Genomic DNA, 72,089 nt, shown 5'->3' on the forward strand with positions numbered 1-72,089 from the left:
CATCTCTTATGACAAATTCCTTTCTTAATCAGAGACATTCCCAACTCCAAATTACCAAAACGATGGTGATGGAGGGTTCTTCATACAAAACCGATAAATTGATAGATAAACTGCCGGATACTAACATGGACTCATGGAGGATGCAGTGGCAACGATTGGTACAAGTACTAGTGCCCGTGGTGATATGTCTGAATTAGAAGGGAATAAGGTCACTCCGAATCGTTAGCTTATGTCTATGGTAAAACCCTTTTTCTTCTCTTTTTTAATGATGAATCTGTTATGTTGGAACTGTCGTGGGGTGGGTGGTAACTCCTTCCCTTCCCTAATAAGAGATTCGAAGAGGCAATATGAAGCTAGTTTCTTGATTCTTGTGGAAACCCATATTAGTGGGGACAGGAAAAAAATCGTGAGAAATTAGGCTTTGATGGCCACTTTGTGGAGGAAGCCAGAGGCTTTTCTGGTGGCATCTGGATGCTCTAAGATTTGAGTTTCTGAAAAGTTGATATTCTCAAGTCTCATATGCAATTTATCCATATGAAGGTGAAGGAGAAAATTCTATTCCTTGGAACATCACTACTATTTATGGAAGTCCTCATAGAATTTTAAGAAGAGAATTATGGCAGAATATCCATGACATTTGCCTGAGCTATGAAGATCCTTGGTGCCTTTTGGGTGATTTTAACGCCATTTTGCATTCTTGTGAACCTAGGAGGGGCTTTGAGTGAGGGTCAGGGGGTTTGTACTGAGTTCCAATCCTGCATTATAAACACTAATCTATTTGATTTGGGATTTTTTGGTTGGCCATACACATAGAAAAGGATAACCTTGTGGAAAGGCTAGATAAGGGATTGTGTAATGTGGATTGGCAAATTAATTTTTCAGAAGCTAGAATCAAGCATTTGCCCATGCTCCCCTATGCCTCCAACTCCTTGCTGCAGATCAAACTAATAGGAGAATGAGACTTTTCAGGTTTTTGACAGCTTAGTTAACGCATCTGAAATTTGAGAATATGGTCTCTAACAGCTAGAGAGTGCAAAATTCTTGGACTAATTGCATTGTTGGTAATATTCAAAGATCCCCGAAAAAAATGGAACCATTTGGTGTTTGGTAATATTCTTAGAAAAAAAGATAGAATTATAAAAAGACTATAAGGAATTGTCAATAGTCTTGGTCACAGCAGCAATTATTTTCTAGAAAATCTCCAAGTCAACCTCTGAAAGAAATATGAAAATATTCTTGCTCAAGAAAAGATTATGTGGTACCAAAAATCAAGATGCAAATGAATTGAATGCAGGGATCGTAACACAAAATATTTTCATAGAACTATTTTAGCTAGAATAAGAAGGAATAAAGTGATTTCTATACAAGATGATAATGGAAATTGGATAACTGACGGCAATGTACTGGAGAACATGACCACTTTCTTCTACGCATCTCTTTATTTTGATGATATTCCTGATTGTCCCTTTATTGTTAGTAAATATTTTTCTACTCTAAATAATTTTGATCTTGTTTCTATTGGCAGGGACGTCACTTCCTAAGAAATTAAAGAGTTTGTTTTTAGTATGAGAGGTCTAAAAATAGTATCTATACTATTTTTTACTAGAATAATTGGGATTATGTTGGACCAAACATATGAAAACTAGTGGAAATATTTTTTAAATCCCAATAGTGTTTCAGAGATTAACGAGACACTTATTACTCTTATTCCTAAGGTGGAATCAGTTACTAGCCTTAAGCAAATGAGGCCTATAAACCTATGCAATGTGTCATACAAGATTGTGACTAAGATCTTGTTTAGAAGATTGTGTATGGTTATGGAGAAATTAGTTAATCCTACTTAATGTAGTTTTGTACCTGACAAACATAGTTTAGATAACATTTTTATTGTTCAAGAGGTGATTCATTCCATGAGAAATAAGAACGGACCCAAAGGGTGGATGGTTATTAAAATTGATTTATGGTCAATTTGGATGGGTTCATAAGTAACTCTTTTTAACTTTTTACTTATGAAAACTTATAATATTAATATTTGGTATAATTTTTAAAATTAAATTGTAACTTTCTAAAAAACTATTTAAGTGCTTATAGAGAAGTTAAAAAAAGACTTATAATAAAAAGTCTTTTTTTATCATTTTTCTTTTAAAATAAACATTTTTAGGACTAAAAAATCAAATACAAAATAACTTATTTATAAATTACTTTTAATATAAGTATTTATTGTTTAAACTCTTTTTTTAAAAGGAGCTTAATTATGTTATTTACCCAAACTGTGTGATAGAAAAAATTTATGATAAACTCAAGTGGAGCTTCATAAAAAATAATCTTATTGACATTGGACATTTGGGCCACTTTATTGACTTGGTTTGCAAGTGCATCTCAACAGCTAGAATGAGAATTCTTTAAAATGGAGAAGCCTTAGACGAATTTATCCGTTTTAGAGAAATTTGGTAAGGCAATCCCCTTTCTTCCTACACCTTCGTTCTTAGTATGGAACGATTGTCCCAACTTATTTCAGCTGTAATAGTTCATAGGGTCTGAAAACCAATTCATCTGAATAAACAAGGTCCAGAACTTTCGCACGTATACTTTGTGACAATCTAATTTTATTTGAAGAAGCCAAACTGGAACAAGCAGAGATTATTCATAGAATATTAGTGCTTGTATCAATAAATGCAACACTACTAATCATAATTATATTATTGGTATTCTAATCATATTAACAACTCCATACAAATTAAAATTGTTGTAGTCTTGGTTTTCGAGAAATACAAAGATTTGAGTCCCGTAATCTAAAAAAAAATGTTTGGAAGTATAAGAGCAAAGTGGAAGCAGAACATCAAGATATTTGAAAATGATAAATATTTTCTAGATATTTTTATTTTTTTTTTTAAATCAAATTATATATTGAGTTATTTTTTATTAATTTATACAATAATTTATTCTTTTATCACATGTTACAAACCTATAATTACTAATTTTCTTTAATTTTAAGTTATATGAAAAATAAAATAATATAAGTTATTAATTACTTATATATTATCATAATTAATTATTATTGCGATATTATTTTTTTTTTCTTTGTTGATACCTCTACTAGTACTATTTATTATGTTACTCATAATATGTAATTTCTAACCTAACCGAATAATTAATATTGCTTGGTGCGTATTTGCAAATGTGAACAAAAAAAATATTTTGAAAAGAATAATTAAATTTTTTAATAAGACTAAAGTAAATCTTCAAAATCTAAATGAGATGATAATATTTAGAGAGGAAGGGAAGGTTGAGCAAAATATTTTTACAACGAGTCATAAAATTACTCATTTCAAAAATTTAAGTAATTTTTGACTTTTTGGATCTAAAATTCTAATACCATGTCATGATACCACTCATCCCAAATGCTTATGCTGAATTGCTGATGAGAAAAGGTAACACTAATGCTTATATCTTTAATACTCCCTAAACCTCCATTATCTGCATTGTACAAATATTTCATTGACTCTCATACTTTTTCTTTCACAACATATTAAATTAAACACAATGAACAACGAACATAATCAAAAGAATATTAATTCATTAGTAGGATTTTTGTCAGAATTTATTAACATACTAAATTTTTTATAGTTAAATATTGAAAAATTTAGTCAAACTTTGAAAAATCTTGAATGAAATGGAGATTATCTCGTTCTTGTGACCAGCCAATGTATGAGCCAAAACATTTATTTCAACAATTTTTTGCGTAGCAAAAGCTAGCCATGACTTGATCTTATCAACCAACTTGATCTCATTAACATGATCAACAGCAGTGTGAAAAAGTGAGCAGGAAGTGGGTACAATTTGGAAATAGACATATTAAGTGGCTATATTAGAAGCAAAAGCTTCCCAAATTAGTAAGTGGCTCTATTAGCTCCATAATAAGATCCTCAATCTCCCAAACCAGCTCCTCATAATCTAGTGGTTGTTTGAATACATCAGAGTACAATTTTCAAGCTTGTAAGTTCTTGATTTAAAATCTCAATCTAAGTTCACTAATACTATTGTCGAATATAATAGATATATCTTACCGTCTGTGATAAATAACCCTAACTATACCTAATTATACCCTAAAGTCTAAGTATTAAACCAATAATCTTAAATCATATCCTTTAAATTAGGGTTTACGGTTTATAATTTAGTGTTTGAAAATTATGGTTTATTCGTTTGGGATTTACGATTTTATGATTAACAGTTCAATATTAAGGGTATAATGTTTAGAGTTTTTGGTCTAGAGTTTAGGATTTTTTTATTAGGATTAAGCTTATCTTATGATGTGTAACAAGCTCTCCATTTTTTTTAAATCTTTATCTCTACCACTTTATCTATAAATTTTTAACTTTTAAATTCAATGAAGTTAAATTTATCTATTTATATTTCAATTTATTTTATTATTTACATACTATCAAATCATTAAACTTACTCCTTCTCTTTAATGGTTATTATTGAATCTCTTTAATGGTCTTTAAGAATAATTTTTCGGATATTTTTTAAAAATTATAAATTATTTATGCTTTAACAATAATATCTAGAGTATCAATGAAGCAAACATCTCAATAAATATTTATCTACATAATTAATATTGGTAAATTTTTTTATATAATTTTTCAGGAAAACAGAAAACTTTTCTTTTTTTTTTTTTTTGGTGAACAACAGAAAACTTTTCTAACATCTAATAGGTAAGGAGTGGTCCTTTATTTTTTTCTGTCCAATTCAATTAAAGTTGTCTACTCCAGAAAGTATTTCAATAAAACTGATGGTTTTCTGGCTAAGCCCAAAAAAATTAGTCCTCCAACTACATGTTACCCATTTTTGAACCAACCCAACAACAGTCTTACAATAAAAAGTAACGGTTCTTACAAAAACGCTCTTTATTTTGTCATCATGGTATTAATTTTTCTTGTGGTCAGTTAACAAATTAACCCCATCAACCAGATTGGGGGCCCATACTACTATAGTATTGATAATGATTTAATTAAACTAAACACTTTGCCTTAATCACAACACTTTCCAAAAGAATAAAGCTGAGGAGTAGCATGGATAAATCAGCAGTCACAGATCTTGTTTCTTCATGGAACACTTGTCATATAAGTATAACACATACTTCTAGAATAAATCTATATATGTATATTTGTCCCCACTATCTACACCCAAAAATTTGCCAAAAAATAATAGTTTCTTAAATTTTTGTATTAGATTGAAAATTTTTTTTGTATTAGATTAAAAAATTATAAAACAGTAATAGTTTTTAAATTTCAATCATTATATAATTTTTTACTAATATAACAATACAGTATAAATTATTGTATAATTTAAAATATTTCATTTTTTATTCTCTTAATAAAATGAGATTATTAAATACCTATTTTTTGAATTAGAAAATAAAACAACAAATATTTTTAAAATATTGTCTATATATGATTTTTTTAAAATTATTTTATATTTTTATAGTTATGTGAAATTTAATTATTTTAATTTATTATTAGGTATATTTTAGTAAAAATTAAAGACAACGACTATAAATACAATAATGATTTTCTCTCATGAATTTAATGATTATATTAAATACATTACTTATATACCATTTATTAGCTATATCTAATCTCAACTATTTAAATCAATCATTTGCTATAAATATATTCATATTCTCATATAAAAATGTCATTCTCATAAAAGATATACATATATATAATTTTGATGCATTATCAATGTAAAACCATTTTACACGTATATCTAATCACATAACGCCATATTAGCAAAAATAACTACCTTTTACATTGACCGCGTGAATAATCATCCAAGAGAACGAATATAATTGTAATTGTACAATTGTGTAAAACATTTTATGCTATCAATGCATATATATATATATATATATATATATATATATATATATATATATATATATATTTTGTCTTAATATAAATATCATCATGTAATTTTTATTATAAAAGTTTTTGGCCCACAAAAAAATTGTCTTCACGCTCCACAAACTGGTTGGATCCAAATCGGAATTCTGCAATCTGCTGTTGAATCAGGTGCATATCAGACCTAATTTGTTCGGGCTGTGTCTAAACAACTATTATTGTTCATATAAATCATTAGCCATTTGTTAGTTATTTCTTATTGTTAACGTACTTTTATTCAATTGGCTGACATTTTTAAATTTAACCACTGCACCAAATTCAAATAACTACACAGTATAAAAAGTTCCACATTGCACAATTCCATAAATCAAGGTTTTGTGACATCCTGTATGTAAGAATATGATATCTCAATCAATCACTTTCTGCCTTATCATCACATTGAAATAGTTGGCACATCACTGACCTTGCCATTCAGCTAAGGAATCATCAGATTTAAGTGCAAGAGTTGTAGTCTGATTTTCTTACATGGATAAATGGATTTCATACCAATCATCAGCTTGTAACACCATTTTTTTAACAACACACACACACATACATGGTAGAGAATGGCTTCAGGAATTATGCAATCATCAAGTAACATTGCCAAATCGAGTTTATTCGGTTGCAACAAAGAACGGTAATCCCCTAACATCACAAATGAAAACCAAATTCAGTACTTATTCCAACGTTTTCAGAAGCAAAAGATAGAAAAATTCAAAATAGCTTATTACCAGCCTCCATGTCTTGAGAAAAAGTCATTATCTAGTGATATGGCAAGAGCTACTGCTACAGCTCTCTCCGCCAGGGTCAGTGGGCGAATAACTTCTAGTTCCTCCATCTGCGAAGGAAGATCATATTTATTAGTAATTAGAAAAGCACAGAAAAGTATTTTTCGAAGACAACGGACCCTACCTTGGAAGCACGGCCAATCTTCAAGTCTGGATCTGAGATCCCAAACCGAATAACATATTGACCAGCATCAGTCAAAAGCTTCACAATAAAGCAAATATATAAATGATATGTCACCTCTCAGTTAAAATGCATTATACAAGATAGAAAGTCTGAAAATTTAAACATGAAATTCTCAGTCCAATTCAGTTAGGTGACTTTAAAATACAAGACAAGCTGATAGATGATGGGAGAACCAAATTTAAATACGTAGCACTTAAGAAATAGGAAGAAAAACAAAGGCCAAAGGAGATCTAGTCATGAAAGGCTTCAGTTTTAAGAAAAATCTGAACTAATTAATTACGGTTATTAATCCATTTATAATATAGTATAGAAACCCCCTATCGAATCAAATCCTAGCCCTTGGATAGTAAACTTAAGCACAACCATCTAAGGTGGCTTCAATGGGGAAAAAATGGAAATATAAAACAAAAGTAAAATACGGCTGCTAAAATACTTAAACTACTGCATGAACTGTGATCCCTTTATTAGCGCCTTTTTTTTCTTATTCCCTTCTTTTATCCTATAGTGCTAGTTAATTCAGCGAGTTAAATATTTTTCTCATTCTGATTTCTACTGATATAGATCCATTTTTGTCATACTGGCTCTTTCCACAAGTCACTAGCAGTTATGGTTCTCATATATGAAAGCCCTAAATTTTCTTTTCTTGGCAAGAAAAAGTTATGGGGAGAAGAGTTTTCTCCATTACAATATCAGGGTTCAAACTCAAGATGATGGACCAAAAATTATCATTAATTTTTTCCAAAATAAAACTTATCCAAAAATTTGCAATCTCTTTTTTAATAATGTTTAAAAATAACTGATAATCAACAAGCATGTTTGACAAAACGTTCCAAAAGCCATTACACAAGAGTGAAAATAAAAATCATAAATGTCATAAACCTACCTCAAAGCCAAAACCTCTCCAATCACGATCTATCTGAGCTAGAACCTCACCGTTAATATCTTTCAAGGTGAAAGTCCAATTCCAAAGGCCAGGATTCTCAACCACAGCAAATTGTTTATTCCTGAAAGCATTATTGTACCAAAGTTGCATTTTGCAGAACAGATTTGTCAAATAGTCAAACTTAAGGTGAGTTAGAAAGCAATGAATTCAATATATAATGCAAGTTGCTAAGGATACAAAACATGAAACTGCATAAATTTAAATAATGAAGCAAGCATTACTTCCATAGTTCCATAGACAGCTAAATTAACATAACACTTTTTTTGGTTAAGACAAACTTATAGAAAAGTGAACAACAATTTACATATAGGCTTAACCCAGCTTAAATTTTCTCAAACAGAACATTTGGATCTAAAAGACAACTAAATAGAGCAAAGCATGTTATGATTTTGGCAGTTACAAATACTATAAATCAACACATTGCATCTTGATATTACCCTAGGTACAAATCATAGATTCTCCTCCAAAGATGCCATCTCTGGTGAACTACTCCAACTTCCTGAATAGATATCAACACAATTAACAACCGAGTTGCTGAGGAATTTAACAGTGTAACAAGGTAGAACTTCAGCGTAAATGCCATACCTTACCATCAATTTCTGCATAAATTGAGCTTGTTATCCACCAAAATGGTCTTCGAACCTAACCGTAGAAGAACATAAACTCAACTCAGGGTAAACGATAAACTAATTGAGACAGGTGTTCTACTAATATACTAGTGTGTATTAAAATTAACTTCTTATGTGCATTGTGAACAACCAAACTGGAAAGTGATATGTTTTCCTCACCCTGAAAAGCTCGTTCCCCAAACCATCAGTTATGTATGCAATGAAAGGCCGCCGTAGACGAAGAAACTACAGTAAGAAAAGATCAAACGGAATCAAATAAACAAGTATGTAAACAAAATTCATATTGAAAACATGAAGAGCGCAAAAGGCAACCAAATCAAATGTGGTTTCCAAATTAAGAAATTATACCATAAATTAGATTTAATGATTCATTGTTCATAGAAGACTAACTTTTCTACCCACATAACCCAACCAATATTAGCATCCTAATTCCTAAATCATCATAACATTGCAATTCTGCTGATTCACGATTTTTAACATGATGCCAGCAATTCGTGCTAAGATTCCATCCATTTGTGTGATTGTCTCTCCAATATTTAGAATTAGCATTGTAAAATAACATTGAATCAGTAGATGCAAATCTTTAAATTGCACTATTTCTACAACTATGCATTATGTTTTAATAGAAGTTAAGTTAGCTCTATCCTTCCTTATGAACATGCAATGGTGGCTAATACTGAGGCTTGTTACCTGTTGATTTAGATTGGGAGATAAACACCGAATGAGAGATCTAGAGTGAGTGCGTAAATTTGATAAATGCCATTTATGCAAATTCACGAATACCCATTACCTTGGGAACCTATCAGACAACTTTAGTTGTGTTTTCTGAATCATTAGATTAGTCATCAATCTTTTATAGGCCTAATACCATGTTTCTTTTAAGTAATAATTTACTTCCTTTTCTTAGAAAATTAGAAGTGTAGATGTCTAGACTGATACAGAAATGAATAATACAGCCAAAGCATTCATCTAAATAGAATACGCAGCCATTTTGAAGTTATTAATATTACAGTATATACAAGGCAAAACAGACCATTTACTCATTAATTTCTTACCATATGGATTATACATGAAAAATAGCATTGTCTAAAATAAACAAGTACAAGAATTGAGATTTAAATTAATTAATTGGATACCTGCCTGGCAAGCACATTGCTCTGTTCACGAATGAAACCTACAGGCTATATCATAGCAACCATAGAAAACAAGTTCAAACGTAATTGTTAGTAGGAATGTAAAGAAAATACGAGCATAAACTATAACTGTCATGATGAAAAAGGTGATGACAATTATAACTAACCGATTTAGGGTAGCACGGATCTACAATGGCGTAACGATTTTCCTTCAACAACAAAAAAAAAGAACTCAACAGTCAAAGATAAAATAGTCGGAAACAAATAAATAAATAGACAAATAATTTGTTGGGAAATGTAAGAATTATGCCCCAGAAACTCAAAATGCAAAGTATGTACTGCCCCTAATGAGATGGACAAAACAAAACAGATCATTAAAATATCTCTATCAAGACAAAAACAACCATTGAAGAATAAGAGGATCACCTGCTCAAAGCCAAATACAAGATTTGCCCACTCAATATCCCTGGTAATTAGCAAGTTGGACCTCGCAACCAAAGGTGCTAACTTGGCCTAATATTAGAGAACAAATAGAGAACGTTTCATTATTTTAGTCTTAAATTTGACACAGAACCACTGATAATCTACATGACTTGACACATCATCAAGGTATAGGTTTAAAACTAGTTACACCCTAAAGTACCCATATGCTTGTTTTACATGAAGATAAGCTACTACACCAAACATACCTTCGGTATTTTTTTCATACCCCAAATAGCGATTAGCAAAGTTAAGTTAAATTTCAATTATATGGCAGCCAAAACACAAACGAACTAATGGAAAATTAACTTGTCTGATTAGAAGACTCACCTCTTCGGGAGATTCTGCTTTCAAAACCTCAGAAACAGATTGACTAATTGGAGGTTGCTTCAAGAGCTTTTTACCTCTCCTTTTGACTCCGCTGTCTTCAGCAACAGAGGAATTGAAAAACCCTCTGCGATCACCATCAAGCAGTCTCATCCTTTGTTTCTCTATGGGGTGCTTCCCCATTTTCCTATCAGCAGCCCAAAGCTTCACAAGGAATTCCCTACTCAACTGATGATCAGCTTCATTTCCACGGCCAACGCCGCTTCCAAATAGCCGACACACAATGCTGGGAATGTTATTGTTATAGTTCCTAGCAACATTTTGTTGAAGACCCAAAAGCCCATAGACATGGGGATTGCTTATCTTAGAGAAGCAGATCCTACCGTACTTTGTCCAAGTCATCTTCAATCCAAAAGATTACAACTGTGATGAAGAAACATAGATTTACATTGAAGCTATGTTATATGGATATGGGATATGAAAATTGAGGGGAAAACAAAAGGGCCATGAGTAGGGCACATTTGATTCGAATAAATAATCCTTCTGATCCTTTTAACAGTTCACACACAATAAAATTCCCAGGAAAACAGATTCACACAAAAAGAAAAGAACCTTTATCTGATCCTTTTAAATGTTCGCCATTTATCTGAAATGTCAAAGTCTGCCATTTAGTTTTCGCATGTATCATCAATTTTTATTCTTAGATGTGTTCCTATCCCTATTATTCGTTATCCCTTTATTGGACAAAGCTTTTCATTTCATAGGGCATCTTTCATATTACTTGCATAATTAATTTGCTTTCTCCAATTTCTTATTTCCTGCTCATTTGATCTAATTTTCGATAGTTTTTATTTTGATCGAATAAAATTGTTACCATCAATAAGAAGACAACAATATATATCTACCTTGAACACTTATATTTGAACACCAAACCTAGGTATAACATTAGATATCTACCTTTTATTTTATTTTATTTTTTTCTTTTCTTTTCCCTCTTGAAGAATTAAAGTTGGGGCTAAAAAGTTTCTAACTAAAATAAAAAAACAGGTACCTTACTAGGTGTCAAACTTGAGTATTCATATAGCAATGTTCAATAAGAAAAAATCATAATACAATGTAATTCAATTTATTGCGTCATGCTTTAATAAGAAAACAATATCAAGCTTTTTCTCAATATTTTTATTGTGATAAATTAAAAATAATACCTTTTATCCAATAATGTGTAAAGAAAACGAAAACAGCAACTTATACAACCATATAAATACATACTACTTTGAATTTATTTGTCCACTTTCAATCTCTTTTACCTTTTCTATTCCAATAATTCTAACCAGAAGTAATAAATAGTATAATTAGATAGTTTGATTTCATGGAAAAAGTACTTTATTTGTTATTAGCTGTTGTTGAGAATTTATAATATTTTTTTTAGTTTTATGTTGAACTATATACAATTTATAATAGTATTTAACAATAAACTTTATTATTATTTTCAATCATTTACTAATTTTTGTCAATTATATAATCATATCATAGAACTGTTACTTACTTGTATTGATCAGTTTTCGTTTGACAGTTGACCTTTTTTCATCTAATAGTTATTGTTCCGAGGGTTACCTGAAACGTGTAGCTCGGTCTTCTGGCAAGGCCCGAGGTGGGGGGTCTGTGACCCGAGCTGGTTGTGCTGAACGGCGGGGGGTTGTACCTGCAATGACACTCCGATGCTTAAGTTAGCATGGGTCCAAGCAGATATCAAGTAGAATTAGAGTATGAGTTATACCTGGGTGCTCCAGTGTATTTATAGTAGTTGGCTGCGATCATCCCTGGATAAGATATTCTTATCTTATCTTATCTTTTGGGAGATTCATCTCTATCTTTGCGGAACCGCCTTTCCCAGGCCCTTTCGGCCTTTAGGTTTTGGGCTTAGTTCCTTCTGATGGGCCTTTCTTTGGCCTGTTTGTCCGAGGTCCGACCTCGAACGTGGGCCTTGGGTCGAGGTCGGGCCTTCTGTCAGCATTACCGAGTTTGGAGAGCTCGGTCAGGGTATGAACAGTGCCCCTGCCCGAGTTCGTCTTTTTTCGGAAGGTCGAGCTCGGGCATAGTAGTTTTTCAAAATTTGAAAACGGTCGTTTCAGCATTTATTGCTTGTTACCGTTTTCTTCCTCGATTTCCGTGCGGCGCTCTGTGGAGGCTTTATTCATTTGCCCCTTTCTTCATTTTTCTTTGTTTATTCATCACTTCTTTTCGAGCATCTTCTCTTCTTTCTCTCTGTTCTTCGTCTTCCATTTTTTGTGCGTTTTTCAGAGTTCTTTTCTGCGCCGCCGTTTTTCCTTTCGTCGGAGCTCGTCGCTTTCTTCTTTTCCAGGTTTGCTTTTTCGCTTTTATTCTTCGTACGCTTCTTTTTTCTGATATCTTCTATGCCCGGGTTGCCCGAAAAGAGGCGCCGCTATTGCTTTGTATGTGTGTGTGGGGGGACTCTTTTCTCCGATCCATTTTTGTTATTCGAGTTGCTGCCTTCTTGTTTGTAAAAGAACTTTGCTTTCCTTTGTTTTGTTGAATTTGGTTTTTCTGCCTTTGTGTGATTTTTGTCTTGCTGTTGTATTCTTTCTTTGTAGGCAAGATTTTTTTATGTCTCGAAAGGTGTTTCAAGCAATGTCGACCAAGATTCCGAGTGGTCTAGGTTGGGTAGATCCTGCTCCTTTAAGGGTCCCGTCTGTTGTAGATTCTGAGTATCTGATTAGGTTCCGTAGGGAGTGTAGTATTTGTGAGAACAGGGAGTCTGAGCGGATTACGAGTTAGCAGCCCCGGAGTCCGAGGAGAGGGTATGTTTTCCGCCGTTAGAGAGTTCCGAGAAACTTTTCTTCTATGCTTATGATTGTTTCTTCTCCAAGCTAGGTGTCCGTCTTCCTTTCACCGACCTGGAATCCGAGGTCCTTTGGTCTTGTAACCTTGCCCTACACAACTCCATCCGAACTCTTGGGCGTTTTTAAAGCTTTTCCAACTTTTGTGTCAGATTTTAGGCGTCTCCCCTTCTGTTTCTCTTTTTCTTATCTGTTTGTACTGACGAAGCCGGGGTCGGGTGCTGGGAAGGTGTCCTGGGTTTCGTTTAGGGCTAACCAGGGTAGGAAATTTTGCACTTTGTATGATGAGTCGTTTCACGATTTCAAAAACTATTACTTCAAAGTCCGGGCTGTTGGAGATGTCCGACCTTTTTTCTTAGATGAGAGTGGGGAGCCTTCGTTTCCTCTTTGTTGGCAAGAGAGTGTGGTGTCGGTTAAGTACACTTTCGAGAGTCTAGATGAGGTGGAACAGGCTTTCGTTGGTGTGTTGAGCAGTCTATGGGGTCGGGCACCTCTGGACGACGAAGAAAATGTTGGGAGATCCAAGCCTTCTCCGTTCCGAGTTAGGTAGTTCCCGACCTCTTTTTGAGATTTCATTTTCATATTTTGACTTTGTTTTGATCTTTCTGTTTGATAACCTCTTTGTTTCGTTTCTGCAGAGATGTCTTCTCAGGCTGATTCTATGAAGTTTCTCCGTCGAGCGAAGAAATCTGCGGCATCTCGGAATATCGAGGCTGAAGCTTCTCCCCGACCTTCTCCGCAGAAGACTACAATTGGTGTTCAGACTCGGTCGAAGACCATTCCGGTCCCTCAGTTCCGAGCTATAACTCAGGATCCTCCGACCTCCGGACCCGGTCAGCTTTCCCCGACCTCGACCTCGGGTCCTCCCCCAAGAAACAGAAGACTTCCCGAGAGCCTGCTGGTTTCAATGACAAGGATTTCGATGCTCTCGGTTGGGTTGAGCAGCACATTCTTCCAGACTTTTATTTCTACTGATGATGCGTCCATGGAGCATCACTTTCAGTATATGGCGCGGAGTTGTGTTCGGATGGCTAGCCTTCATGCCGCCATTGCTCGGGAGTTTAAGAAAGCTCCCCTTGGGGCGACCAGCTCCCGACTTGAGAAGGCCCGGTCCGAGCTTGATAAGGTTAGTCAGCTGAAGGATGCTAGGATTGCCGAGCTGGAGGAGTCTTTGGAGGAAGAGAAGACTAGGGCTACCGCGGCTATGGCGGTGGCGAAGACGTCTGAGGAGATGGCGAGGGTGGCGACGGAGAACTATACCAAGCTGTATGCTGAGCTTGTGGAGACGAAGGAGAAGCTGCAATCTGCTCGGGATGACTTTTATGAGCTGGGAGATAATGTGGCCAAGGGTATGGATGCTATGTTTGTGAATTTGAGGGATCAGGTCCGGGTTCTTGCTCCCGAATTGGATCTCAGTTTGTTCAGTACGGATAACATGGTTGTGGAGGGGAAGATTGTTCCTGCCCCTGTTGAGGATGAGGTTCCGATGTCCGACCCCAAGGCTCCGGTGTCCGACCCCGAGGCTCCGGTCGTGAACCCGACTTCACCTTTGGCCGAGGATAGAGTTGGTATGGAGGTTCCAAGCGATGGTGCTGTTCCTGCAGTCCCGATATCCATGTTTCAGCCAGGTGTTGATGCGGAGTCTGGAAAGGGCCTTGATCCTTTGTAATTTTTTGTACTTTTTGTGCTTTTGCCCGACCTGTGGGCTTTTTGTTTTTTGGATGTTTTCTGCAAACATTTTGGAACCTGTTCTGCTATTTTAGCTACTCTTGTAGCTTTATTATGCCATGCTTTGTGTTTCGATTTGTCTTGTTCCGCTTTTATGCTTTTTAGTTGTTCTCGGATAACAACTTTTTAGCTAGCGTTTTGACTTCCGCTTTTGCTTTTTTAGTTGTTTTTGGGTAACAACTTTTTAGCTAGTGCTTTGACTTCTCGCTTTTGCTTTAGTTGTTTTTGGGTAACAACCTTTTAGCTAGTGCCTTGACTTTCTCGCTTTTTGCTTTTTAGTTGTTTTTGGGTAACAACTTTTAGCTAGCGCCTGACTTTCTCGCTTTTTGCTTTTTAGTTGTTTTTGGGTAACAACTTTTTAGCTAGCGCCTTGACTTTCTCGCTTTTTGCTTTTTAGTTGTTTTGGGTAACAACTGTTTAGCTAGCGCCTTGACTTTCTCGCTTTTTGCTTTTTAGTTTTTTGGGTAACAACTTTTTAGCTAGCGCCTTGACTTTCTCGCTTTTGCTTTTAGTTGTTTTTGGGTAACAACTTTTTAGCTAGCGCCTTGACTTTCTCGCTTTTTGCTTTTTAGTTGTTTTTGGGTAACAACTTTTTAGCTAGCGCCTTGACTTTCTCGCTTTTTGCTTTTAGTTGTTTTTGGGTAACAACTTTTAGCTAGCGCCTTGACTTTCTCGCTTTTTGCTTTTTAGTTGTTTTGGGTAACAACTTTTTAGCTAGCGCCTTGACTTTCTCGCTTTTGCTTTTTAGTTGTTTTTGGGTAACAACTTTTTAGCTAGCGCCTTGACTTTCTCGCTTTTTGCTTTTTAGTTGTTTTTGGGTAACAACTTTTTAGCTAGCGCCTTGACTTTCTCGCTTTTTACTTTTAGTTGTTTTTGGGTAACAACTTTTTAGCTAGCGCCTGACTTTCTCGCTTTTTGCTTTTTAGTTGTTTTTGGGTAACAACTTTTTAGCTAGCGTTTCTCGAAGTCCTGGTTCTTTTGCCAGCTTCTTTCTTGGGTCCGAGTTTACTCTCGGACATCGGGATCCTTGAGTACCCCTTTGGTCAGGTCCGACTTCGTTGTTTGGTCGGCCTTTTTTAAGTTATTTTGTAACTTCTTTCTATTTGGCTTTTTGAGCCATTTCAGAGTTACTTTTATAACTTCTCACATTAATTTGAACCTCGTCGCTTCATCTTTGCCGACCTCGTATGGCCTTTGGCAAATGATTTTTTGCGTTTTGCCGAGCATAAATTAATGCGCCTTGGTGGGGTACTTTTTAGGATATGCTTTATAACGAGAAAGAAAAATAAAAAAATTTGATTAGTATTGAAAAGAAGAATATGTACAAAGTGTTTACCCTTTTGACTAGGTCGGGTGTCCTACTTAACCGGGGTCTCATTAAAAAACCCTCGTGGGGAAAAAGAGTACACCTCGGGTTAAGTTATTCTAGCTGTAGTATCGTCTTAGGTTACAGGCGTGCCAGGTTCTGGGCAGCTCATTGCCTTCTAGGTCGGATATCTTGTAGCCTGTCCCTAAGATTTCTGTTACTTTGTAGGGCCCCTTCCAATTTGCGGCTAGCTTTCCTTCTCCCGATTTTGTGTTCCGATGTCGTTTCGGATTAAAATCAGGTCGTGAGTGGAGAAGCTTCGTTTTATCACCTTTCGGTTATATCTGAGGGCCGTTCGTCGTTTTAAGACTTCTTCTCTGATTCGGGCTCTTTCTCGGACCTCGGGTAGGAGGTCGAGTTCTTCCCTTTGTGCCTGAGGTTGCCTCCTTCGTTGTAGAAGATGGTTCTGGGTGATCCTTCGTCTATTTCGACGGGAATCATTGCCTCCATTCCGTAGGCTAGTCGGAATGGGGATTCTCCTGTTGTAGAGTGCGGGGTTGTCGATATGCCCATAATACCTGGGGGAGTTCATCGGCCCATGCCCCTTGGCCTCTTGGAGTCTTTGTTTTAACCCGGCCAAGATGACTTTATTTGCGGCCTCTGCTTGTCCATTGGCTTGCGGGTGTTCGACCGATGTGAACTGCTGTTTGATTTTTAGCTCGGCCACCAAGTTCTGAAAACTTGTGTCTGTGAACTGTGTTCCATTGTCTGTGTGATGGAGTAGGGGACTCGAACCTCGTGACAATGTTTTTGTATAGGAATTTACGGCTTTTCTGAGCCGTAATAGTGGCTAAGGGTTCAGCCTCGATCCACTTTGTGAAGTAGTCGACCCCTACTATGAGGTACTTGACTTGCCCGGTCCTTGTGGGAATGGGCCGAGTAGGTCGAGTCCCCACTTTGCGAAGGGCCATGGTGCGGTGATGCTTATGAGGTCTTCGGGCGGTGCTTTGTGAAAATTGACGTTTTTTTTGGCAGGGGGGGCATATTTTCACAAACTCTGCCGCGTCTCTTGCAAGGTCGGCCAGTAGAACCCGGCTCTGACTATTTTCTTGGACAGGGCCGGGCTCGAGATGGTTCCACACATGCCTTTGTGGACTTCTTCGAGGACGCTCTTTGTTTCTGTGGTCGGGACGCACCTCAGGAGGGGGTTTGAGAATCCTCTTCTGTATAATACGTCGTGGATTAACGTGTAGTTCTGGGCGTCTTTTGTAAGCCTTTAGCTTCTTTTCTTTCGGCGGGGAGAGTTCCCGATTTTAGATAGTTGAGTATGGGGGTTATCCATCCTTGTTGTTGCCCGGATATATTTAGTATTTCTTCCTCCTTAACACGGAGGGGGATTGTAGAGTTTTCTTGGAGGAGACTTCTGTTATTCCCTCCGGGCTTGGTGCTAGCAAGTTTTGAGAGGGCGTCTGCCCGGGCATTTTGCTCCGGGGTATGTGCTGGATTTGTATTTCCGGGAAGTGTCGTAATTGCGCCTGTGTTTGGTCCAGGTATTTTTTCATAGTAGGGTCTTGGCCTGGTAGCTTCCATTTACTTGTGATGTGACGACCTGGGAGTCGCTGAAGATCGTGATCCTCTTTGCTCTGACCTCTTCGGCTAGTTTTAGTCCCTAGTAGGGCTTCGTATTCGGCTTGGTTATTGAGGCCTGGAACTCGAATTTTAGGGATAGCTCAATCCGTGTTCCTTGATCGCTTTCGAGTATAACACCGGCCCCGCTTCCTGTTTTTTTGAGGATCCGTCGACATACAGATTCCATGAGAGTGGGGTTCCCGGGGTCTCAGTGTATTCTGCGACGAAGTCGGCTAGGTATTGAGATTTTATGGCAGTCCGGGCTTCATAGTGGAGGTCGAACTCGGACAATTCCACCGCCCATTGTAGGATTCGTCCTGCCATGTCTGTCTTTTGTAGGATGTGTCTCATGGGTTGGTTTGTCCGGACTTTGATGGTGTGGGCTTGAAAGTAGGGGCGGAGTCTCCGAGCTGTGAACACTAGTGCATAGGCGAATTTCTCTATTTTCTGATAGTTTAATTCGGCCCTTGTAGTGCTTTGCTTACGAAGTATGGGGTGTTGCCCCTCCTCGTTTTCTCGTATTAGTGCCGAGGCGACTGCCCGATGTCCGACGACAGGTATAGTACGAGCTCTTCCCCTTTTAGAGGTCGGGTTAAGATTGGTGGCTGCCCGAAATTTCTTGAATTCTTGAAGGCCTTTCGCATTCCGGGGTCCAAGAGAAGGGTTTCCCTTTCTTTAGGAGTGAGTAGAGAGGGAGTGATCTTATCGCTGATCCTGCCAAGAATCTTGATAGGGCGGCTAGTCTCCCATTTAGTTGTTGTACTTCTTTGACACGTCGGGCTTTTCATATTGAGTATTGCTTGGCATTTGTCCGGGTTTGCTTCGATGCCTCTCTGAGTCAGCATGAAGCCTAAGAACTTCCCGGCTTCTGCGGCGAAGGTGCACTTTGTCGGGTTAAGTCTCATGTTGTGTTTCCGGAGGGTGTCGAAGATACTGCTGAGGTCGGCCACCAAGTTTCTGTCTTCTTGTGTCTTTACTAGCATGTCGTCGACGTACACCTTAGCTGTAGCCCGATGTGTTCTGAGAACACTTTGTTCATTAGCCCTGGTAGGTTGCCCCTGCGTTCTTCAGCCGAAGGGCATTACTACGTAGCAGTAGTTTGCCCTTGGGGTTATGAACGAGGTCTTTTCTTGGTCGGGTCCATACATCGGGATTTGATTGTATCCGAGTATGCATCCATGAAGGAGAGGTATCTGTAGCCCGAAGCGGCATCTAAGGCGTCGATGTTCGGTAGTGGATATGGATCTTTGGGGCAGGCTTTGTTGAGATCCGTGTAGTCGACGCACATCCTCCATTTTCCATTGGGCTTCTTCACTAGGACCACGTTTGCGAGCATAGGGGGTACTTACTTCCCTAATGAACCCTGCATCTAGTAGTGCTGCACTTGTTCTTCTATTGCTTGCATGCGTTCGGGCCCGAGCTTCCTGCGTCTTTGTTGGACAGGTCGGGATCCGGGTATACTGATAGCTTATGGCACATCAGGTCGGGGCTTATGCCTGGTATATCGGAGGCTTTCCAGGCGAAGAGGTCGGAATTCTCCCTTAAGAGGGTTGTGAGTTCCTCTTTAGGCCTGCCTCGAGGTTTGCCCTATGTTTGTTACTTTCTCGGGTGTGTTCCCGATCTGGATCTTTTCGGTCTCTCCTTCTGGTTGTGGCCGAAGATCTTCTCGGGCTTGGACTCGCCCGAGTTCTATTGTGTTGACCTCTTTCCCTTTAGGCTCAGGCTTTCGTTGTAGCATCGTCGTGCTAGTTTTGGTCGCCTTTTAGGGTAGCGATTCCCTTTGCGGTAGGGAACTTCATACAGAGGTGTGGGGTCGAGACTATAGCCGCTAGTCTGTTTAGGGTTGGTCGTCCGATGAGGGCATTGTATGCTGAAGTGACGTCGACACAATGTAGTCGATGCTTAGTTTTGGTTTGCTCGCCTTTTCCAAAGGTAGTGTGTAATGAGATGTATCCCAAGGGGCGGATCGGGGTATCTCCTAGTCCAAACAGGTCAGTGGGATAGGCTTTTAGCTCTTTTTCTTCGAGTCCGAGCTTGTCGAAGGCTGCTTTGAACAGGATATCTGCTGAGCTTCCTTGGTCGATCAGGGTTCGATGAAGTTGGCGTTGGCTAGGATGATGGTGATCACCATAGGGTCGTCGTGTCCGGGTATTCCAAGAGCATCTTCTCGGGTAAATGAGATAGTAGGTAACTCGGGTAAGGGGCTGTCTTCTCGGACATGGTAGACTTCTTTGAGGTGTCTCTTCCGTGGATTTGGATGTCCCTCCCCTGCGAAACCTCCGTTTATCAGTGTATGCCTTTAGGAGTTCGCGGGGTTCGTGTTTGCTCGGCCCGATCTTCGCTATCTCCCCGTCTTCTCTTTCTGGTTTCTTCTCCTTCTCAGCTATGTATCTGTCGAGTTTTCCCTCTGGCTAGCTTTTCTATAACATTTTTAAGTCGTGGCAGTCGTTAGTAGAGTGGCCGTAGAGTCTGTGATATTCGCAGTACTCGGACGATCTCTCCTGCTCTCTTGTGCTTCAGAGGTTTGGGTGGTGGGATCTTCTCGGTGTGGCATACTTCTCTGTAGACGTCTACCAGGGAGACTCGGAGGGGAATGTAGCTGTGGTATTTCGTGGCTTGTCCGAGTTGGATTCTCTTTCTTTTTCTGTTCCCGATCTCGATCTCGGGGCGGGTAGGTGACTCTTCCTGGAAGAGTCTCTCAGCTGGGAGGTTTCTTCCATGTTGATATACTTTCCTGCCGTTCTTGTACTTCGTATAAGGAAGTCGGGTATCTTTTGGATAGGGATTGGCTAACGGTCCTTCTTTTAGGCCGTTTGCTAGTCCCATGATGGCTGCTTCCGTGGACAAGTGTTGTATGTCCAGGCAGGCCTTGTTGAATCGCTCCATGTACTCTCTGAGAGTTTCTCGGTTGCCTGTTTGATCCCGAGTAGGCTGGGGGCATGTTTTGCCTTGTCCTTTTGAATAGAGAACCTTGTTAAGAATTTTTTGGTCAGGTCTTCAAAGCTGGAGATTGATCCTGGTGGCAGGTTGTCGAACCACTTCATGGCTGACTTAGTGAGAGTGGTGGGGAAGGCTTTGCATCGAATCGCGTCGGAGGCGTCGACTAAGTACATTCTGCTTCTGAAATTGCTGAGGTGATGACTTGGATCGGTGGTGCCGTCGTAGAGGTCCATATCTGGTGGTTTGAAGTTTCGCGGTACCTTCTTTTCATGATCTCTTGTGTGAAGGGATCATGGTTGCTTTCGGGAGTGGTGCCGTGTTCCGTCCTATCTTTTAGGTTGGCCTCTATCTTCCGCAGTTTTTCTTCCAATTCTCTGCGTTTGCGAGCTTCCCTTCTCAGATCCTGTCCAGTTTCCTTCTGCTTCTTTGCGTCCTCTTCGAGTTGTCTCAGCCGGCTTTGTTGTGCCCGAACTGTTTCCAGAATCTCCGAACTTTTTCTCTTTCGGGATTTTGTGGATCTTTGTCTGGGGGTGATGTCTTTGGGCGATTCTGTTTGTTTCCTCCTGGAGTGCGTGGTGATAGAGGGCTGTCCGGCCGTTCTCCGGTGTCAACTTCCTCTTCTTGTTCTGATGTAGCGTGGTTATTGTTGGGAGGGTCGTCCGCCATGGTAAAGGGATGACTTCCAGGGTCCCCGGCAACGGCGCCAATGTTCCGAGGGTTACCTGAAACGTGTAGCTCGGTCTTCTGGCAAGGCCCGAGGTGGGGGGTCTGTGACCCGAGCTGGTTGTGCTGAACGGCGGGGGGTTGTACCTGCAATGACACTCCGATGCTTAAGTTAGCATGGGTCCAAGCAGATATCAAGTAGAATTAGAGTATGAGTTATACCTGGGTGCTCCAGTGTATTTATAGTAGTTGGCTGCGATCATCCCTGGATAAGATATTCTTATCTTATCTTATCTTTTGGGAGATTCATCTCTATCTTTGCGGAACCGCCTTTCCCAGGCCCTTTCGGCCTTTAGGTTTTGGGCTTAGTTCCTTCTGATGGGCCTTTCTTTGGCCTGTTTGTCCGAGGTCCGACCTCGAACGTGGGCCTTGGGTCGAGGTCGGGCCTTCTGTCAGCATTACCGAGTTTGGAGAGCTCGGTCAGGGTATGAACAGTTATCATACTCAACTTTGTGAACTTCCACTATATATGGTCAATGCTTTACTCTTAATATTTTCCTAGTGAAGGGTCATAACAGCTAGGCTTAAAATGTTGTTCATTTACAAGAGTGGGGGATTAAACCCACACCACTTAGTTATAAGACCTAGTGAAATAACTATTTGATGTAAAATAGAATGGTTAGGTAGGTATAAGTAAGTATAACAAGGAAAGTAAAAAGTTGCAGTAAAAATTGAATTAATAAAGTAGTAATAGTAGGACAGAACCAGAAGTAGTAATAGTAAGTGTCACCAACAAATTCCAACAGATTCATTAAAATTGAATTGAATAAAGTAGTAACAATAGTAATAAGCAAGCTAGTATAGAATCAAATATTATTACTTTTATATGTGGAAAAAATTCATAACAGAACCATAAGAGAGAGACCTCCAAATCATCACATAGCTAAAAATGCTATATAAGCGTTGAGACAAATGATCAAACACCTACATTGCAATAATAAAAAAAATGAGAAAAAAGATAAAACAAAGAGAGAAACCTGGCTCAAAGCTGTGGCCTTGAAATAAAAAGATCTCAAAAGAAGTGAAGGACTCTTCTCCTTTTTCTTCTCCCTCTCCTTCCTCTTCTCTTTCTTCTCTTTCTCTATGTAGCAGTCTTGCTCCTTGTTGTGTTTTGTTTTGATGTCATGAACTGTGATGATGCCCAATACAAACAAAATCCAAACTTTATGGGATGTTGTCAAATAAAGGCTAAAATCTTGTTAACCATATAACGTAATTCAAACAAGAACAAGAGAACCAGAGAAGGGAAAGGGACTACGAACTAGATTGAAATCAAAGCAAGCCTTTTTGTTGTAGCTAGATGCTTATATATATAAAACAGTTAACTACAAAAAAAGTGATATCTCTATCTAGCTAGCTTTAATCTCATCCATGAATAAAAATGAAAGATCCTACTGAATATGTTTTCCCTATCATAATCATTATCATTCAGATCTATACACAGATCAGAAAGAATGAAGCATAAACTAGTATAAAGAACGTAACAAATGATATGAAAATTGAAACTGATGATGCATATATATTATACCGACTAGACCAACCAACAAAATTATCAAGCAGAGGCAACAAGAAGTAAGAGATATGCGATTTTGGGCTTAAATACCTAGCTTGATGGCTACCAAAAATTTTCATCCATTAACAAGAAGTTAGAAATCTGCAACAAATCAGAACTGAATTAGATTCCATTGGAGAAGGTTAAATAAGAGAAAAGAAAGGATGTGGGTTACCGTCAATTGAAGGGGAAGACTAGCGCAGCAGCAACAACGGCGGCTATGAAAGAGCGACGGCGGCGCGGCGGCAATGGAGAGGGGGAGCTGGTACTGAAATGGCGGAGGTGAAATGGGGGAGTCCTTGCATTTTACTTTCTGAAATGGGGTAAATTGGGGTGAAACCAGGGGGAGAAGTTGGTTTTGAAATTCTTTTGTAATAAAATTTGCTAGTAATTTATTTATGCTATGTTTGTTTGAGAGGAAAATGGAAGGAAAGAAAATGAAAAAAAATTATTATTTTCTATTATTTGGTTGAGAAGAAAAATTAGAGCGGAAAGAAAATAGATGGGAAAAAATTGGTGGAGCCTACCAATTTTTTTTTCTCTCTAACGTTAGAAAAAAAATGGAGAGAAAACTAATATTTCTCTTTACTTTTAATTCTACCCCTTCACTTTTTCAATATATATTATAATATAGGAGTAAAATTATCTTTCTGTAACATTTCTTTCTTTTTTATTTTCTTTTTATCCAAACACATCTAAAGAAAATAAAATTCTACTCAATTTCTTTTTTTCCTTTCTTTCCTTTCTATTTTCTTTCTCTTTATTTCTTTCTTTTCAACCAAACATAACCTTAAAAAAAACCTCTAGTCCACCACAAAATTTCTTATTTTTGTCAAAATTTTTAATAATTAATTTAATTATTTTAATTTAATAATATAATTATAGTGTGTAATTTTAAATATTGATAATTAATTGATAGTCAAAAATAATAAATTCTGCTAGGCTTATAATATTCCTCGTTTAATAGATATTTTTAAAAAATAGATCATTATTACAATCATATTAAGTAGTTAAAAAATTACCTGGTCCTCTCTTTTTCAGAATTGCTACATATTTAAGTATTTTTTATCCAAATTTATTCAAGTGGGTCTAATACCAACAAATAACACACTTTTTCTTCTTGTTGTTTCAAATTCACCCATATGTTCTTCTTCTTTGCACACACAAATCCTCCTCTTCCTCCTCTTCTTCTCTTATTTAATTATCGTCATCACAAACAATACCAAAATAATTTTATCTGGTGTCATTATTAAATAATTTCAGTTTATTTTGGTTTATTTGTGAATTAATTTCGATTTATTTGTGTGTTAAATTCAGTTCACTTGTGAATAAAAAATTTGGCTAATACTTATCAGCAACATCAAATGAATCGATAATTAACACTCAAATGAACCAAAATAAATTAAAAAAATGAAGCGAAATAATTAAGAAATGATGGCAGCAGAAAAAATCAGAATTAATAAAAATGTTTGTAAAAGGTTGGTGATGACGAAGAAGAAGGAGGAGGATAAGAAGAAGGAAAGAAGAAAAACTTGCATGTACAAATTTGGAAGTAGAAGAAGAAAAAGGAGGAGAAGAAGAAAGAGGAAAAGAAGAATGGAAGAAGAAGAACCCATACAAATTTGGAAGAAGTAGAAGAAAGAAATACGAAGAGGAGAAGAAGGAGAAGGAGAAAAACAGAAAAGGAGAAGGAAAAGAAGAATGAGCACCTCATTTGAAAAGTTATTATAACAATTTGACAGACTTGGATAAGTATTTTATTTGAATATAAAGTTTTATTCTCTATTTTATTTAATGAATCTAAACTATATATTACATTTTGAAGATAAATCTCTATATCTATTTTTATAGACCCAAATAATGTTAATATTATTAAAATTAAAATAGATAACTAGTTCGTTTATTTTTAGAAAATATTGTTTTTATTATAGTAAATTCCACGGGTTTTTTTAATTCTTAATTCTTATTTAATTAAAACATCAAAATAGAAAACTTATTGAAAAAACTTTGAAGAAATGGTTCTTAAAGTCGTGAAAGAACTCATCGAAAATAGAAAAAAATTTCCTACCCTAAATAGCGCGAAAAGAAAATCAAGAAGACTTCTCTTTCGACTACCCGGGTTTCATCAACACGAAAAGATGAAAGAAGACCTTAACAGAAGGACTGACATCAAGCTCCCGACATAAAAGTTGAAATTTTTTTAAGAAAGCCCAGTAATTTGGATGAAACTGAGAAGGAACAACATTACAAGCTCAAAGGATATTTGTCTCAAAATCGGAAAAAGGAAGTCAAATGCCTAATTTGGTGAAGAAGTAGTCGTATGCATGGGCGTTCTTACTTATCTAAAGGAGGGAAGCATACTCTCTCCTCGGTATCGGGCACTATCATCTCGTAATTCCCCTCATCCTCTCTATTCTCACATAATCTATGATGTCTACAAAATACCTTGCAGTAGTCTTTATCAACTACGAGGACACAAGAAAGGACGGGGCATCTACCCAATTTAAGAGATTAGGGAGAATTTTTGTCGATATATTGAGAACGACAGAGCGCGACATAAAAGCTACACCTACAAAATAAAGGAATCGTTACAGAAAGAACTCGGACGTCGTCTAAAAGAAGTCGGGCAAAAGCAAGTGAAACCAAAGCGCAATTTCAAAGATCCTCTACATACAGAAAGCATGGAAAATGGTGTCCCTCCTATGCTATCCGTGACAAAATCATCGTATAGTAGCAACACCATTGGGGGCAACACAAATACATTCAGCATTTATAAATGACTACTGTACTGACCCTCAAAATTCTTGAAAGATAGCTAAACACTCGACAGTAATGTCAAACAGTGAAAATAGTTCAAAAAGATTTCTTAGCAATAAATAAAACAACAAATAGTTAGGTAAAGCCATCAAAGAAATCCCAAGAATCGACGACAAAAAAGCAACAAAATACCAGCGTCAATACCATTATTCAGGACCATTTAGAATAGTCTCATGAAAACAACTTTACTAGATTACCAGAAAATAAACAAAAGCACAAACCTTGATGAAAATTCAAAAAGAGGAGGGGCACATCAAATAGCAAACCACGAACGTTTCTCTCCATACTAGCAAGGCAGAACCTTAAAAAAATTCAAGATGGACAAATCTTGGAACCAAGAGTAATAAAAAAGCAAGAAAAGAAAGAGAAGAATTTTTCGCAAAGAAAGGGAGCAACGAAAGCTTTTTCAGAAATGGAAAAACAAGAAGAAGAAGAAGAAGAAGAGCTAAAATGTTTTTATAAGAGAGAAGGGGCAAAATGATCCTCAACCACCCCCTCTTTAAAGATGTGTACAGATCCCAAAGAAACTGCCACGCAACGTTTTTCCCTCATTTAAGGAGGCAACATTCAAATTTTCAAAAACATATCTAGTACCCGACTTCTCAAAGGTGGAGTACCCGACGTTGAAACAAAAGCCACGAATTTCTTGAACACGGCCTCTTAAAAGCTCAAGACTCAAGCAGGGAAACTATTCATACACTGACCCAACAAATAAAGCCAGGCCCAATAAGGTAAAAGACTCAATCCAAAAAGGAGGTCTCCAACTCCCACCCGACCTCCTTAAAGAGGTCAGACACCGCGAAGGAGCCCAACTCTACTTGCCCAAGCTAGTAAATGCCTCCACAAATCTCTCCCACTATCTCTATCCTCCCTAAAAGATAGATTCCAACAAACTCCTAAGATAAAGAAAACAGTTATCTATAAATAAAGATAGAACTACTTCAACAAAGGTGGTTATCGACTCAACTATAAATACATTACACCTCTCATGTATAATTTACATTCTAATCAGGGGCGGAGCTAGGCTAACTATTTAGGGGGGGCGGTGTTTAATAATTTACTACAAATATTTTATATTACTATTTCTATTGATAAAATTATATATATATATATATATATATATATATATATATATATATATATATATATATATAATCTCAATCAAAGTAAGACAATAATATATAAAAATTACCACTTACAGTTTTGTATCATGAAAAGGCTATTCGACGTTTTTTTCTATTTTCAAAATCATCTATAATTGAATTTGTGTCGAAAATAGCTGCTAATTCTTTTTCTATATAGATAACCAAATTGTCTGCAAGAAATTCATTAGCCATCTTACTTCGGAGTCTTGTCTTAACAATTTTTATTGCTGAAAAAGCTCTTTCTGTTGTTGCTGTAGACACTGGTAGAGTCAAAACAAGACGTATTAATATATCAACTATGTGATAAGTTCTTGATTTTCCCATTTCTTGCAACTTGTTGCACAATTCAGAAAGTGTACCAATGCCTTTCAAATGATTTGGTATATCATGCTGATAATGTTGCAACTGAGATTTCAAAATATTTAGCTCATTAGAAGAAAAGTCAAGAGGATAAAACTTCTCTGCTAACTTGCTAATTTCTTCAATATTAAATGATTTGAAATTGTCCTTAGGATCCAAAGCACAACTCAAAGTCAAAAGCTCTATTGTTTGCTCATTAAATCTACTATTCAACTCTTGTATTTGAGAGTCAATTGTTGCCAAGAATATATCTATTCGATAATGATGCTCAACTGTCACACTTGGTTGACAAGATCGACCTCTTCCAAAAACATATTGTGCACTCATATTAGGGACTTCAATTTCATAATTTTCACAAAAATCTTTAACATTTGCAAGAAAATTGCACCATCCACCATCTCTTAATTGTTGAAGAAGTAACTTTGATGTAAAATCAATATGCATTGCATTAAGAATATCTTGAGATTGTTGTTGCATTGCTTGGGAAAGAACATTAGTGATTCCCATAATCTCTTTCATCAAGTACAAAGTGAAAACAAATTCAAATGACAATAATATTTTACCAACACCATAAGCCTCACCTTTTTGTGCATAAGTTGTCCCGTCTTCAATGATATTATTGAGAACAATGTTGGTAGCAGTAAATATTTTTACCAAACTGCAAATAGAATTAAAGTGAGAGCTCCATCGAGTATCCCCAACTCTTTGTAAAGTGCTTATTTGATTCGCACCTTTACCTGTTTCTAATTCATTTTGAGCAACAAAGTTTGCATTTTCAATTGCTTGAGTTTCTTGTAATTGATCATATCTTTTTGAAGAAGCACTAACAATAGTGACAATAGAGTTTAATTGAGTAAAAAATTCATGAATTTGAAGTACCTCTCTTGAAGCTGCCACCAATGCTAATTGTAACCTATGAACAAAATAATGTATATAGTATGCTTGTGGAGAATCTTTAAGAAACAAAGCTTGCAAACCATTCCACTCACCCCGCATGTTGCTAGCACCATCATACCCTTGACCCCTAATATTTTCAACTTGGAGATTTTAATGAGAAAGGAAGAAATCAATTCTTTCTTTAAAGTTATTGCACAAGTATCAGTGACATGCACAAGATAAAAGAATCTCTCTTTAACAAAACCATCTAGTGTAACAACCTCCCTTCGCCCCTTCTAGAAACAAAATCAAATTCGAATTGTGAAAGTCAGTTAGGAGATGGGTTTAGAATTTTGAATTATGGATAGGAATCTAATAACCGCCATTCTTTTGAATTTAAAATTATCCCAACCACCTTACCACTGAAAGTATATAAATAGGGGTACATCCATAGGTAGAAGATCACTCCTCTCAAACACTAATCCTTCCCCTTCTCTCTCTACGCAAATATTTTGTGTGCAAACACAAGAGGCAAGCTCATAGACAATAAAAGAGGCGTTAGAAAAAGAGTAGGAAACTATGCTTTTCTTACTTTTATGTTGGCATGTAGTATGTTCTATTTTATTTTCTTCCATCCATGCATGGTTACCATCTTTCTTGTGTCTTATGGCATTAATTCTCTTTTACTCACCCCTTATCCACATTGATCATGTTTATCTATTATGTCATTTATGTCCTCTTGATTCATTAGTAGATACCTTCTTATGTTTTATTTAATTATTTAATGTACCTTAATTTTACCATGTGCATTTATATGACCTTTTATACCATTATATCATTAATATTTTTTTAGGGTCAAGAGTACATGTCTTCTTATAATTGTTTTATTCAAATATGTAATATATACTATTTTATTATGTGCAATTATATGATCTTTTATACCATTGTATTATTAACATTTCTTTAGAACCGAAAGTACACGTCTTCTTATAATTGTTTTATTCAACTATTTAATAAATCCTATTTTATTATGTGAAATTATATGAACTTTTATACTATTGTATTATTAATATTTTTTTAGAGTCGAGAGTGCATACCTTCTTATAATATTTTATTCAACTATTTAAAATACCCTATTTTTATGATGTACATTTATATGATCTTTTATACATTCCATTATTAATATCCTTTTAGAGTCGAGAGTACCTACTTTCTTATACCATCTTATTCAATTATTTAACATGCTCATTTTATCATTTTAGATGTCCCTCCTCTTGCATGATTTACTTTTGCATGATCTATTCTCGCATGAATCTCTTCTTGTGTATGCCTAAACAACCCTAATTGTAAATTAAACTGAGGGAATGATCCTTCGGTAAGGGAATGTGACCCCAAAGACAAGATAATCGAGATGATCATTCGGTAAGGAAAGGTGATCGGCAAATTTTTGGGAACCTTCGGTAAGGGAAGGGGACTCACATCAATTTTATATAATAAGATATCTTTGTTGATATAATTATTTTCTTGTGTATGTCTAAATAACCTTGATTGTAAATTAAACTGAGGGAATGATCCTTCGGTAAGGAAAGGTGACCCCCAAAGACAAGATATTGAGATGATTCCTCGGTAAGGGAGGGTGATCGATCGAGATGATCCTTCGGTAAGGGAAGGTGATCGCCAAGACATTCGAGATAAGAACCTTCGGTAAGGGAAGGGGACTCTCATTTATACCAGTTTGAGCTCAATACCTTTCATAAAAGTTATAAATTAAGGAAAAGAGAAAGTATAAGGCAAAGTTTGATCATGATGATGTTTTTCTAAAGATTTATTTATGAACATATCGACGTTTCATATGTTACTATTCTTCTATTTTTCGTATGTGCTTTTCTTTTTACTTATGTGCTTTACAAGAAAGAATTATATTACATGCCATATCGTACGACTTCTTTTAAAATCTTGCACGTGGGCTAGAGATAGGCATGGAGGTGTTGCATAGCACTCCTACTGAGACCTTAGGTTCTCATCCCTTTTCTTTTCCCATACTGTCTCCAGAGGAACATGGCACGGTGGATAGAGACGACGCAGTGCCCCCCGAAGGTAACTTCTCAGTACGACCCCTCGAAGCACGCGTGGGTAGTTACGACCACAACTACCGTACTCCAAACTGTCTACTTAGGTCGAGAGTTCGGGAGAAAGAATCCCAGCTGCCCGTCGTAACCTTCTTAGATAAGAACGCTTCAGCATTCAAGAAACGGTCATCCAAAGTGGTGCATCTCGAATCAGATTCCGAGACAGAGGAAGAAGAATCTGACAACCCTGACCAGGAGAAAGATACCATGGAGGAGGATCAAGAGGAGGAGTCGAATCCTTGCGAAAGTCCAAAGGTGGAATACGTACCCTATTCACCCACCTCGGCACCCTGTCGAGTCTTAGTTCATCCCACATAATAGAACCGGATCTTCACTGCATAGAAAGGTATTGGAGGAAGACCACTGGTACCCCAATTCGTGAATAACTGAAGGGTCCCGATCAAGGATAGAATGGGATACAAGTATGGGAGCTTCTTCGACGAAATTAGTTAGGACGTATTAGTTTCTTTGTTATAATTACCTCTAAGCATTTTATTTTGAACCATACTCTTGGATAAGTTATTATTTCATATTTATTATATTCACTTCCATCGTTTTAGTGCTACTCGTTTTTCCCTTCACGCGCACTTCCTCCTCCCTTGCATAACGATTAAGTTCATTTTCTATCTCTATCAAGTGTGGCACCTTATTTAAAGACCTTCATAGATAGGATTTAACTTAGGGTGTTACATTAATGGTATCAGAGCAAAGTCGATCCTAGGGATCCTATCTTAGGAGGTACAACTAATAAAACTTCTCCCTATGGTTATCCTTGAACAGGAAACCTATGGCAAGCTGTGGACGCCCACGTGGCTCGAGCTCGAGCTCCGCAAATCTAGCAAAGCACATGAAGGAGATGGCCAAGGCAATAAAGGAGCAGGCCCAAGCCACCAATCTGATGGCTCAACAACTATCCACTGGGGACAGGGATTCCAATATTCGCAGGCTAGAGGCAGGACAGACTCATACAACTTTTGCTGACTTCAAGAAGATTGGTCTACCTGAGTTTCGTGGAGCCCTCGACCCTGATATAGCAGAAGAATGGCTGGCAGAAATGGAGAATGTATTCACAATTTTTCTATGCACTAAGGAGCAGCAAGTGAGCTACGCTACCTTCATGCTGAAAGCTGATGTCGAGTTCTGGTGGGATGGAGTAAGACGGTTGTTGGAGGATGCTGGAATAAATATCAGTTGGGCCACCTTCAAGGAAGCTTTCTACAAGAAGTACTTTCCCCTTTCTGTTCGAGAGTCTAGGGATATGGAGTTTCTTCAGCTGAGGCAAGATAGGATGAGTATTGCAGAGTACGCAGAGAAGTTCGAGAGACTCTGCAAATTTTCCAAAATGTATAAGGCTAATCCAGATGAAAAGTGGAAGTGTATGAAGTATCAAGGAGGGCTCAGGGCAGAAGTTCTAACCGCAATAGCCCCATTAGAAATCTGGGAGTTCTCCTCCCTCGTTAGCAAGTGCCAGGTGATCGAAGAATGCACCAAAAAACTAGCGTCGGAAAAAGCGAGTCTTTCAAGAAAAGGCAACTGAATCAAGAATCATCTCAGCAGCCACCACAGAATAAGTCCTTTCTTGAAAAACCTACAGGAAGGCAACCTCAACAGGGCACAGATTGCCAGGAACCTCCCACTAATGCCTCACCAAAGACTACCGAACTCAAGGAGTGTACTTCATGTGGGAAACAACATAGGGGTAGGTGCCTTGCCGGGAAAAATGTTTGCTTCCGGTGTTTTCAGCCGGGACATATCGCCAGGGAATGCCCAGCAGTTCTCCCACCCCCTGCCAATCCACCACAGCGTCAGGGGCGAGTCTTTGCCCTCAGCAGTGAGGAAGCCCACGAGTTAGAAGATCGAATCGAGGGTAAATGCACAATTAATGGAATCATTTAACTACTCTAGATGATACTGGTGTTTCTCCTTCGTTCATATCTCTCTCTGCTACTAGTAAGATTAGCTTGCTCATGTCCAAATCACTATGCATCTTACTAACGACCTTTATTAACCAAATTAGAAAGTAGAATTTGGGGACAAATTCTTTTTTTATGGGGGTGGTAATGTAACAACCTCCTTTCGCCCCTTCTAGAAACAAAATCAAATTTGAATTTTGAAAGTCAGTTAGGAGATGGGTTTAGAATTTTGAATTATGGATAGGAATCTAATAACCGCCCTTCTTTTGAATTTAAAATTATCCTAACCACCTTACCATTGAAAGTATATAAATAGGGGTACATCCATAGGTAGAAGATCACTCATCTCAAACACTAATCATTTCTTTTCTCCCTCTACGCAAATATTCTGTGTGCAAATACAAGAGGCAAGCTCATAGGCAATAAAAGAGGCGTTAGAAAAAGAGTAGGAAATTATGCTTTTCTTACTTTTATGTTGGCATGTAGTATGTTCTATTTTATTTTCTTCCATCCATGCATGGTTACCATCTTTCATGTGTCTTATGGCATTAATTCTCTTTTACTCATCCCTTATCCACATTGATCATGTTTATCTATTATTTCATTTATGTCCTCTTGATTCATTAGTAGATACCTTCTTATATTATATTTAATTATTTAATGTACCCTAATTTTACCATGTACATTTATATGACCTTTTATACTATTATATCATTAATATTTTCTTAGGGTCAAGAGTACATGTCTTCTTATAATTGTTTTATTCAACTATGTAATATATCCTATTTTATTATGTGCAATTATATGATCTTTTATACCATTGTATTATTAACATTTCTTTAGAACCGAAAGTACACGTCTTCTTGTAATTGTTTTATTCAACTATTTAATAAACCCTATTTTATTATGTGAAATTATATGAACTTTTATACCATTGTATTATTAATTTCTTTAGAGTTGAGAGTGCATACCTTCTTATAATGTTTTATTCAACTATTTAAAATACCTTATTTTTATGATGTACATTTATATGATCTTTTATACCATTGTATTATTAACATTTCTTTAGAACCGAAAGTACACGTCTTCTTGTAATTGTTTTATTCAACTATTTAATAAACCATATTTTATTATGTAAAATTATATGAACTTTTATACCATTGTATTATTAATATTTCTTTAGAGTTGAGAGTGCATACCTTCTTATAATGTTTTATTCAACTATTTAAAATACCTTATTTTTATGATGTACATTTATATGATCTTTTATACATTCCATTATTAATATCCTTTTAGAGTTGAAAGTACCTACTTTCTTATACCATCTTATTCAATTATTTAACATGCTCATTTTATCATCTTAGATGTCCCTCCTCTTGCATGATCTACTTTTGCATGATCTATTCTCGCATGAATCTCTTCTTGTGTATGCCTAAACAACCCTAATTGTAAATTAAACTGAGGAAATGATCCTTCGGTAAGGGAAGGTGACCCCCAAAGACAAGATAATCGAGATGATCCTTTGGTAAAGGGAAAGTGATCGAATCGAGGTGATCCTTCGATAAGGGAAGGTGATCGGCAAATTTTTGGGAACCTTCGGTAAGGGAAGGGGACTCCCATCAATTTTATATAATAAGATATCTTTGTTGATATAATTATTTTCTTGTGTATGTCTAAATAACCTTGATTGTAAATTAAATTGAGGGAATGATCCTTTGGTAAGGGAAAGTGACCCCCAAAGACAAGATATCGAGATGATCCATCGGTAAGGGAGGGTGATCGATCGAGATGATCCTTCGGTAAGGGAAGGTGATCGCCAAGACATTCAAGATAAGAACCTTCGGTAAGGGAAGGGGACTCTCATTTATACCAGTTTGAGCTCAATACCTTTCATAAAAGTTATAAGTTAAGGAAAAGAGAAAGTATAATGCAAAGTTTGATCATGATGATGTTTTTCTAAAGATTTATTTATGAACATGTCGACGTTTCATATGTTACTATTCTTCTATTTTTTCTATGTGCTTTCCTTTTTACCTATGTGCTTTACAAGAAAGAATCATATTACATGCCATATCGTACGACTTCTTTTAAAAACCCACACGTTGGCTGGAGATAGGCATGGAGGTGTTGCATAGCACTCCTACTGAGACCTTAGGTTTTCATCCCTTTTCTTTTCACATACTGTCTCCAGAAGAACATGGCAGGGTGGATAGAGACGATGCAGTGCCCTCCGAAGGTAACTTTTGAGTATGACCCCTCAAAGCACGCGTGGGTATTACGACCACAACTACCATGCTCCAAACTGTCTACTTAGGTCGAGAGTTCGGGAGAAAGAATCCCAGCTGCCTGTCGTAACCTTCTTAGATAAGAACGCTTCAGCATTCAAGAAACGGTCATCCGAAGTGGTGCATCTCGAATCAGATTCTGAGACAAAGGAAGAAGAATCCAATAACCCTGACCAGGAGAAAGACACCATGGAGGAGGATCCAGAGGAGGAGTCGAATCCTTGCGAAAGTCCAAAGGTGGAATACGTACCCTATTCACCCACCTCGGCACCCCGTCGAGTCTTAGTTCATCCCACATAACGGAACCGGATCTTCACTGCACGGAAAGGTGTTGGAGGAAGACCACTGGTACCCCGATTCGTGAATAACTGAAAGGTCCCGATCAAGGATAGGATGTGATACAAGTATGGGAGCCTCTTCGACGAAATTAGTTATGACGTATTAGTTTCTTTGTTATAATTACCTCTAAGCATTTTATTTTGAACCATACTCATGGATAAGTTATTATTTCATATTTATTATATTCACTTCCATCGTTTTAGTGCTACTCGTTTTTCCCTTCACACGCACTTCCTCCTCCCTTGCATAACGATTAAGTTCATTTTCTATCTCTATCAAGTGTGGCATCTTATTTAAAGACATTCATAGATAGGATTTAACTTAAGGTGTTACATCTAGAGTAACAAATCTCAAAATAATGGTAATTTGCTCCTTTTTAGATTCATCTCTAGCTTCATCAACAATAATACAAAATTTGGCATCTCCAATCTCTTCTCTAATTGAATTTCTCACCTTAGTAGCAAGAATATGTAGAATTTTTTTTTGGACATCATTTGAAGTATACTTAGCATGTTTAAGAGCATTTTTCAAAACATTCTTTTTCACTCTTTCATTGTAAGATTCCAAAAATTTCAACATTTCCCAAAAGTTACCTTTGTTGCTTGAACTTTGGCTTTCATCATGTCCTCTGTATGCACAACCTTGAAATGTCAACCATCTAATGCAATCTATAGATGCTCCTAATCGAATTCGATTCTTTTCAATCTCTTCTAATGTTTGCTTATGAAGAAGTCTGTCGATATGTTGTGATTGTTTCATCAAATCATTACATGATTTCAGCGTCTTATGATGGAATGAGTTGGAATTTTTGCCAATGTGATTCAAAAGAGCACATTCTTTTTCACTATTTACTTTCTTCCAATTTCTGAAACCATTCTCAATAAAAGCATTTGAACCCGTATTAATTGAATGTTTCTTAGCAAAAAAAAAGTACGGAAAATAATATATAGCATAATCTTCTATAGAATATTCTAACCAAGATGGGAACAATTTAAACCATGAAGCTTGAAAGCGACGATGACTTTTATCACCAGAAAATAGATAATTATCAAGAATTGGTTGATTTGGTCCAACTTTAATATAAGCCCGACGGATTTCATCTCTTTTATTTGGAGAAAACTTCCAAATCATTGGTCACATTCCAGGATCTCTTTCCAAACGAAAAACATCCAATTAATTTGGAAGAAGTCGTGGATACTTTGAGCTATTCAATGGAGAACTTGAAGTAATGAAATTTGATGACCCCTCAAGTATTGGAGTAGTAATAGTAGAAGCATCTTCATTCTCTTGATCTTTTTTTTTTTTAAATGTATCAATGATTTTGAACTTACTCATAATTCAAATGGCCAAATAAGTTCTTATAATTAAAAATATATTTAGCAAAAAGTGTAAATTACAGTCTAAATCTTTATAAAATATAAAAATTATATTTCAATTTAAAATAAAATATTAAAATTCAGAACAATAATACTAACATCCTAGTATAAATAATATAAAATTGTAATTAAATAGTTAACTAATAAAAAAAATTAAATATACAAACTAATATATAATAACATAAATTTAATTAACAAATAATAATAAATTAACTAATTAAGTAAGTAACTAAATATATAAAAAAGAATAAAAATAGAATCTTTTTTGTGAAAGAGGAGTGAAGAGTCACTTGTTGAACTACTATCTTTTTTTTTTAATCTGCAAAAAAAAAAGAGTCAAAGAGGTAAAAGATAAGAAGATTAAAGAGATAAAAAAGAAGAAGAATAGAAAAAGTTGTTACCTGAAATTTTAGAAAGTAAAGGCAGGAAGGGAGAGAGGGGGAGACTGGTTGTATGCTGGAAAATAAAAAAAGGGGATAGAGAGACTGGTTGTACGCTAGAAAATAAAAAAAGGGATGGAGAATAGGCTATTGGACTGGGTTTTTTGTAGGAATTAAAAAGGGGCTGAAAAAGTTATGGAACAAAAAGGGAGGTGCTGAGAAATAAAGAAAGGGGGGACTAGACTATTTTTTTTAAAATAAAAACTAAAATTTGGGAGGGGGCATTGCCCCCCTTTACTTATATGTACCTGCATCCCTGATTTTAATCTACTAAAAATCTGCTTAAAACCCTTGCTAACTTAAGCACCAGAGTGTCTTGCAAGAACCACCCCCACCTCCTCACGAGGAACTCGGACGGCGGCACCTCGACGTAAAAACAAGTCGGACGCTGCCTCATAAAGAGTCTTGACCTCATGTTCAGGTCCTAAATCAATGTTTTAGATAACTCTTGGAATACCTATCACCCTCCTGAGTCCTCACTTTCAATCTCTTTTCCCTCTCTCAAAGAAAAAAGTGATAAATTCTAAAGTCTTTTCACCTACGTTTTTCTTACCGCCGCCGTCCCACCATTGTCCGGTCGTCCCTCTAGTTTCATTCCTTTCAGTTTCAATTTTTAATACTTTAAAATAAACAAAAACCTAAGTTAGAGTGTGTTGTCTTCCGTCCTTTTTTTTTTGTTCATCCTTGAGAGAGAAAGAGAAAGAGATTTTGTTGAGTGTTGTTGACAGTATGCTACTTAAAGAAGTAGAAGTGATTTTGGCATTTCTGGTGAAGAATAAGTATTGAAGATGAAGAAGAAAAAACTTTCCACTAAATTGGAAAAAGATGGAGGTTGTAATGTTTTTTTTAGTGTACCTGGTAGCTATGATGAAATAGCACCATATTGAAGAATAAAGAATGTTTTAAAAAATGTAAATACTCACATTCAGTTATTTTTATATAAAGTTGATAGTGTATAATTGTTAAAAATGTGAATACGCACATTCACATTTTAGTAATTGGACTTTTAGCCCATCAGACCTTGTTTTCATTTTTTTTTTGCATAGAGCTTGTCTTATGTTTTTTTTTTTTTTGTTTATGATAATATACAATTACAATCCATAATAATAATAATAATAATAAATGCAATTGGTTATCCTAAAAGAAAAATACAATTATTTTGCTGATGAAATAAAAAATACGTATTAAAAATTAAAAGATATAAATATAATTGTTTTGCAAATGAAATAAAAAAACAAATTAAGATACAATTACATTAATAAATTTTTTTTGTGTAGTTATTTTTTATTATTCTATAACATAAAATATATAATATTATGAATTTTATACGTATATAAATCTTGATATTTGACTATTTTTTATTTGAAGCTTAAATATTATTTGGGGTATATTTTAGACTATTTTTTAAATCTATTATTTTTAAGAATTGAGTTCAAGAGTATCTCAAGTATAAAAGAACTAGTTTGAATGTTTGATGATCATGCATCATTTCGGATTCTAAGACGTTACCACAATAATAATTTAATCAATCCACTTAATTCCTCATCACTTAACTTTATGAAGTTTGATTATTATAAGCGGGACTACGTATTCCTCATCCAGCGCCTTATGAGTTCGTTCACGCTTTACTAGGGTTTCACTGTGCCGTCTCCATGGTTACACCTTTCTTTGTCTTTTTTTCGTCAAAGTCTTTTCTATCTTCCTCTACTTTCTTCTCTTAATTTTTTTTTCCACTTAGTTCCCTAATTTTCGTTTTCTCTCCCAATTCATTCTTCTTTTAATTCATTTCGTTTTCTAATTCACCCATTCCATATATCTTATTTCTCTCTGAAATCATTAAATACCAATTATGTTTTTCTCTACACCATGAGCAACAAATCAGAGACACAGAACCCTCATATAATTGATAGTGATCAAGAGGATGACTTGATCGTTTTAGCTTATGAAGATGTTTCCGAAGGAATTCAAGCCTGTACACGAAGCGGAGCCTGTCTGGAAGAATTTTCTCAGATCGGATCTTTTCCGTAGGTACCATGGAAGGAGCTCTGTATGCAATATGGAATAAACCAGAAGGATTCAGAGTAGTAAAAAAATCCAGGAACCAGTTTCAATTTTTCTTTGAGAATGACTCTGATGTGACTCGAATTGAGAGAGGTTCACCTTGGTTATTCAAAGAGTTTTGTTATTCATGTTCGCAGATGGAAGCAATCAATAAACATGGAGGATAATCACATCTCTTCTTTTCCTGTATGGGCACAATTTTGGGGATTGCCTGAACAATACAAAACACTTGAGGTTGGACGAAAATTGGGTGGGAGACTTGGTCAAATTGAAGATGTTGCTCTATTTGAAGTTAGAGGCAACGATACACGCATAGTGAAGGCTAAAGTGGAACTGAACGGTGATAAAAGAATGAGGGATACACTGAAACTGCTTGATCCTAATCAGAAAATGCTGGAAATTGGAGTACGCTATGAACGTATAGGTGTGTTCTGTACTTATTGTGCAAAATTAGGGCATGAATCTAAGAACTGCCAATGTTTTATTGATGATTCTGCCCAAAACAATATCAAGGAAGATAAAGTTGGTGAATGGCTTAAGGCAGATCAAGTCGGTAGGCGTTTAACTGAAAAGAGAGCTTCCTTCAATCCTAACCAACCTCGGGATGGTTCTATTCCAGCTCAACCGAAGAAAAAATCTCCACCTGCTTGGCTTTTTGATAGTTTCTCAAAAATGAGTGTGCAAGATGATCAGAAAAAACAGAATAATGAAAAAATTGCTGCTAATTCGGGTTCTAGAGAAGAAAATGAGGGTGAATCAGAAAATACAGGTACGGCTACTGATACTAATTCTTCTTCTAATGCTCTATTGGAGATATCATATACCATGAATAATGTCCAACACAATAACAACGTCATATCCAAGCTTAAAAAGGAGAACAAAAAGCCAAACCTGAAACAACTTGCCAGAATGTCTGTTATAGGTTTCAAACGGAGGAGTGGAGGTAATGGTACTGAAGAAATTTCAAAAAAAATTTGTCTCAATGATATTGTCTCTGATGCTATGACGGTGGAGGGTGCCAGCCTTCAAGTGGCACCCAAAGAAATATGAAACTGCTCTCGTAAAATTGTCGGGGTTTGGGGAGACCCCTGACAATCCACAATCTTAAAGGGATTTGCAAATCCTACTCCCCCGAGGTTGGTTTTATCTGTGAAACAAAAAATCAATCTCGACAAGTTGAAGGAAAATTAAGATCTTGTGGTTTTAAGGAATGGTTTATTGTGGATCCGGATGGATTATCAGGGGGTTTGGCAATGGCATAGAGGGATGGTTGCACTGTTCAGATTTTGCAGCATGGTAGATTCTTCATTGCGGCATCAGTTCTGACAGCTGGATCTAATGACCCCTATGGTGTTCTAGGTGTTTATCTCAGTTCAAATGATCAACATAGAATGGCTCAGTTTGCTGAATTAACTTCAGTCACGCAGCAGTTTGATGGTAAGGTTGTGTTAATGGGTAATTTTAATGCCATTTCTAGTCAATTGGAGAAAGCAGGTGGGGGTGCTAAATCTCCTTCTTCTATCGAAACCTTTAACAGTTTTATTGATGATAATTCTATGATTGATATTGGTATGGTCGGAAAACCATTCACTTGGTCGAATAGACGGAGGGGTGATGAGTTGATACAGGAAAGACTGGACCGATTCCTGGTAGGAGTTGATTGGCAGCAACTCTATCCCAATGCAACGGTTCTTAGACTGTCAGAATCAAGCTCGGATCACTCCCCTCTTCTCTTAGACTCTAACCCGAGAACTGAGAGATCTAAATGCCGATTCAAATTCCAAGAAAGATGGTGTTCCAATGATGAAATAAGGCAGATTGTTAGAAAGGTTTGGCACGAACAGATTGATGGTTCAGCCATGTATATCCTAGCTCAAAAACTAAAGCGTTGTCGACATAAGATTGTCAGATGGCAGCAAGAATACAGATCTAATTCGAAGGTGGAGATTGATTTACTACAGTCTGAATTAGAGGAACTTCGTTTAGCAGGAATTCATGGAGGCGACATCATTTCAGAAATAGAGGACAAACTTGAAAAAGCATTGCAAAATGAGGAATCTTATTGGAAAGATAAGTCTAGAGTCAAATGGCTCAAATCTGGCGATCAGAATACAACTTTCTTCCATCAGAAATTTAGAAATCGAACCCGAAGGAATAGAATTTGGCAACTAACTGGCAGTGACGGTGAAGTGGCTACTTCAAATGCTGGTATTGCTTCTATGGCTGAATCTTATTTCAAGGACATCTTTTCCTCCAGTTGTCATGAGAATCCTGAACCTCTGTTTACTGATTTTGAACCTAAGGTTACAGCTCACATGAACCGTAGGCTTCAAAGACCAGTGACTATGGAGGAAGTGAAACGTGCGACATTTAGCATTCATTCTCAAAGTGCTCCAGGAGATGATGGTATGACAACAAAATTTTTTCAAAGCTTCTGGAACATACTTAGTGGTGATGTGTTTCGAGCAGTTAAGAGCTTCTTTTCAGGGGACAGAATTTTGAAGGGTTTTAATCACACTCAGATCTGTCTTATTCCCAAGATTTCTGATGCTAAAGATATGACTCAGGTAAGACCAATAAGCCTATCTTCAGTCTTTTACAAGATTATCTCCAAAGTATTTGTACATAGACTTCAGGGTATGATGAATAGACTAATTAGCCCTACGCAGAGTGCTTTTATTAAAGGCAGATTAATCTCTGATAATATCCTCATTGCTCACGAGTGTATGCATTACTTGAAGAACAAAAAAAGGGGACTCGAAAATGAAATGGCGCTAAAATTAGATATGAGTAAGGTATATGATAGGGTGGAATGACACTTTCTTTGGTTTATATTGGAGAAGTTTGGTTTTGACTCCCGGTGGATCATGTGGATTCGAGAATTAGTGACAACTGTTTCTTATTCTGTTATTGTGGAAGGACAACCTTATGGTTTCTTCAAACCAAATAGAGGTATTCGACAAGGAGATCCTCTATCTCCCTATCTTTTTCTTTTCTGTGCAGAAGGTCTCTCCTTCTTGCTACACAAGGCAGAACAAAACAGACTAATTCAGGGTCTTCAGATACATAGACGATGTCCCAAGGTCAACCACCTCCTCTTTGCTGATGATTCCATCTTATTCTGTAAGGCTAATCCTGAAGCATGTTCAAATATCCTGCATTTATTGAATTCTTATGAAAGCATCTGTGGCCAGAGGGTAAATCTTAATAAATCTGCTGTATTCTTTAGCCATAACACTCCATCCACTACTCGTACACTACTGGCTAACTCTATGAATATTAATCATATTGGGGCTCAGGATAAATACCTTGGTTTGCCTTCTACAGTCTCTAAATCGAAAAAGGCTTCTTTTAGTATAATCAAAGAAAAGGTTCGGAAAAAAATCCAAGGGTGGAAGCGCAATCTTCTATCGTCAGGTGGTAGACACGTATTGCTTAAGGCAGTGGGAGAAGCTATTCCTATTTATACATTGTCTTGCTTCAAGTTGCCTGATGGTTTAATCTCAGAAATTCACTCTCTACTTTCTCAGTTCTGGTGGGGACAAAAAGGTTATGAAAGGCGGATGGCTTGGATTAGCTGGGACACTATGACTCGCCCACGAAAAGAAGGAGGCCTTGGATTTAAAGATCTCAGAATCCAAAATCTGGCGCTTTTAGGCAAACAGTTTTGGCGACTTGTAACACAGCCTACTTCCTTATTATCCAAAATCCTAAGAGGTAAATACTTTAGCAATGGTAATGCTATAACGGCAGAAATTGGAGTCTTACCTTCTTAGGGATGGAGGAGTATACTGGAAGGCCGGAAGATTGTTGAAAAAGGTCTTAATTGAGCTGTGGGTACTGGAGAGAATATCCGAACCTTTGAGGATCCTTAGCTGCCTCCTCCGTATCCTTTAATGATTTCTGACATGCCAAATAGACAAGCTATTGCTGAGTTGGTTCCAAGAGTTAAAGATCTAATTACTGAAGATAGGAATTGGAAACAGAATCTTATTCAAGAATTATTTCCCCAAGACATTGCAAACAGGATTTTGTCAGTTAAAATTCAGCAGAGTAGAGACAAATTGCAATGGGATTTAAACAAATCCAAACAATATGATACAGCTTCAGGTTACAGAATTGGCTATTTATTCTACCATTCGCCTCTGGAGCTTTGCCCTAATTATATGCAACAGAAAAAGCCGTGGATTGATCTATGGAAGTTGTACTTGCCTCACAAAATTAAGCTATTTATCTGTAAAGCTCTCCATGGCCGGCTCCCGGTGCTTGCTCAGATTCATCACCGCATCCCATCTATATCACCAATATGCCCCTGCTGTCATGAAGCCACCGAAACAGTCACTCATTGTTTGATCGATTGCTCTAGAATTAAAGATGTATGGTCTCAGAGTTATCTTCGTGACTGTCTTCCCCCTCAGAGTCCTAACGACTTTTGGACATGGTGGATTGCATCAACAGAGATGCTTAACCTGTTGAAAAATGATGACCGTAATCCTCAATTGCTTGCCATCATTTGCTGGAACTGCTGGAAAGCTCGCAACCAGTTGATTTTTGAAGGTTCTACTTCAATGCCGTCTGCCATTCTAGCAAGCTCTGTCAAGTTGCTCCGTGAAATCCAAAGAACTCCCAGTTTAGGTCGTCATCTCCATGAGGCAAGCTCTTAGTTGCATTCAATTTGATTTATCATTTTTTCTTCTTTAAGATTTTTTTCGTTTTTCGACCTTGCACCGTTGGATGAATACCTTCAGTGTAGTGTTTTTGGGAAATTCCCATCTTTCATTATGCTGTCCTGCTTTTGGACATCTTTGTATTTTATTTTTCAATAATTAATGAAATATAACCTACTATCTTTAGAAAAAAAAAAAACTTTATAAATTTAGTGGTAATACTGTAACTATTATTTTCACTTTAAAAAAAAAGTTATAATATTGATGATAAATAGAGTTAATTAAAGAGAACAAAAAAAGAGCATGATATAAAAAAAGAGAGCATCTCATAAAAAGATAATCATAAAAAAATAACTCAAATAAAAACTAACTAGTAAAAAAGACAATTTTTACTATCTTAAAATCAATTAAACTTAGATATATATACTATTTTAAATAAATGTACTCATGTATAATTTCTATCTTAATTCTTGACCCATATTAATTTGAATGTTAAAATTTTTACAGATATAATTACCATATCATCGTTGAGAATAAAAAATTCGAAATATAAAAAATTTCGAATAGATAGATGGTGACAATATCATATTTCTAATCTATTTTTTACAATTTTATTCAAATAATTCTTAAACTCAAAAGAATAAAACAAGTCTGAACAAAAATACCTTCATTATTTATTTTTTTTTTTAAAATTCACATTCGATCTGGTTTACCTTCACTATATTTTTCCAAATTTTTATTGTGAGAAAACCGAATTCGTGGCTCTTAAGTTCCGTAAAGTGGTATGTTTTTATGTGGGTCCAACTTACCAATTTGGATCAAAATTAAGAAGTTAATCACGGGTAGATGCAAAATAATCACGGGATAGAGAAAAATGAAAATAAAATAGTTTCAATTAGTCACGGGTTGTTGTCAGGTTGTCAACTAAAATAACAACATACTTCTTCTCATCGAGATTTATATCAGAAAGTTCAGAAAGATTCGCAAACTTAGCAATGCATTAAAGTTTTTTAAGGTGAACAAATTAATAAATTAAAATAATAAATATTTAATTATTTTTAAATAAAATAATAAAATTTATAAATAATAAAAATTATAAATTTAATAATGATTAACCTATTCACTTTATTTCAATATTTTTCGTTTTAGAGAATTCCCATTTCCTTAACAACTATATAATACAGTACATTATCCATTACACACTTCCAAAATAAAGATGTCTCATAAATAAATAAATAGATAATGACAGTTTTATCCTAGGGTTATGTTATTTTATTTTTTATACCATCCCTAACGAATATATGCAAACACTGTAACTAGCTAGTAGCTGGTAGAATTTTTATTCTAATTATGATTTATTTTGTTAATATAAAAATTAGTATGAACGGTGTTATAATTATTGATTAATTATATTAGTAATTATTTATTTTTTGATAAAAAATATAATTATTTATAAATTTTATAAAATTTGAATTTTTAATTCTAATTACACAAATATTTTAATTTTATTTGATTTAATAATTCAAAAATTAAAAATTTTAAATTAAATAAAAAATTTTATTAACAATAGCAAAAAATACGTAAATTATTGATTATTTATAAAACATCTAACAGTAGAAACACACAAAACCAGTGAACCTGAGGAGATGTGACTTAGTTTGCAGCATCACATGATCAAAGTTTTACGCTTAAATTAAATTAATATTAAATTAGATATAATACATGTATAATTATAGATATTACATATATAAACTATTAACCAAAAATAACATTTAAGCAGAAAAAATAGCTATAATTTAAAAGAGAACAGAAAAATGTCTTTTAAAGATGACTATTTATTCTCTACAAATGAGATCTTGATTTTACGATGATAAAAAAGTAATTTGAAATTATTTTATTTAATATTTATTAACTATAATAATAATTAATAAATATTATAAAATAAATATAGACTGTTTTAATTAATTTTTTATTATTTCCTAAATATTAGTGTTGTTTTTAATACGTATAATTTAGGATAAAATAAGTTAGAAGAATATAGTAAAGCTAACAGAATCATAGGGTAGGACCATTTAAGAGACCAAATTTGGGTCACATGTGATAGCTAGGGAAGACCCCACTAAGACTAACAAGACACAGGAATATATGATGACCCAAGTCACTAACTACTTGCTGACCAAGACCAATATATGTATATTAAAATCAATGATTATTAATATAAAATATATATTAAAAATAAATTAAATCGAATATATATTTATACATAAATATATTAATAATTAATTTTAATGACTAATTTTAATATGTAAGTAATATTTTTGTGATCAAGAAAATAGAAATTTTAAGGAGCCTAAGTGCGTTTAGGTCTAATAATTATTTAAAAAGTACTTTTTTAATATTTATTAATATAATTAAAAAGAATATGAAAATTCAACCTTTTGTATTACTATTTAGTAAAATTTATACAAATATAAGAAAAACTAATTTCTTTAAATAAAAAGGTAATTTTTGTAAAAGAATAAAAGAACCAAACGCATTCTTAATTAAGAATCTTATGAAGGAATTAATTTGAGCAAAAGTGTTAATTAGGATCTTAATATTATATGATTTTTGTATATGGATTGAGAGTAATATTATATATTTAAATTTTTTTATAAACTAAATTTAATTAAATTAAATAATAAAATTTAGAATAATATTAATTATAATTGATTTTTGTTATGTTAGACTAATTTAATTAGACTTATTTAATAAAAAAACTTGGATATAAAATATTATTTTATAAATTAGTTTCTATAATAAATTTTGGTTATGATAAAGTTAAATTTTAAAATTGATTATTCTCCTTCTTTTAAACATTCATCTGATGGTAATTTTTTAGTATTTTATCAGTAAAATAAAAATTATAAAATATCATGTCTTAAAAATAAAGAAAGAATCATTTTTATACGTATTATTGCTTTTAATTTAATGTGTTCGTCAAACATTAACATTAATATATAAGATTAAAATCATTAATAATTTATGAATAATTACAATTAGACCAAATTTATATTATAATAAACTTTGAACATTGATAATATAAATTTGGTCTAATTGTAAAATTTGTCTTAATAATTCAATTCTCTTTCGCTAAATTTGAGATAAATCACGTAGAATAAGACAAATTTTTAATAAGTAAAAAAAATCAATTAGATAGTAAACTTTTTTTAATTAATATCAATTATTTTTTTAATTTAAATTTTAAATCCTAATTCTAAATCTAAATGCTAAATCTTTTAAAATGAGAATTAAAACAATAATTTTATAATCATCAGTAGTACTAGGGGACAATATTTTTATAATTTATAATTATCAGTTAATTATTATTATACACTTTTTTTTATTGATTAAATACTAATTAAATTTTAATAAAAGTATTGACTTTTAGACTTTTCCTTTCGTAATAAAATGAAAACGTAACTAGTCAGAAGTAAAGCATAAAAGAGGCGTGGGCAGAGAGGCAGAGCTACTAGGATTGTTCTATGACCTTCCCTGTTGCAGTGATGAGTGATCTAAGATTGTGTTGTAGCATATTAATGCTGTTGGTTGGTTTTGCAAGGTGTGATTTGGCGAAAGACAGAGACGAATGTGCAGAGAAACTGATTGGGCTAGCTCCCTGTATCCCTTATGTTAGTGGACAAGCCAAGAGCCCCACCATAGACTGCTGCAGTGGCCTCAAAGTGGTTCTTGATCAGAGCAAGAAATGCATCTGCATCCTCATCAAAGATCGCAACGATCCTAACCTTGGCATTACCATCAATGCCACCCTCGCTCTTCAACTTCCTATTTCTTGTCATGCACCATCTAATATTTCCCAGTGCGTCGGTAAGTCTCTCTCTCGCTATCTCATCAAATATACGGTGAAAACTCAAAAGTAATTGGCTTCACGTGAATAAGTTGATAGTTGAGAATCATTAGATAAAAATTTAATCAAATCAGTCAAATTATTTAACGATTCTCAATTATCAACTTCACGTGTGAACTCTACTTGAGTTTCCACCCAAATATATACATATACTTGAGCTCCACACATAAATTGGTTTTGGATTCTTTCAGATCTTTTGCATTTGCCACCTAACTCTCCTGATGCTAAGGTGTTTGAGGGGTTTGGAAAATCCACCAAAACCAACACTTCCACCCCGGTTCCTAGTGGTAATAATTATTATTATTATTATTATTGTTGTTGTTGTTGTTGAATTAAAATTTAATATATATAACTGATTAAACTATGTTATTTTTGTCAAAATTAGATAAGATAAATTGATTTGACCAAAAAATCAATAAATCAAATCTTAAATCGGTCTAAATTAATATTTTTTATAGAAAATAATTACAATATTTTTATTATAAAAAATAACTAAAATATTCTTATTATATATATAGAAATATTTTAATAATTTTCTATAATAAAAATATTATAGTTATATTTTATAAAAAAAGTATTAATTTATATCGATTTAAAATTTGATTCATTAATTTTTGTACTAAATGAGTTTGTCCAATCTAATTATGATAAAAATAATATGATTTAATTAATTAAATATGTTAAATTTTAAATGTTAAAAAATATCTTTAAAAAAATATTTTAAATATTTTTATTTGAATGACTTTCTTGTTATTATTATTATTTATTGTGTTTTTCATAAATGAAGCCCTCTACTTTGGTTTTGAAAGTTGGAAAAAACTAAGAAGCTGCGATTAATAATGGTCTTACAGGTGGAGCTAAGAATGGAACAAGCTCAAGTGCTCAAGAAAAGAGCGATGGTGGCAAGGGAAATAGGTGGCATGTGACTGGGGTCATTTGTGTAATTTTACCAACTGTATTCATTTCTAACTTCTTTCTCATTTGAACTTTCAATTTTTCAAAAGCTTGTAGCAATGTAGTATGGACAAGAAGGATTCTCTATGGAAAAAAGAAACTTCAAATGGAAAAAGTTTACCACCTCTTACATTTGTATGTACTTATAAAGAAGTTTACCCATTTCTAGTGTTTTTGCTATGATTGGCTAATGTATGTGTCTATCTCGTTCTCATATATTTCTGTAAATTTTTTTCTTTTCAATTCCTATAGTTGTTGTTCAAAACTAAAATTAATTCCGCCTTTCTATTATTAGTAAACTACACTGAACTATGAAAGTTGTTGGGTCTAAATGCTGCTGTCTAGTCATTTTCTTTTCTTCTGGTTAATTTTTTTTGTTATGGAAGTAGAAATAATGATATACTTTAATATTGTAATTTTTGGTTTTTTTAAAATTGTGGAAAATACACAAATCGAAAGATCCGATTTCTGTACTTTAAATTTTTTAATTTTTTTAACACAAATCGGACGGTCCGATTTCTGTATTTCTACAAATCGAACGGTCCGATTTATATACTTTTAGAAATCGGACGGTCCAATTTCTGTACCTCTAATAAATCAGATGCTGCTTCTCTAGTTAAACGATTCCACATTTGAGTATAACACCCCAACAATCCACATTTTAAAAAAACACCACTACGACTTCAATATTAAAAATAAAAAGTTCTCATTTTCTTCCTTAGGTGTGGTATTTAATTTATTCTTATGTAACCTCATAATTAATTTTTCAACTAACTAAAAGATCGCATCAATTCTGCTAACACCCAAAAAGTCAGAGCTTTTCTCTTCAATCTGCATACGGCAAATAGTTGGTGTTTGCGTCACAAATTATATATTTAGGAAAAGGAATAAATGGTAGGTGGTCTTTCTTTTCATTTTTTCTTTCGTCTAATATTGTCATAATTACATTTAGCTCCTTCTATTTAATTAATTGTTACACTCTATCGTGCACATTTTTTCCTCTAAAATTAAACACACGGTATGTTAATGAATTGATAAATGTTAGATAATCAATCTTTTTTTTTTTGACCCAATAGTAACCGATTTCTCATTTTTGTTACCACTTGGTCACCTAACATTCCCCTACATATCATATTTCCTCATATTTTATCCTTAAATAAATCAATACATTAATTTGTTATAAAATAAATAGATAAGTAAAAAGAAATAGAGGAGTAGAAATAAAAAATTCTAGTATTAATATTCTCTAATATGTATATCTCATTATAATTGAGATATTATATTACACTCTCAATAATATATTTACTTTTACATGCACATATATTATTTATGATAGCACAAGTATACTTGTTCTTATTTTTTATTTTTCTCTCTATTGTGTCTCAAGCCTTATGAACCTATTTATTAGGGTGACAAACGGGCCTAAACCCGCCGGATCGCCCCGCGTAACCCGCCAAAAAAGCGGGTTGGATTGGAAAATTGGGATTGCCAAATAGTAAAAGTTCGCCTAACCCGTACCGCTTAAACCGCAGATTTTAGCGGGCTTTTTCGCCGGGCTTAGAATTTTTTTAGCAAGGGGTATTTTTACAATTTTTTTTACCAAAACCCAACTTCCCCCAATCCAACTTACAAGAGAATGAATATGAAAATTGAGTATTTTGGATTATATTTATTTTGTTTTAGAGACAATATTTATAATTATGTTTATTTTGCTTTGGGAACAATCTTTATAATTATGTTTTGGATGAAAACTTGATTTATAATTATATTTATTAGATATTTATAATTACAAAGACTTTAATATTTGTGAATATAAAAATTATAATTTGTTTATACTTTTAGAAATTATAATAGTTAAAAGTAAAAAATAGGAGATAATTTTTTATACCTTTATATATATTATTTAATAGTTAAAAGTAAAAAAAAAAGAGGTTATTTGGCGGGCTTAGCCCGCCGGCCTGCCAACCCGCCGTTAGGCGGAGCGGGGCGGGGCAGGCCAACCCGCCAAAGGACGAGCTTCTGACAGGACGGGGCGGGGGGGGGGGGGGTGAGGCGGGCTTCCCCGCTTGCCACCCCTACTATTTATACATGATGCAAGTTATGGTGGAGAGGGAAAATGATGAAGAAGATTTTTTTTATTTATAGATAGTTGGATAGTTATCGCATAAAATATCACAACAAGAAATTATCAGTATAGCAATCGATTTAGCAACCGATTTAACAATCAATTTTGATAGCCCTTAAAACCTAAATTTAAAATAGCGACCGAGGTTAGTCATTAAGATTTGGCAACTGATTTTCAACTAAGGCTACAAAACTCATACCAAACATTCTCAATCACTAAATCGGTCGCTAACAAGATAGATTGTTATATAGTGACCAAATTTTCCGTCGTTAAATCAGTTGCTGATGTAGTCGATCGCTAAATAGCGACCAATATTTCAGTTGCTAAATCGCTCACTAATTAGCAACCAAAACTTAGTGACCAATTTCGACAGCCAATTTTTCCATCGCTAAATTAGTCTCTGATAGAACATTACCGTTCTTAATAGCAACCAATTTTTTTGTAGCTAAATCGGTTGCTCATCTTAATTTTCTAATAATAATTTTTTTATTAAATTTCAAATATATTATTCTAAAACCTTGATTTTTCATATATAATTACAATTCAACAAAATGTAAAAATTACCAATCTCACCCCATATTCCTATAAATATGAAATAATAGTCAATTTTGGAAATTTCACTTCTCACCAAACCATATTATTATTATTATTATTATTATTATTATTATTATTATTATTATTATTTGCCTGCTAAGTGTTAGAATGCTAAGTGTTAGAATTATAATTTATCCGATGCTTTATACTTATAGATATTTAGGCTGACAAAATATTAGTAACCAAGTTGGGTTGATCTAGTAGTTAGTTCACTAGTCCGCTTAAGCAAATGTCGGAGGTTTGAATCCCGTCTTGTGCGGTTAGCGACAAACCCTTAATGGAATTAAGTACGCGACGGATTAGTCCTTGGCCTGAAGTTCAAACAAGAACAAACAACTATGTCCTAGATGTCATAGTTTGTCTTTGTTAATGGCTGAGAAACAAACTATGATGACATAAAAAGGATCCATAACGCATAAAGAACATGGTCTGGTTGATTATGCAGCACAAAAGAATCACATAAGATGAATTAAATAGCAAAAGGGAAGGAACCAAAATTTCTTCTTTAATTCTGTTGGGGAACCAAATATATGTGCACTGCCTTCCAAGAGCAACCAGAAGTATGAATGAGGACAATTTTTGAACTACAGATTTAGTTACTAAGATGTGACCAAAAAGGATGACTATTTCGATTTGTTTTTTACATATTGCTAAAAAAGGAAGAACGACACATGAAATATTTAGTTACTGCCAATCAAATCGAGCTTTAGTGCAACGTAGTTGATATGAAAAATCCGAAGGAAATGATAAAGTAAAAAGGATGATATTGGTTACAATCTGTTAAGATTTGATCTATCTTCTTACTCGGGAATTAATAACGACTATTATACCTTCACTAACCAATGTAATCAACATCAGATCTGTCCACCAACTACTGCACCCTAATTAGGCTGTGCTCGGATACTGACTCTCAGATAGAAATAACGAGACATATTTATGTCCCCAGTTTTAGCAAGTACAGAAAAGTTGTTTCTTTCGCAACCAAACAAGTTTTCTGATATATTGTATCTGTATTTCTGTCTCAAACATAATCCAAACACAGCCTAAATTTTCACTGTCAATATAATCTGTAGCCCTAACAAATTGTGTTATTTTCCTGGATTACCTTTCTGCCGTGGAGGTGCAATTGAAGTAGGTGAAAAAGGATCATAAATCTGGTCTGCAGGATATGCCCGCTTACCAGAAGCAATGGAGGGATTACCAAATTTATGATTTGGGGGCATGGGTATACCTGCCCATGTTCTCGGAGCAGGATAATTTTGCTGGATGTGCGCGCTTCTTGGTACACCACCAGCAGTGGGAAAATTGGGCATTTGAGGAGAAATTAAGTTCCTCATACCCATTTGTGGGACTGGAGATCTAGGACCAGGTTGACCAGCATATGGGAATGCAGCTTGTCTAGGTGGAATAGGGACCAGACCAGATCTTCCGCCAAAGGGGACAGCGGATGCATGAGCTTGAGTTTGATCCATCTGGTTGGGAACTTGCGTCCTTGGAAAGACTTGAAAAGCTTTATCAGGGGCACCAAATATACCACCCTGTATAGTAGCTTGACTGTTCGGTCCGGAAATCACTTGACTATCTGCATTGGGCCGCTGTGATTGAAAAGTGAAATTTCCTGAAGTTGAGGGCATCAAGACTGGTGGCTTTACATGGGTGTGATAAGAGGAAACTCCAGATGCAGAATTAGGCGTTCCTGATTGCTGCGGTAATGGACCTGAAGGAGCCATTCCTGGTGAAGGAAATGAAAGAGGTCGAGATAAATGGTTTGCAGATGAATGAGCAGTTGCGGGTACTGGGGGAACCATTGCTCCCAAAGATGATGGCAGTCCAGGGGAAGTTCCTGATTGCTGTGGTAGAAAAGCAGCAGGTCGAGGCATCATTGACATATTTGATTGTAGTGGCCTAAACGCAACATCAGGTTGTGGATGTACAGATAGAGGCCTTGGGGGTGGAGCCATTGGCCCCATACTGTTCAGATCTGAAGACATTTTAATAGTGACTCCATTCTGTCCAGAAGTGTTGTTGGGAGGGATAAATGGGCGGTTAGGTACCGTTAAAGGTGACATACCAGATAGAGGCTGAGGCATTGAAGACCCTGATGTCTGGAGTTGTCCTACTTGTGCCGATTGGCTTAAAGTAACCGGAAATGACATTGAAACATTTGTAGGAGCGGAACAATTTTGTACAGATATCATTGATGGATTTCTTGGGGGTCCAACGTGACCCAGGGAACTTGTCATCTGTGAATGCTGTAAAATCTGCCTAGGAGGTAGTCCTTGCACAGAAGATTGTTGATTTGGAATAGCCAGGTGGAATCCAGCGAAAGGTACAGGTTGAAAACCAAAGGCTGAAGGCATGTTTGAAGGATTCATTGTTTGTGACTGAAAATTGGGAGTTCTAGCAAGATCTGATGGATTTTGTGGGGGCATATTATCAGAAGCAATTACAGGGTTATGAGACGGAACTGCCGAAAACCATGGACTGGAGTATTGAAGGTGATTTCCATGCATTTGTGTGCCAGCTATTGCTTGTGCTGCAGCCTGATTTTCCAGACCCATAGAGACTGGACCTGAAGGTAGCCCATCTTGGGTTTGACTCAGAACATTAGTGCCATCCCCAGATACAGAGGGTGTGGAACCAGAAACTAAATTCCCCTGAATAGAAGATAGCAACAGTTACATTAAATAACTGAAATAGTATCAGCATAACTGAACTCGCCGTAAATAATAAACATGTCCATTGCATAAAATGCCAACACTTACAGCTACAGAGGAAATTAGTAGTTCAATGATGGACACTGCTGCATCCACTTTATCAAAACTATCAGCTGATATATTGACATGCATCTCTTTGTAACTGCATGTGATATCAGTTCCTGGCTTAATTTCACCCTAAAAATGAAACAATTAATCAATGGAGGCAATTTCAAGACTGATTATAGTTGTTTCCAGATAAAATCATATTGAAGAAGTACTTCAAACTGATTCATGCAGAACAAAAGCACCTTAATATTATTAAGGAACATACTTTCTCTCCAGTGTCTGCTTTGGTTCCATGTACTTTAATCTTGGCACCAGTTTCCTGATATGCATGAATTAGATGAATAAATTTCAAATAAAATAAAGGAAGCAGAATTTAATAGTAATCACAATCAGGACAACCGCTTGTCAAATTCCGATCATCAGATGTAGATACCAATACGATGGACCTTACCTTTTCGAGTTGCTTTTGATTATCACCTTCAGGCCCATATATAAGACCAATAAAATTGTACCCAGGATACTCTAGGACCTGTAATAATGGCATTGCACATGAGCAATCATTGTGTTCTATGATATGAGTTATATACAACTGCATGCCAGGTATCAGGTTTAGAGTTAAAGATATATTATTTTAAAAGACAATGGTAGAACATTACAGAAATTAAATTACAACAAAAGTATGCCAAATCCTAGCATTAACATATCAGAAGCACAAGCTATTGTGTCATTTTACATTCTTACTCTAAACAGAGCTATGTTAATGCTCTAAATATATTGCAACCTATGCGGAGTTTTAACGATACTCATTTGTGAAACTCGGATCCGATACATCTTATACTTTGAAAGGGGCAAAAAATCTATATATATTGAATTATAATCTCAAGTACACATTCTCCCTTTTTAGTAATGGGAATAATGTTATGGAATAATTAATTATGCTTCTAAAAAATTTAATGTGGATAGGATTCACATGTTGAGTTAGTAAATAGATGGAATGAGACAAAACCCACACCACCCTTAGCGTCATCACCACACCTTTCACCTTTCATGAAGAAAATGGCATTCTGATATGGATTTGGATATTATGGGGTGCCCGAAGTCCCACAACCAGAGGTATGGGATGCTTGATGTTATATTTAAGCAGAGTGGTTCTTCCACCTTAACAGCTAACTTTTAAAGTATGTTTCCCATTTTCTTAGGTACTTAAAATGGTATCAGTGCATAAGTTATTGACGGCACAGAAAGCACTACGTATAGGTTGGATTAAGATAAATATTGAATAATAACGTAAATACCAAATACTGATAGCCGGTAGCCAAGTGGCTACCACTGGGTTAGTGTCGACAAAGTGAAGCCACCTTATACATTGGCTCTCTAGGCTGGTGTATTGTTAGAGACTTGGGTATTTTGGGGTGTTCAAAGTCCCACATCGAATAGTATGAAATGCTTGATGTTGTATTTAAGGAGAGTGATTCTTCCTCCTTAACAACTAACTTTTAAGGTGTAGTTCTCCACTTTCTTTAGGTACTTAACACATTCCTTTTCTTTCTACTCTCATTTCACAATTGTTTTTCCCCCTTCAAGATCTCAAGAAAATCAATGGGACAAGAATCAAGGAATTGATTCCCATTTTCTATCCCTTTTGGCAGAAGGCCTTCACCACACTACTTTCATAATTTTGCCTCATCTTCTCCGTCATTTTGTCGAGAAAACTTTTGCTCCGTCATTTTGTCAAGAAAACTTTTGCTTACCTACTAGCTTTTGCATCCATGAGTAAGACTCAAGTGAAAAAACTAAACCAAAAAGAAGTTGTGGTCTAGAGAGAAAAGACCAGAAGAGGGATGGTCTGGGCTGTTTCTTGAGTTGTTTGGAGGTGTGAGAACAAGCTTCCACAAGGATAAAAGTCGTCCTTAAAGCTTGGAATAGAGATTGCTAATAGCACATTGATGGTGGGATGATTTATCTAGAAGGATCTGAAGGAGACAAATTTGGCAACTAAAGTTTGAAATCAACTAAATGTAATATTGGACCTAGAAGTTCCTACTAGAGCTCCAGATATGTATTTTCAAAATACTACTAAAGCTAAAGTCTTGTTATGTATTTTAGTAAGAGTGACAATCATCTAAGTGTTTTTGTATTCAAGGAAGTACATGGTTTGCACATAAGTCATATTACGACAGAGTATATAGAGTGTAAGTTCATATAGGAAGGGAAAATGTTAACAAAAAAATGAAACGGAAGAAAATATAACACCACAAGTAAAACAATTTAAGTATCTAGATTGTATTATTTAGGATAATGGAAAAATAAAGGATGATGTAAATCACAGGATCCAAGTAAGTTGGCCAAAATGGCGGAGAGCTTCTGGTTTTACATGTAGCAAAAAAGTAGTTTTAAAACTTAAGTGCAAATTTCACTGCACCGCCATTAGACCAACAATGTTGTATGAAACGCAGGGTTGGGCGGCAAAGGGTGAACATGAACACAAGATTAGTGTGGTTGAGATGAGGATGCTGAGATAGATATACACATATGGACAAAATCAAGATTCAAGAATGAGGATGAGAGAGAAAGATGGAGTAACGCCCATGAATTAATAAATATGTTTTATGGTCGGCTAGTAGCAACTCATAGTGCAGTATTATAAATTAAGAAATGAATCTATCTTTTCCTTAAATATAACAAGTTAAGAATGGAATTTAAATGGTATTTTCTAGCAGAATTTCACAATTTCATAATCGATACTTACAGGCAAAGAAATGCTGGCCTCTTTCAACAACGGCTTAAAACCAGGAGGAGGCTTGTAATTAGGATCTAGTTTTAGTATTTCACCTGGAGATGATCAAAATCACAATTATTATGGAAAGAGCAACAAATGAGAGTTAAAGGAGAGAAAGAAAAAGGATACGAGAAGGAAAACTAACCTATTGCTTCCCGCTTTTCAAATTCGAGCATTTCTGACTTCTTAGTACCATATTGGAAAAATAAGGAAAACTAACATCAGTGTTTATTTTAGAATAAACAGAATATTAGAAAAATAAGAGAAAAAATAATTACTAGGAATAGGGTCAATTTGGGCCAACCTTGCTATTAATTGCTGGGTCATAGTTGCTTTGATCTCGATATTGTGCCCGTAGTGGTGAGTTTTGAGGACTCCCGACCTCCAGTCTTTCTGAGTCCAATTGCTTTGTAATTTGATCTACTCGAATCTATAGAATGTGTACAAAAGACACAGCCATATCACTTGTTTGACACATTAGACAAGAGCTTCGTATGCAAAATACTTGCATGGATGCAAACAAAATGGCAGCCAAATTACAAGGGAATTGTAACAGTACCTAGCTAAGAATGATTTGTACCACCCCAAAGAGTGGCAATGCTACTTGTTTACTAATATATCAGTCCAATGGTAATACATCTAAAATATTTAAACATATCTCCAGCTACTAAAACTCAGCGATCAAGCCTATGGAAAGCACATATGGAGAGGAGCAGTCTGAATATTTTAAGTGAGGATAAGTCTCACAGACACCCATAAAGAGAGGTAAGGTAATCCATAGTCATTCAATCTATATATAAATAAGAAACCTTAATCTTAAAATAGAATACTCTCAAGGAAATCAACAACTAATAGGTGGGAATTTCCCACAAAGGAAATATATGTGTGTGTGTGTGAGAGAGAGAGAGAGAGAGAGAGAGAGTTAGGATTAATTGACACCGGCATCAATTATTTAACTAAATATTACACTGTTTAATAACTTTTGTTCGTGTAACAAGCATTGGATTAGAAGCTTATATGTTATAGATCATCTCTAAAAAATCCATCAAAATCCAAAATCGTTAGGTATACCTTTTATATACTTGAAAACCAACATAATATATTTGCTCAAAATATGCATAAACAAAAGGTTCATCAATTACATGCTTACTGATGTCCAATTCTGGTGAAATTTAGTCCACATGATTTTCATTATATGTAATTGTAATTCAATAGTTGAATTCGATAAGACACTAGTGTCATTTGATCTTTTATATATAATGGTTGAAATAATAATCGAGTATCATTTGAAAGGATTCAGAAAATACCTGTAAAGCTAAAGCCTTTGCCTTCTTCACAGCTGCATCCTGTGCCAGATCAGGTCCCCATTTTGTTTTCCTCACAATTTGTTTTGAAGTTTCTTCATTGATAGCTCCAGTGACCCCATCCTTTTTAGTCCCTCGGAAAACAGGAACCAGTGAACCTGATAATTTGTTTTTGGGGATGACAAAACCAGATTTTGCAGCAAATAAAGAGAGCTTTTGGCCACTAGAAGGTGCTGCCGACATCTTGGGACTTTCGGCAGCAGATGCTACATCAAGCTTTGTGCTCATCCCCTTATCCAGTCACTTTTGACATGTAAGGCAAAATTGCAAAAACATCATCGGCAAGAGAGAAGCAAATCTGCAAAAATAAAACACCATACCTTTTTTCAGTGACTGCTGATATATACAGCAATACTTTGTATAACTCACAACACATATAAAATACGGATGACTTCCATTGTGTAAGGAGATATTCATATTCTTAACATCTAGATTCTCCTTACACGAGGGAATGTCTAGATTCTCATTGTGAGTGCTTTGTTGAGATATTTAAAGCCCAGAAATTTCTTTATGCTATGACAACTTTTCAGGTCTTGTTTAGCACTTTGGCATCATTTATTGAGTCTTTCTTCCTGGATTAAGATTCCTTTAATTGAAAGTTTTAGCTTGTTACAACTCGACGTTATTGAGTTTCTCACATTTTTTGTTTTTCTAGTTCCAATACTTTGACAGACATAATGACATATCAATTACATCTTTCATGTGATCAAGTCTTCTTTCCTTTCATTTTAGCACTGAATTGCAAAAGCATGTAGCACTAAAGTGACTCTAAGCCAGAAACTTACAAGTGCCTAATTCAACTAGTGTGTTTTATCCCCAATTTTCATAGCCCTACATAACCTACTACCCTGCAATGGCAGCAACCAATAATCTCGCATGGACTTTTGTAGCTGCAGAGGTTGATCGGGACCTAGATTCCTCCATATATAGCCAAGAGTATTTGACAGTAAAAACGTTCATGATGACAGCAGGATGCTGACTAAAACAGCTTAAGTAGGAAAAGTCAACCTCCACAAGTTAATGTGGAACAGACGTTTAATACTCTATGACCACTGTCTGTCAACAAGAATAAAACGTTGCACTAGATTGTAGCAACAAAAGAACTTGTTCTCCTCATGCCATGAAATGTGGAAAACTATAGTATTCCCGGAAAGAATGAATCAAAAGAACAACAGCAAAAAGTCTACCCTTCACAAAACTTGGGCACACCGAATGAGAAGGGTAACAAATTATTCCCCTTGAATACAACCACAAGCAGAAGGCCAGAAGCATAATTGTGATTTCGAGATTCGTATTGGAAATGCAGTTGACACACCTCATTCCCAACACTATGAAAAAAGTAACACTAGAATAAAGGATGTTCTAGAAAGAAGCTCTCCTTCATCAATGATACAACTACAAGAAGCTATACTTTGCAATTACACTAAAATCTCACAAGAACAAAAGCTAAGAATAAAAATGGCTTCTGTATGTGTGAAAGTATGTACAAATCTTAGTTCAATGAAACTGTTCTAAGAAATTATATACACGGAATTAACAGAAACGCCAGAAAGTGGAGCAGAATAACATTGCACGCATGGAAATGCAGAAAAGAAAAACGATTATAAGACCTATAAAGAGAGGCATGAAATTAATCAACTATAACTGATGTAACTAATAAAAAATAGTTATGGAATTTTCTGATATTGTTCTGTTAAGAGTAACAGAATCTGTTTTGCCTTCAACTGATTTGTAATACATGAATCCATATATTAATTCTCTATCACTTCAAATACATGCATACAACAGTACGTTGATGATAAATTCATCTTCTTCAAGAGCCTCTATTCTTTAACCTAAATAAAAGATCGGAAATATAAGGACGAACCTGATTGTTTATCGTTTGAGAGAGAGAGAGAGAGAGAGAACGGGTGGGTTATGAATCTGAATTGTGTTTAAAGAGAAGGTTCTTCACAACTATGCTGTAGCAGCTTGCGCAACTGTTAAAAAAGGGGAATTAGAACTCGCATCAAAATGCTTTCTAGTTTCTAGTCTTCGCCCTCTTACAATCCTACCAGTAATGGTAAACTTGAAAACAAAAAAGGCTAAAAAAATATCTTAGCGATACGGGGAGGTTTTTGTTGTAAAACAAATTATTAGGAGGAGAAATAAAATATAAAAAATATATATAAATAAAATATTTTAGAATTAATATTTATTAATATTATTATCTTATTATAATAGAGATAATTTATATATATATAATATTCGTGAGGATATGTTATAGCTTATAGCTTATATATATAAAAAGAGAGAAGTGTTTTATATGTTGTAAAATAAAGGATATATATAAAATAAAGATGTATAAATAGAAGACTCTATTATTAATATAATTAGCTCAATAATTATTATATATATATAATAATATTATATGTTGTATTGTGTATATATATACAAAAATAAGAAAAAGTATTAAAAATAAAGAGAGGGAGATTTGCATTTGATACTATCTCAATATAATAAAGATGGTTAATATTGCTATTAATATTATATGTAAAGAGTAATAGAAAATAGAATTTAAAATACTTATAAAATAAAAGAAGAGAAATAATTGTAATAGTAATATAAGAAGAAGGGTATTTGATTGCAACATAAAAGATAGAAGTATTCGTAAGAAGAGAGAGAGAGAGTATATTAGCTTTCTTTTATTGCTGTGTGTTGTATGTAAGGCTATGAAGCCTTATTTATAGCTTTACAAATTCAGCTTTCATTAAAGTTGGTCTACATAATAATCTCATCTTTCTCTCTTGAAAACTTCAGCATTAATGGGCATCCATCTGTCATTCTTATCACAACACTCCCCCTTGAATGACCATTTAGGATTATTGCCTCGTTAAAACCTTACTAAAGAAAAATCCAGTGGGAAAAAACCTTAGTAAAGGAAAAAGAGTACAATATCCATTAGTGATGGGGACTGGCTCATTAAAAACCTTGTCAAGAAAAACCCAATGGGAAAAAAACCTGACCAAGGAAAAAAAGAGTACAGTCTCCCCCTCTTGCCGACATCATTTAACGTCTCGAAATCGGCGCATCCCAATCTCATGTACCAATCTTTCAAAGGAGGATTTTGGGAGTGACTTTGTAAATAAATCTGCCAGATTGTCACTTGAACGGATCTGTTGGACATCAATTGTCCCTTGATTTTGAAGGTCATGAGTGAAGAAAAATTTGGGAGAAATATGCTTTGTTCTATCACCTTTGATGTATCCACCCTTAAGTTGAGCAATGCATGCTGTATTATCTTCAAACAGGACGGTTGGAGCTATCTTATGATCAATCAGTCCACATGATGACAGAATATATTGAATCAGACTCCTCAGCCAAAAACACTCGCGACTAGCTTCATGAATCGCCAGTATTTCAGCATGATTAGAGGATGTTGCAGCAATCGTCTGTTTCGTGGACCTCCAAGATATAGCTGTACCACCATATGTGAACAGGTATCCTGTTTGAGATCTCCCTTTATGTGGATCAGACAAGTATCCGGCATCTGCATAGCCAACTAGTTGTGACTTGGATCCATAGGGATAAAACAATCCCATATCAACCGTTCCATGAAGATATCGAAAAATTTGTTTGATTCCACTCCAATGTCTCCTGGTTGGAGAGGAACTATACCTTGCTAATAAATTCACCGCGAATGATATGTCAGGTCGCGTATTATTAGCAAGATACATTAGCGCTCCAATGGCACTAAGATATGGTACTTCAGGACCAAGGATATCTTCATTTTCTTTTTTAGGACGAAATTGATCCTTTTTCACATCCAAAGATCTTACGATCATTGGTGTACTTAATGGATGTGACTTATCCATATAAAATCTCTTCAAGATCTTTCCTGTGTATGTTGTTTGATGAATAAAGATCCCGTCTTTTATATGCTCGATCTGCAGGCCGAGACAAAATTTAGTCTTTCCAAGATCTTTCATCTCAAACTCTTCTTTTAGAGTTTTTATAATTGTTGGAATCTCTTCAGGAGTCCCAATGATATTTAAATCATCAACGTACACAGCAATTATAACGAATCCAGATGCAGATTTCTTTATGAAAACACATGGGCAGATATCATCATTCTTGAATCCGTTTTTGGCCAGATACTCAGTAAGACGATTATACCACATTCGTCCAGATTGCTTTAGACCATATAAAGATCTTTGTAATTTGACTGAGTATAACCCTTGCGAATATTTATTGGATGGTTTAGATATCTTTAGTCCTTCAGGGACTTTCATATAGATATCCCGATCTAATGAGCCGTATAAATAGGCTGTTACCACATCCATTAAATGCATATGCAGTTTATGATATGCAGATAAACTGACTAAATAACGCAATGTTATCGCATCCACTACAGGGGAATACGTTTCTTCATAATCTATACCGGGCCTTTGTGAAAAACCTTGTGCCACAAGTCGGGCTTTATAGCGCACAACTTTATTTTTCTCATTTCGTTTTCTCACAAATACCCACTTATATCCAACAGGTTTTACATCTTCAGGTGTACGGACTACAGGTCCAAAGACTTCACGTTTTGCAAGTGAGTCTAATTCAGCCTTCATGGCTGCTTCCTATTTTGGCCAATCATTTCTTTGTCGACATTCTTCAACTGATCTTGGCTCAAGATCCTTACTTTCATGCATGATATCTAATGCCACATTATATGCAAATATTTCATTGACAATTGTCTTATTTCGGTCCCATCTCTCTCCTGTAAAGACATAATTTATTGAGATCTCATCATTTTCACAATTTTCAGGTACCTGAACGTCTTCTGGCGTTATATCAGAATTTTGGACAACTTCAGGTGTCTTTACTGTGTCTTTTTCAACAGGAATATTATTTACCTCTTTTCTCTTTCGAGGATTTTTGTCTTTGGAACCGACAGGCCTGCCACGCTTCTGGCGTGTATTTGCTTTCGTGGCTATTTGTCCTGCTGGGACATCAATTTGAATTGGGGCATTTTCCGCCCTGCCACGCTTCTGGCGTGAATTTGCTTCAGTGGCTACTTGTCCTACTGGGACATCAATTCGAATTGGGGCATTTTCCGCTGGTATATAAGATTTGGTTATCCTCTTTGTATCGGAAAATGCATCAGGCAATTCATTTGCTATTCTTTGCAAATGTATAATCTTTTGAACTTCTAGTTCACATTGCCCTGATCGAGGATCTAAATGCATCAACGATGATGCATTCCAATTAAGTTCCTTTTCAGGAAGCTTATTCTCTCCCCCTAATGTTGGAAATTTTGATTCATCAAAATGACAATCCGCAAACCGGGCTTTAAACACATCACCAGTTTGTATCTCAAGATACCTCACTATAGAGGGAGAATCATATCCAACATATATCCCCAATTTTCTTTGGGGTCCCATTTTGGTGCGATTAGGTGGTGCAATGGGAACATATATTGCACACCCAAATATTCTTAAATGGGAAACATTTGGCTGCTGGCCAAAAGCTAATTGTATAGGAGAGAATTGATGATAACTCGTTGGCCTCAAACGAATAAGTGTTGCGGCATGTAAAATAGCATGCCCCCAAACCGAGGTTGGGAGATTTGTTCTTATAAGCAAGGGTCTAGCAATTAATTGGAGGCGCCTAATAAGTGATTCTGCTAACCCATTTTGCGTGTGAACATAAGCTACTGGATGTTCAACACTTATTCCATTAGCCATACAATAAGCATCAAAAGCTTGGGAAGTAAATTCACCAGCATTATCAAGACGAATTGCTTTGATTGGATTTTCTGGAAATTGTGCTTTTAATCGAATAATTTGAGCCAGTAATCTCGCAAACGCCAGGTTGCGAGAAGATAATAAGCACACATGTGACCATCTCGAAGATGCGTCTATTAGAACCATAAAATATCTAAAAGATCCACATGGTGGATGAATAGGTCCACATATATCACCTTGAATCCTTTCTAGGAATTCAGGGGACTCAAATCCAATCTTTACTGGTGATGGCCTTAAAATTAACTTTCCCTGAGAACATGCAGCACAACAAAATTCACTAGTTTTAAGAATCTTCTGGTTCTTTAGTGAATGTCCATGAGAATTTTCAATAATTCTCCTCATCATGGTTGTTCCCGGATGACCCAAACGGTCGTGCCAAGTTATGAATTCCTTTGGGCTAGTAAACTTCTGGTTTATAGTGGCATGTGATTCAATTGCACTAATCTTGGTATAATACAACCCAGATAAAAGAGAGGGTAATTTTTCTAATATAACTTTCTTATTTGAATCATGAGTTGTGATACATAAATACTCATGATTTCCCTCATTCATCGTCTCAACATGATATCTATTTCGGCGAATATCTTTGAAACTCAACAAGTTCCTCAGAGACTTGGTAGATAATAGTGCATTATTTATTATAAATTTTGTTCCTCCAGGAAACAAAATTACAGCTCTTCCGGAGCCTTCTATCACATTGCCTGAGCCAATAATAGTATTAACATATTCCTCTTTTGGCACAAGATGGGTAAAATATATATCACTTTTGAGAATAGTGTGCGAACTTGCACTATCCGCAAGGCATACATCTTCATTACATATCCTTGCCATTCTTCAAAAACAAATAATAATAAAATGAGTAGTATGCACAGTTAAATTGAGTACTTGATCAGAATTATTTTTCTAAGAAACACTGTACATAAAATAATGTCATATACTAAAATTTTATTTTAAAATTTGACACATTTAATAATTTCAAAATTCATATTAATATTTCATTATTTATGTACATCACATTTGAAACTTAAATACATAGAAAATAAAACTTAACAATAAGTTCTTTACATTATTTATTTACATATATACTTCACAATCCCACATATTAAACTATTCCATCATTGATCAAATGACCAATATTTCCTTCAGGGTCCTCAAAGAAATCAGATACATCATAATGAGTGGTGGAGTTCTCAGCATCATTTGAAACAAAATTTGTTTCATTTCCTTTGTCGTTCTTTTTCAAAGATGCCTGGTAAAGATCGACTAGGTGCCTTGGGGTACGACAGGTACGTGACCAATGGCCCTTTCCACCACAGCGGAAACACTTCTCCTCGGTTGATTTATTCTACCCGATATTCCTTTCTTTGTCCCACTTCTGGTGAGATCCTCTCTTTTGAACATAATTCTTTTTCCTTTCATAATTTTTCTTGTTATTAAAAGCTTGCCATTTACCTCTTTCTGGGGTAATGATTTGCCGCATTTACTTCAGGAAATGGGGCGGCGCCAGCTGGGCGCGCTTCATGATTTTTTAATATCAACTCATTGTTGCGTTCGGCAACAAGAAGGCAAGAAATTAACTCAGAATATTTTTTAAACCCTTTTTCTCGATACTGCTGCTGCAGGAGCACATTCGAGGCATGGAAGGTTGAGAAAGTTTTCTCCAACATATCATGATCAGTTATTTTTTCCCCACACAATTTCATTCGTGAGGTGATTCGAAACATTGCAGAATTATATTCATTTATAGATTTAAAATCTTGTAAACGCAAATGCGTCCATTCATACCGGGCTTGAGGAAGTATCACCGTTTTCTGATGATTGTACCTTTCTTCAAGGTCTTTCCAAAGATCTGCATGATCTTTTAATGTGAGATATTCATTTTTCAATCCTTCGTCAAGATGACGACGGAGAAAAATCATGGCTTTAGCTTTATCCTTCTGGGATGCATTATTCTCAGCTTTAATGGTATCTCCAAGATCCATTGAATCAAGATGGATTTCAGCATCTAATATCCATGATAAATAATTGTTTCCAGATATATCGAGAGCATTGAATTCAAGATGAGAGAGCTTCGACATAATGAAAAATTGTTACCTGAGTCTTCCTAAAAATTTGATCAGAGTCTCGTGCTGATAACGTGTTGTAAAATAAAGGATATATATAAAATAAAGATGTATAAATAGAAGACTCTATTATTAATATAATTAGCTCAATAATTATTATATATATATAATAATATTATATGTTGTATTGTGTATATATATACAAAGATAAGAAAAAGTATTAAAAATAAAGAGAGGGAGATTTGCATTTGATACTATCTCAATATAATAAAGATGGTTAATATTGCTATTAATATTATATGTAAAGAGTAATAGAAAATAGAATTTAAAATACTTATAAAATAAAAGAAGAGAAAGAATTGTAATAGTAATATAAGAAGAAGGGTATTTGATTGCAACATAAAAGATAGAAGTATTCGTAAGAAGAGAGAGAGAGAGAGTATATTAGCTTTCTTTTATTGCTGTGTGTTGTACGTAAGGCTATGAAGCCTTATTTATAGCTTTACAAATTCAGCTTTCATTAAAGTTGGTTTACATAATAATCTCATCTTTCTCTCTTGAAAACTTCAGCATTAATGGGCATCCATCTGTCATTCTTATCACAACATTATATATATTATTGTTGTGTGTCTTGTCTAAAATTACATTATTCTATTTATACATTCACAATGAACATTCTTTTTAAATCTTATTAAATACAATCTTTTTTGATAATATGAGTTTCTTAACTTTAAAAATCTCGGCCGGCTATAAACATTCATATCACAACACTCTCTTTTAAATGTCTATTTAAGATTATTTTTTATTAAAATTTTATAAAAAAATTAATAAAAAAATAATAATAAAATATAATATTCTTTGTAATAAAACTGCTTTGTTAAAAAATTTATCAACAAAAATTTAATAGGGACAAAAACTTTACAAAGGAAAGAGTAAAATTTCCTCTTCTTGTCAACATTATTTATTATCTTAAAATTGGCGCATCTTAATCTGATGTACTAATTTTTTAAAGGAGAATTTTGGAAGTGACTTTGTAAATAAATTTGCCAGAAAATCGCTTGAACAGATCTGTTGGACATCAATTATTCTTTAATTTTGAAGATCATGAGTAAAGAAGAATTTGAAAAAAATATGTTTTGTTCTATCATCTTTGATGTATCTACCCTTAAGTTGAGTAATGCATGTTGTATTATATTCAAACAGAATAGTTGGAAATATTTTTCTATTAATCAGTCCACGTGATGATAGAATATATTGGATTAAACTTTTAAGTCAAAAACACTCGCGACTTGCTTTATGTATCGCTAGTATTTCAGTATGATTAGAGGATATTGCTGCTATAGTCTGTTTCATGAACCTCTATCATATAGCTGTATCACCATATGTGAATAGGTATTTTGTTTGAGATCTTCTTTTGTGTGGATTAAATAAGTATCCTGCATTTGCATAGCCAACAAATTGTAACTTGGATTTATATGGATGAAACAGTCCCATATCAACTATTCCATGAAGATATCGAAAGATTTATTTGATTCCATTCCAATATCTTTTGGTTAGAGAGAAACTATACCTTACAAATAAATTCACAACAAATGATATATCAGGACGTGTATTATTTGCAAAATATATTAGTACTCCAATACCACTGAGATATGGTATGTCAGAACAAAAAATATCTTCATTTTATTTTTTAGGATGTAATGTATCCTTTTCTAAATCCAAAGACCTTATGATCATTGGGGTACTTAATGGGTGTGACTTATCCATATAAATATATTCAAGATCTTTTCTGTGTATGTTATTTGATAAATAAAAATCTCATTATTTGTATGCTCGATCTATAGACCAAAACAAAATTTAGTTTTTTCAAAATCTTTCATCTCAAACTTTTCTTTTAGAACTTTTATAATTTTGGAATCTTTTAAGGAGTCCCAATGATATTTAAATCATCAACATACACATTAATTATAATGAATTCAGATGCAGATTTCTTTATGAAAATACATGGGCAGATGTCATCATTCTTGAATCCGTTTTTTGCCAGATACTCAGTAAGACAATTATACCACATTCGTCCAGATTGCTTTAGACCATATAAAGATATTTACAATTTGATTGAGTGTAACCTCTACGAATATTTATTTGATGGTTTAGATATCTTTAGTTGTTTCGTAATTTTCATATAAATATTAGGATCTAATGACCCGTATAGATAAGATGCCACCACATTCATTAGATGCATATGTAGTTTATGGTATGCAGATAAACGGATTAAATAATGTAATGTTATTGCATCTGCTACAAGAAAATATATTTCTTTATAATATATACTGAGTCTTTGTGAAAACTTTTATGTCATAAGTCGAGATTTGTAGCGTACAACCTCGTTTTTCTCATAAATACTCATGTATCCAACGGGTCTTGCATCTTCTAGTGTACGGATTACAGGTCTAAAAGGCGTCACGTTTTGCAAGTGAGTCTAACTCAGCCTTCATAACTTCTTTCTATTTTGGTCAATCATTTCTTTGTTGACATTCTTCAACTATTTTTTTCTCAAGATCCTTACTTTCATGTATGATGTGTAATGCCACATTCAGGGGCGGAGTCACATAGTGGAAAAGAGGGACAATGACCCCCTAATTTTATTTTTTTTTTACATGTAAATTATATGTAAATTTCAGTTTAGCCTCCTTAAAATTTTATTTTAGTCTTATTTTATTATGTAAATATTTTTTGCCCCTTTTAATATTTTATCTAGCTCCGCCCCTAGCCACATTATATGCAAATATTTTATTGACAATTATTTTATTTTGCTTCTATTTTTCTCTTGTAAAGACATAATTTATTGAGATCTCTTCATTTTCACAATTTTCAGGTACTTGAACCTCTTTTGTCGTTAAAATTATATTATAATTTTGGACAATTGTAGGGGTCTTTACTATGTCTTTATCTTTTTCAACAAGAATAGTATTTACCTAATTTTTGAGGATATTTGTCTTTTAAATTGACAGGCCTACTACGCTTTCTAACGTGAATTTGTTTCGGTGACCATTTTTTAGTGGGACATCAATTTAAATTGGGATATTTTCAATTGGTATATATAATTTAGTTATCATTTTCGTACCAAAAAATGCATTAGAAATTTTATTTGCTATTTTTTATAAATGTATAATCTTTTAAACTTCTATTTCACATTGTCCCGATCGTAAGTCTAGATGCATTAACGATGATGCATTTCAATTAAGTTCTTTCTCAAGTGGCTTATTCTCTTTCCCAATGTTAGAAATATTAATTCATTAAAATGACAATTTGTAAATCGAGATTTAAACACATTTTCTGTTTGTATCTCAAGATACCTCAGTATAGAGGAAGAATCATATCCCACATAAATCTTTAATTTTCTTTGGAGTCTCGTTTTAGTGTAAGAATGTGGAGCAATTAGAACATATATCACACACCAAATATTCTCAAATGGAAACATTTGGCTGCTGGTCAAAAATTAACTACAAAAGAGAAAACTGATGGTAACTTGTTGACCTTAAGTGAATAAGTGTTGCAGTATATAAAATGGTATGCTCCCGAGCAGAGGTTGGGAGATTTGATCTCATAAGTAAGAGTCTAGCAATGAATTGTAGTTGTTTAATAAGTAATTTTGCTAATCCATTTTCTGTATGAACATGAGCTACTGGATGTTCAACACTTATACCATTGACCATACAATAAGCATCGAAAGTTTGAGAGGTGAATTCCAGCATTATCAAAATAAATTGTTTTGATTAGATTTTTTAGAACATGTGCTTTTAATCGAATAATTTGAGCAAATAATCTCGTAAATGTCAAGTTGCGAGAAGACAATAAGCACACAAGTAATCTCGAAGATGCGTCTAATAGGACCATAAAATATCTAAAAGATATGCATGGTGGATGAATAGGTTCACATATATCGCCTTGAATCTCTTCTAGAAATTCAAGAGATTAAAATCCAATCTTTACTGGCAATGATCTTAAAATTAGATTTTCATGAGAACATGTAGTACAACAAAATTCACTAAATTTAAGAATTTTTTGGTTCTTTAGTAAATATCCATAAAAAATTTCAATAATTTTTCGCATCATAGTTATTTTAGGATACCCCAATCGATCATACTAAATTATGAATTCATTTGAACTAGTAAACTTCTGATTTACAATGACATGTGATTCAATTACACTTATTTTAATATAATATAACTAAAAAAACGTGAGGATAATTTTTTTAATATAACATTTTTAATTAAATCATGAGTTGTGATACATAAGTAGTTATGATTTTTCTTTCACTGTTTCAATATGACATTCATTTCGGCGAATATCTTTAAAATTTAACAAATTTCTTAGAGACTTAATAGACAATAGTGCATTATTTATTATGAATTTTGTTCCTCTAGAAAATAAAATTATTACTCTTCTGAAGTCTTCTATTACATTACCTAAACTAATAATAGTATTAATACATTATTCTTTTGGTACAAGATGAGTAAAAATGTAAAATATATATTACTTTTGAAAATAGTATGTGAACTTGCACTATTCACAAAACAAACATCTTCATTACCTCTTCATTGCCTGTCCTTGTTGTTTTCTTCAAAAATAAATAATTATAAAATGAGTAAAAAGTACATGCGTAATAATATTGTATTCCTGGTTGAAATTATTTTCTATAAAGAACTGTGCATAAAAATAATATCATATACTATAAATTTTACTATTATTATTATTATTATTATAGAATTTAACACATTTAGTAATTTTAAAATTCTTAAACATAAACATTAATATTTTATTAAATATTATTTATATACATTATATTTAAAATTAAATGCATAAAAATTAAAATTTAACAAGAAATTTCTAAAATTATTTATTTACCTAAATACTTAATGAAATCAAATATTAAACTTTTTCCATCATTGATTAAATTACCAATATTTTTTTCAGTATCATAAAAAAATTAGATACTTCATAATGAGTAGTGTAATTTTCAGCAACATCATTTGAAGCAAAATTTGTCTCGTTTCTTTTGTTATCTTTTTTTAAGGATGCTTGATAAAGATCAACTAAATGTTTTTAAGTACAATAAGTACGTGACCAATGACTCTTTCCACCACAACGAAAATATTTATCTTCTATTGATTTATTTTGTCCATTATTTTTTTCTTTATTCCACTTCTGGTGAGATTCTTTCTTACGAACATAATTTTTCTTCCTTCCATAATTTTTTTTCCATCAAAGCGTTGCCATTTACTGCATTTGGAGTTATAATTTACCACATTTGTTTCAGAAAATAGAGCAACGCCAGCTGGCGTATGATTTCTTAAAAGCAATTCCTTATAATTCGAAATATTGCTGAATTGTATTCATTTGTGGATTTAAAAACTTGTAGACGCAAGTGTGTCCACTTATATCGGACTTAGAAAAACATCACTGTCTTTTGATAATTATACATTTCTTTAAATTTTTTCCACAAATCTGCATGATCTTTTAGTGTGAGATATTCATTTTTCAATTTTTTGTCACGATGACAACAAATGAAGATCATGGCTTTACTTTTATCCTTATAGGATGCTTATTTCAACCTTAATGGTATCTCCAATATGCATTGAATCAAGATCTAATATCCATGACAAGTAATTGTTGTTAGATATATTAAGAGTATTAAATTCAAGATGAGAGAATTTTGACATAATAAAAATTTATTACTTGAGTCTTTCTAAATTTTGATCAGAGTTTCATGCTGATAACGTGTTATAAAATAAATAAATAATAAAAAAATAAATATAAAATAAAGAAGTATGAATAAAAAATTATAATATTAATAGTCACCAATATTATTATTATTCACTAATTATATGTTGCAACATATATATAAAAAGAAAGAGAGAAGTATTTTATATATGGTTGAGTGTCTTACCTCACAATGGACATTCTTTTCAAACCTCATTAAATGCAATCTCTCTTTGATAACAGGAGTGTCTCAACCTTAAAAAATTTAGGTGGCCATAGACATCTATATCACAGCAGTTTTATCACAAATTTCTTTGTCCAACACATTTTTCATAGGAAGAATAATAGATGATTATTAGAATTTATTATTTTTTATTATTAGTTAGTTATCAATATTTAAAAATATAGGATAAAATATATTATTGAATTAT

At 34.6% G+C, this 72,089-nt stretch overlaps 6 protein-coding genes across 11 annotated transcripts; 3 read left to right on the forward strand and 3 right to left on the reverse strand.

Moving 5' to 3' along the window:
- Positions 1-6,266: 6,266 nt before the first annotated feature.
- LOC130974373 (altered inheritance rate of mitochondria protein 25) lies at positions 6,267-23,497 on the reverse strand. Of its 5 annotated transcripts, XM_057899229.1 has the most exons (15): positions 23,338-23,497; positions 23,214-23,264; positions 22,588-22,739; positions 12,041-12,128; positions 10,430-10,849; positions 10,046-10,132; positions 9,787-9,828; positions 9,623-9,667; positions 8,646-8,711; positions 8,443-8,499; positions 8,295-8,356; positions 7,798-7,918; positions 6,855-6,932; positions 6,674-6,780; positions 6,267-6,587 (listed from the first exon to the last, which is right to left on the reverse strand). In XM_057899229.1, exons 5-15 carry the CDS (start codon positions 10,826-10,828, stop codon positions 6,557-6,559), a joined length of 1,095 nt encoding a protein of 364 aa, XP_057755212.1. In that variant the 5' UTR covers positions 10,829-10,849; positions 12,041-12,128; positions 22,588-22,739; positions 23,214-23,264; positions 23,338-23,497; the 3' UTR covers positions 6,267-6,556. The 5 variants fall into 5 exon arrangements, with proteins under 5 accessions (XP_057755212.1, XP_057755213.1, XP_057755214.1 ...); XM_057899230.1 differs by lacking the exon at positions 12,041-12,128; XM_057899231.1 differs by lacking the exons at positions 23,214-23,264; positions 23,338-23,497 and having other exon boundaries at positions 22,588-22,869.
- A 3,690-nt stretch (positions 23,498-27,187) lies between these two features.
- LOC130974416 (uncharacterized) lies at positions 27,188-28,480 on the reverse strand. Its single transcript, XM_057899305.1, has one exon. The coding sequence runs from the start codon at positions 28,478-28,480 to the stop codon at positions 27,188-27,190; it is 1,293 nt and encodes a 430-aa protein (XP_057755288.1).
- A 2,796-nt stretch (positions 28,481-31,276) lies between these two features.
- LOC130974417 (uncharacterized) lies at positions 31,277-32,026 on the forward strand. Its single transcript, XM_057899306.1, has one exon. It carries the CDS (start codon positions 31,277-31,279, stop codon positions 32,024-32,026), a length of 750 nt encoding a protein of 249 aa, XP_057755289.1.
- Positions 32,027-42,811: 10,785 nt separating this feature from the next.
- LOC130974418 (uncharacterized) lies at positions 42,812-43,567 on the forward strand. The gene has a single exon (XM_057899307.1). The coding sequence runs from the start codon at positions 42,812-42,814 to the stop codon at positions 43,565-43,567; it is 756 nt and encodes a 251-aa protein (XP_057755290.1).
- Positions 43,568-47,063: 3,496 nt separating this feature from the next.
- On the forward strand, positions 47,064-48,722 carry LOC130976617 (non-specific lipid transfer protein GPI-anchored 14-like). The gene is made up of 3 exons (XM_057901526.1): positions 47,064-47,437; positions 47,669-47,764; positions 48,329-48,722. Exons 1-3 carry the CDS (start codon positions 47,095-47,097, stop codon positions 48,460-48,462), a joined length of 573 nt encoding a protein of 190 aa, XP_057757509.1. The 5' UTR covers positions 47,064-47,094; the 3' UTR covers positions 48,463-48,722.
- Positions 48,723-51,829: 3,107 nt separating this feature from the next.
- Positions 51,830-60,137, reverse strand: LOC130974045 (branchpoint-bridging protein). Of its 2 annotated transcripts, none has more exons than XM_057898781.1 (9): positions 59,926-60,137; positions 58,002-58,356; positions 56,999-57,124; positions 56,840-56,876; positions 56,665-56,747; positions 54,367-54,444; positions 54,181-54,234; positions 53,916-54,044; positions 51,830-53,807 (listed from the first exon to the last, which is right to left on the reverse strand). In XM_057898781.1, exons 2-9 carry the CDS (start codon positions 58,284-58,286, stop codon positions 52,239-52,241), a joined length of 2,361 nt encoding a protein of 786 aa, XP_057754764.1. In that variant the 5' UTR covers positions 58,287-58,356; positions 59,926-60,137; the 3' UTR covers positions 51,830-52,238. The 2 variants fall into 2 exon arrangements, with proteins under 2 accessions (XP_057754764.1, XP_057754763.1); XM_057898780.1 differs by having other exon boundaries at positions 56,840-56,879.
- Positions 60,138-72,089: the final 11,952 nt, after the last annotated feature.

This window comes from Arachis stenosperma, chromosome 4 (genome assembly GCF_014773155.1).
Source record: "Arachis stenosperma cultivar V10309 chromosome 4, arast.V10309.gnm1.PFL2, whole genome shotgun sequence".
NCBI lineage: Eukaryota > Viridiplantae > Streptophyta > Magnoliopsida > Fabales > Fabaceae > Arachis > Arachis stenosperma.

Coding starts and splice junctions, on each gene's coding strand:
- LOC130974416 (XM_057899305.1), bottom strand. CDS start 28,480: ATGCGGGGTGAGTGGAATGGTTTGCAAGCTTTGTTTCTTAAAGATTCT.
- LOC130974417 (XM_057899306.1), top strand. CDS start 31,277: ATGGCAAGCTGTGGACGCCCACGTGGCTCGAGCTCGAGCTCCGCAAAT.
- LOC130976617 (XM_057901526.1), top strand. CDS start 47,095: ATGACCTTCCCTGTTGCAGTGATGAGTGATCTAAGATTGTGTTGTAGC. Junction 47,438..47,668: donor TAATATTTCCCAGTGCGTCG/GTAAGTCTCTCT, acceptor GGATTCTTTCAG/ATCTTTTGCATTTGCCACCT. Junction 47,765..48,328: donor TTCCACCCCGGTTCCTAGTG/GTAATAATTATT, acceptor ATGGTCTTACAG/GTGGAGCTAAGAATGGAACA.
- LOC130974373 (XM_057899230.1), bottom strand. CDS start 10,828: ATGACTTGGACAAAGTACGGTAGGATCTGCTTCTCTAAGATAAGCAAT. Junction 8,712..9,622: donor GCAATGTGCTTGCCAGGCAG/GTATCCAATTAA, acceptor TTCTTACTGTAG/TTTCTTCGTCTACGGCGGCC. Junction 8,500..8,645: donor TGGGGAACGAGCTTTTCAGG/GTGAGGAAAACA, acceptor TTCTACGGTTAG/GTTCGAAGACCATTTTGGTG.
- LOC130974045 (XM_057898780.1), bottom strand. CDS start 58,286: ATGAGCACAAAGCTTGATGTAGCATCTGCTGCCGAAAGTCCCAAGATG. Junction 56,880..56,998: donor ACCCAGCAATTAATAGCAAG/GTTGGCCCAAAT, acceptor TATGGTACTAAG/AAGTCAGAAATGCTCGAATT. Junction 54,445..56,664: donor AGGCCAGCATTTCTTTGCCT/GTAAGTATCGAT, acceptor CCATTATTACAG/GTCCTAGAGTATCCTGGGTA.
- LOC130974418 (XM_057899307.1), top strand. CDS start 42,812: ATGCCAAATAGACAAGCTATTGCTGAGTTGGTTCCAAGAGTTAAAGAT.